Source organism: Poromitra crassiceps (assembly GCF_964638095.1).
Source record: "Poromitra crassiceps genome assembly, chromosome: 10".
Taxonomy (NCBI): domain Eukaryota; kingdom Metazoa; phylum Chordata; class Actinopteri; order Beryciformes; family Melamphaidae; genus Poromitra; species Poromitra crassiceps.
In genome coordinates, this window is record NC_139631.1 from 52,708,175 (window position 1) to 52,780,263 (window position 72,089).

The following is a 72,089-nucleotide window of genomic DNA, read 5'->3' on the forward strand; positions in this document are numbered from 1 at the left end:
CGTGTTCAGAGTGCAAGTTTTAGAGAGGGACCCACGCCAAAGAACCTGATAAGTGCGATTGGAGAGATAGGAGGTGAACCATGAGAGTGCAGAACCAGAAATACCGAGATCAGTGAGAGTGGAGAGAAGGATGTGATGGTTAACCGTGTCAAAAGCAGCAGAAAGATCAAGAAGGACAAGGACAGAGGAGAGGGAGGAGGCTTTGGCTGTGTGGAGGGCATGGGTGACTGAGAGGAGGGCTGTTTCCGTGGAGTGAGCGGGCTTAAATCCAGATTGTAAGGGGTCCAGGAGGTTGTTTTGAGTGAGGTGAAGAGAGAGTTGTTGACATACTGCACGTTCTAGGGTTTTTGAGATGAAGGGGAGGAGAGAGACAGGGCGGTAATTATGGAGGGCCGTGTGGTCAAGGGAAGGTTTTTTAAGGAGGGGCTTGACTCTGGCTGTTTTCAGAGCGGCCGGGACAGTACCAGAGGACAGGGAGGAGTTGATGAAAGAAGTGAGGAAGGGGGATAAATCAGAGGAAATGGTTTGGAGAAGAGGGGAGGGGATGGGATCCAGGGGGCAGGTGGTGGCAGGATAGGACATAAGAAGTTTGAGGACATCATCGGGGGAGAGGGGAGAGAAGGAGGACAGGGTGGTGGCAGGGGGTAGAGAGTTATAGTTGCAGATGGGAGAGTTGTTGTTAGTGGCTGGGGGGGGGAAGGAGGAGGTGATGTCATCGATTTTTTTGGAAAAGAAAGTCATGAAGTCGTCAGCGGAGAGGGAGGAGGGGGGAGGAGGGGAGGGAGGGTTGAGTAGAGAGGAGAAAGTGGAGAATAATTTTCTGGGATTGGAGGCAGAGGACTGGATTTGGGAGATGAAGAAGGAAGATTTTGCAGAGGTGACAGCGGTGGTGAAGTTCGATAGGATGAGGTGGTAAGCGGAGAGATCTGAAGGGTTGTGGGATTTATGCCATTTCCTTTCGGCTGCCCGAAGCTCTGCTCGATGGATACGCAGAGCCTCGGACAGCCAAGGCGCAGGGGGACAGGATCTGACAGGTTTAGAAGTGAGAGGACAGAGTGAGTCAAGGGCTGAGGAGAGGGAGGACAGAAGACTAGTAGCGGCAGCATCAGTGGATAGGGTAGAGAAGTGTTCGACTGAGGGGAGGAGAGAGAGGACAGCAGAAGAAAGGACTGAGGGTGAGAGTGTTTTTATGTTTCGACGGGTGGTAGTAGTATGAGTGGGTGGTGGGGGGGGTTTGGGGAGAGAGATGGGAAGGGAGAAGGTTATGAAGTGGTGGTCAGAGACAGGGAGAGGAGTGACTGTGAGGTTGGAGGTGCTGCAGGAACGTGTGAAGACCAGGTCGAGGAGGTTCCCGGCCTTGTGAGTGGGCGGAGAAGGAGAGAGGGAGAGGTCAAAAGAAGAGAAAAAGTTCAGAAAAAGAGGAGATTGAAGAGATGCTATAGGGACATTGAAATCCCCCAGAAGGACCAGGGGAGTGCCATCCTCGGGGAAGAGGGAGAGGAGAGCATCCAGCTCATCAAAGAAGGCAGCGAGCGGACCAGGTGGGCGGTAGAGGACAGTGATGATGAGTTTGATAGGAAGAGAAACAGAGACAGAGTGACATTCAAAAGAGGATAGGGAGAGGTGAGAAAGAGAAGTAATGGTGTAAGTGCATTTTGGTGAAATCAGAAGCCCAGTGCCTCCCCCACGGCCAGAAGCTCTGGGAGTGTGGGAGAATGAGAAGGCATCTGAGAGGGCAGCAGGAGTTGAGGTGTTTTCCGGGATAATCCACGTTTCTGTGAGGGCAAGGAAAAGAAGGGATTGGGAGAGGGCATGTGCGGAAATGATGTCTGTTTTGTTATTGGCGGATTGGCAGTTCCAGAGTCCAGCATAAACGGTGAAGGGTGAGTTGGAAGGTTGTGGAAATGAAAAATTATCAGAGTTACTACTGGCCAAGTTTGATTTTTGATTTTTTGAAATTATTTTTACTGGAGTGAGAAAAGGTCTAATGTTAATACGGACAGGGATGTTGGAAATGGATGTTCTTAATTCGCCAAGAGCTGTATTGTTTGCAGGTGTAATGGTGTCTGTTGTGATAACTGGTGGATGAGAGGAGAGTAATTGTCCTCCCGGTCGGTAGGGGGAGCTGACGAATTGGGGAGATGGCAATGGAGGTGTGTTGCCAGTAGACAGGGGGGAGGGCGAAGAAGAAGAGCTAGGCAAGACCGTAGAAGAAGAAACGCTAGGAGGTGACCAACAAAGTAGTGGTCATTTATTTGGGAGCGTCTGGACAGCGTAATGGATGTTAGTAGCCAACATACGAGTCCCTGCTTTGTTTGGGTGGAGGCCGTCGCGTGCAAACAGGGCTGGGTGGGTCCAAAACAAATCGAAATTGTGAATGAAATTGACAAAACTGCTCTGGGGAACAGGGGGGGAACGTCGAAAATCAATACAAACCTCTTTCGTTTTGGAAACGTTGAGTTCCAAGGAAGCGTTTTCGCACCAAGAAACGAAGTCGTCAATGACTTGGCCGTGTCCTACATCATCATCGCCAAGCAGACTGACGATGACAGAATCGTCAGCGTACTTGACGATGAATCTGTTGGCGAAACGGCTGCGACAGTCGTTGGTGTATAGAATATATAAGAAAGCAGATAAAACACAGCCTTGGGGCGAGCCAGTAGAGGACAATAAGATACTGGACAGTATCCCATTGACCCTCACCTGCTGAGATCTATTCGTTAAAAAGTCTAGAATCCAACCAACGAGGCACTTATCCAGACCGAAAAAGCTGGTTAATTTCTCGACCAGAATGTGTGGCTGGATGGTGTTAAATGCTGATGAAAAATCAGCAAAGAGCAGCCTAACGTGATTCTTACTGCCCTCTAGATGCTTGAATATGAGGTTCAGTAAGGTGGCTGTAGCATCCTGCACGCCTCTATTAGCACGATAGGCAAACTGAAGTGGATCGAGCAAAGAGTCAGTTTTTGTTACTAGCTCATCCTTCACTAGCCTCTCAAACTGTTTCATGACCAGGGAGGTTAGGGCCACTGGCCGGAAGTCATTAAGTGATTTTGGATTGTTGCACTTGGCAACAGGAACAAGAATGGATTTTTTCCAAAGGGACGGCACCCTCTGCTGGCGGAGTGACAGATCAAAAATATGGCTGAAAATCGGACCTAATTGCTCAGCACATACCTTTAAAATACGCCCGCTTAAGTTGTCTGGGCCAGGGCTTTTTTTAGGTTTGCACCCTTTGAGACGTCTTATCACCTTTTGCTCGTCGAAGAAGGGGTTCAAAGGGGGGGCCAGAAGGAGACTGTCTCTCAACACAGAGTGTTTCTCACTAAAATCGCGAGTCTCAAATCGACCATAGAAGTCATTAAAACTCTGAGCCATATCAGCATCAGACTGAAAACCATTTAACTGTATATTCTTCTTACTACCTACCTTGAGCCCAGTAATACATTTCATACTGTCCCAGGCGGAACCTAGATTATTTGTACGGAGTTGAGACTCTATTTTCTCCTTGTATTTCCTTTTACTTTTCCATATCTCCTGTCTAATCTCCTTCTGCAGGCTGCGCATCTCAGACAGTTTTCCTTCTCTGAAGGCCTTTCTCTTACGGCTCAGGAGCGTTTTAAGGGCCTTAGACACCCAGGGCTTACTATTAGGAAAGATCTTAATCTTTTTATCTGGAATCACAATGCTTTCACAATAATGGGACCAGCTACTAACAACATCAGTCAGTTCATCAATGTCTACAGAGGATTCTTGAAACATCTCCCAGTCAGTGGAGTCAAGGCAACCTTGCAGAGTTAAACAGGCATCATCGTTCCAGTCTTTAACAGTGATAGTCTGCACCTTACCACGTTTTAATGCTGTACGATAGACAGGAATTAGATGAATGCAATTGTGATCGGACAGACCTAAAGGAGGGAGGGGGATGGATTTGTATGCACCTTTGATGGAGCCATAACATAAGTCCAGTGTTTTATTGAGTCTTGTTGGGCAAGTGACATACTGATGAAAGTCTCTGAGTGTTTTCTTCAGAGTGCAGTGATTCATGTCCCCTAGAACGATATTGGGAGCATCAGGAGAAATGGATTGGAGTCTTTGTACAACTTGATAGATAGTTTCACAGGCTTTGCTCTCATTCGCCTTCGGATGAATATAAACAATTGTCACAAACAGCTGGGGAAACTCACGAGGCAGATAAGGTGGGCGGAGTGACACAGAGAGCAGCTCTATATCGGCAGTACAGATTTTCTCCCGGACAATGACAGATTTGCACCATCGCTTATTAATATATAAACATACCCCGCCTCCAGAGGACTTGCCTGTTGCCACTGGATCTCTATCCAGCCGGAAAGGAGACCCGAAGCCTTCAGTCTCAAGGTCCGTGTCCGAGTCCCTATCAGACAACCAAGTCTCGGTGAAGGCTAAAATACAGGCATCACGAAAGTCATGATTATGTCGGACCTGTGCCTGAAGTTCATCAGTTTTGTTACGCAGGGATTGAGCGTTCGATAAGATGATTGAAGGCAGCGGAATACGGGAGAGCGGCTGGTTTTTCAGCTTCAAACGAGCGCCGCCACTTCTCCCCCGCTTCCTAATCCTGGACCTACGATCACGTCCCCCGGGGAGGTCCGGAGAGCCTGTAGACCGGAGCCCATCAAAGCTGGGAAGTGAAAGGTCAGCCGGAGGATCGTATGTGTTCCACTGTAAAAGTAGCTCCCTGCTATACTGGAGTCTGGCCGGGCGCTCGGGAGTCAGAAGCGTGTAACCCAGGCTCCAGACTAGGTGATGCTGTGAGAGAGCAGACACTCTGTCAGGTTAGCTACTCTCTCAAGCTAACACTGTGAGGGGGCACGTGATGCTGTGAGAGAGCAGACACTCTGTCAGGTTAGCTACTCTCTCAAGCTAACACTGTGAGGAGGCACGTGATGCTGTGAGAGAGCAGACACTCTGTCAGGTTAGCTACTCTCTCAAGCTAACACTGTGAGGAGACACGTGATGCTGTGAGAGAGCAGACACTCTGTCAGGTTAGCTACTCTCTCAAGCTAACACTGTGAGGGGGCAGGTGATGCTGTGAGAGAGCAGACACTCTGTCAGGTTAGTCACTCTCTCAAGCTAACACTGTGAGGAGGCACGTGATGCTGTGAGAGAGCAGACACTCTGTCAGGTTAGCTACTCTCTCAAGCTAACACTGTGAGGGGGCACGTGATGCTGTGAGAGAGCAGACACTCTGTCAGGTTAGCTACTCTCTCAAGCTAACACTGTGAGGTTAGCTCTGATCTGATCTGATCTGATCTGATCACTCTGTCAGGTTAGCCCTGATCTGATCACACGGGCTGAATCATCTTGTATCACATCGTTGCTTCATAGCATCTTTAATGTATCACATCGTTGGCAATGTATCAAGATTCGTATCGCATCGCTTCAGTGATGGAGATGCACGTCACTAGTGTGTGTGTGTGTGTGTGTGTGTGAGAGAGAGAGACACACACACACACACACACACTGTGTGTACTTACAGTGTGTGTACTTACAGTGTGTGTGAGAGAGAGAGACATACACACACACACACACACTGTGTGTACTTACAGTGTGTGTGTGTGTGTGAGAGAGAGAGACACACACACACACTGTGTGTACTTACAGTGTGTACCATCCTGTGTCGTCTTTGTTGTCGACCATAAGGGGATGGACTCGTTCCTTCTCCATTGGCACTGTCCATCGTGTGTGTGTCTGTGTATGTGTGTGTGTGTGTGTGCGCGTGCACGTGTGTGTGTGTGTGTGTGTGTGTGTAGTCTTTGTTGTGTGCCTCTAATCCTCTGGTCCCCGGGGCCCGTGGGGAGCAGCTGAAGCAGAGGCAGTGGTGGCTTGTCAGCCCGGGGCTCCCGCTGCTCTTCTCCCTTTCACCCCCCCCCCCCCCCCCACACACACACACCACTGCTCCTCTCCCTTTCACCCCCCCCCCACACACACACACACACCACTGCTCCTCTCCCTTTCACTGCTCCCCATATGGTCCTGCAGCGCCGGGCCCCCGGGGGCCTGTTAGCGCCGGCCGCACCACCCAGGCCCCGGCCCTGCCACCCGGCCTCCGAGCCCCCCACCGCCCCATGTCTCGACCCCCAGCACCGAGCCCCCCACGCCCCATGTCTCGACCCCCAGCACCAAGCCCCCCACCGCCCCATGTCTCACCCCCAGCACAGAGCCCCCCACCGCCCCATGTCTCGACCCCCAGCACCAAGCCCCCCACCGCCCCATGTCTCACCCCCAGCACCGAGCCCCCCACCGCCCCATGTCTCGACCCCCAGCACCAAGCCCCCCACCGCCCCATGTCTCACCCCCAGCACCGAGCCCCCCACCACCCCATGTCTCGACCCCCAGCACCAAGCCCCCCACCGCCCCATGTCTCGACCCCCCAGCACTGAGCCCCCCACCACCCCATGTCTCACCCCCAGCACCGAGCCCCCCACCACCCCATGTCTCACCCCCAGCACCGAGCCCCCCACCACCCCATGTCTCACCCCCAGCACCGAGCCCCCCACCACCCCATGTCTCACCCCCAGCACCAAGCCCCCCACCACCCCATGTCTCACCCCCAGCACCAAGCCCCCCCCCCACCACACCTCCTCTGCCTCCCTTCTGTTGGACCCCAGTGTGATAGGTTGTGTGTTTACGCCCTCCATCACCACACTATTTCAATAGAAGACTCTAGGTTGATACACTTATCTACAAATGTTGATATGCAACGTATTTTTGGTCACATTTTTGGTCACATGTTGACATTATATATACATTATATACATTGTTATTATTACATTATATTACATTATACATTATAGCCGTAGATTGCAGAAACATGCAATGGCAGAATGTTATTCTGGTGACCAGGCTGCACAGACACCGTTCTATCTCCCTCGTTACCTCTGTAATTGATGCACCCACCCCTCACCTCCCCTGCCCTCATCTGTCTCTGCTTTCTCCAGGCTGTGCCCTGTGATGCAGCATGGGGACGTGCCCTGTGATGCAGTGTGGGGACGTGCCCTGTGATGCAGCATGGGGACGTGCCCTGTGATGCAGCGTGGGGACGTGCCCTGTGATGCAGCGTGGGGACGTGCCCTGTGATGCAGCGTGGGGACGTGCCCTGTGATGCAGCGTGGGGACGTGCCCTGTGATGCAGCGTGGGGACGTGCCCTGTGATGCAGCGTGGGGACGTGCCCTGTGATGCAGCATGGGGACGTGCCCTGTGATGCAGTGTGGGGACGTGCCCTGTGATGCAGCATGGGGACGTGCCCTGTGATGCAGTGTGGGGACGTGCCCTGTGATGCAGCGTGGGGACGTGCCCTGTGATGCAGCGTGGGGACGTGCCCTGTGATGCAGCGTGGGGACGTGCCCTGTGATGCAGCGTGGGGACGTGCCCTCTGATGCAGTGTGGAGCTCTGTGATGCAGTGTGGGGACGTGCCCTGTGATGCAGCGTGGGGACGTGCCCTGTGATGCAGTGTGGAGCTCTGTGATGCAGTGTGGGGACGTGCCTTCTGATGCAGTGTGGGGACGTGCCTTCTGATGCAGTGTGGGGACGTGCCCTGTGATGCAGTGTGGGGACGTGCCCTGTGATGCAGTGTGGAGCTCTGTGATGCAGTGTGGAGCTCTGTGATGCAGTGTGGAGCCGTGCCCTCTGATGCAGTGTGGAGCTCTGTGATGCAGTGTGGAGCCGTGCCCTGCGATGCAGTGTGGGGACGTGGCCTGTGATGCAGTGTGGGGACGTGGCCTGTGATGCAGTGTGGGGACGTGGCCTGTGATGCAGTGTGGAGCTCTGTGATGCAGTGTGGAGCTCTGTGATGCAGTGTGGAGCTCTGTGATGCAGTGTGGAGCCGTGCCCTGCGATGCGGCGCACGAAGTTAATACAGGGGATTTACGAGTCCCATTAGATGTATGAATGATGTCCCCATGCAACTCTCTTCTTCGTTCTTCGCAGGAAACACCCCCCCCCCTCCTCCTCCTCACCCTCCTCCTCCTCCTCCCCTCCTCCTCACCTCCCACCCATCTGTATGACCCTCTGCCCCCGATACCTCTGACGAGGTACGTGGTGGAAAGTACTCAAGTACAAGTGATGAATAGTTTTTTCTCTAGGATTTGTACTTTTAAAGTATTTTTCATAATGCTATACTTTTACTCTTACTTGAGTCATTTAAATTTAATTATATTCTAATTGAGTACTTTTAAATGTACACTGATGAGTAAATTCAGATTTTTGTTTTGAACACCGCACTATAAACTGCAGCATTGGGGCTGCTCACTATGGGCCAGCATGACTTCCGTATTTAGATATATATATATATCTGGTGGCTCGTCCAATTCAATTAAATCACGTTCAAGACTGTCCAATTTAATTAGATATGGATGTATCCAGTGTTAGGAGGGTTACTTTAAAATGTATTCCACTACAGAGTACTGAATACATGCCCTAACATGTATTTTGTTATGTATTCCACTAGAATACTCAAGTGAAGTAACCTATTCTGAATACTTTGGAATACTTTTTGGAATACTTTACATTTACATATTACATTACATAATTTAACAGATGCCATCATTCAAAGCAACTTACAATATTATACATTTTGTCAACAGGAAATCAACCATGAGCCATGAGCCAAGAGATTTTAAAAGGAATATCTAGCATTTGTCAATACTTGAAGGAATAAGTAGCATCAGTTAGTAGCACGCACACAACGTGTGTGCTTCATATGAATTTGAGAGCAAATAAAAACAAACAAAAGTATTCCCTTCAAGTATTCTATTTTTTAAAGAAAATAACTATTCAGAATACCACCAATTTAATATGTAACTGGACTGAATAGCCTACAGAATACTCATATTTTGTATTCTAAATACTGTATTCTGAATACATGTATTGTGTTACTCCCCAACCCTGGATGTATGCTTGTGATATTGCTGCTGCTAGCAGCTCTAGCTCGTCTGGTAAAGGAGAAAACCTCCAAACTCTGAACCAGTTCAGTATGAGACAACAATCAGACAGACAGGGACAGCTTAGATACTGTAACACTGCTAATGTGCTGGATGTGTGGAATATTAGGGTAAATAATTAAAATATAAAACATTTCTAAATTAACGCAAATGTAGCCTATACATTTACTTGAGTAATCCGCTACTTTTTTTTTTTACTCTTACTTGAGTAATTTTCTGGACTTGTAATTTTATTTGTACTTGAGTTAATTTTCACTAAAGTAAGAATACTTGTACTGATTTGTTTCCACCTCTGACATCGGCCCCCGCCCGCCGGCCAGCCCCTGGCGAGGCCCCCCTCCCCTCCCCTCCCCCTCATCCCCCCCAGCCCCCCCCCCCCCCCCCCCCTCCTGTCTCTTTAAAGAGTGATTTAGAATGCCTGGGCCCTCGCCGGAAACCCTGCGCCCGCCACAGAAAGACCTCCGTTTATCTTCACCAGCGGAGCCCCAGCACCTCTAAATCAGCTGTCACTACCTCTGGGGGATTACCGGGGATTTATACAGGAACAGGGAGGACTTATCAAACGCATGGTGGAAACGTCAGGAACAGGAAGGACTTATCAAACGCATGGTGGGAACGTCAGGAACAGGGAGGACTTATATCAAACACATGGTGGGAACGTCAGGAACAGGGAGGACTTATATCAAACGCATGGTAGAAACGTCAGGAACAGGGAGGACTTATATCAAACACATGGTGGAAACGTCAGGAACAGGGAGGACTTATATCAAACACATGGTGGAAACGTCAGGAACAGGGAGGACTTATATCAAACACATGGTGGAAACGTCAGGAACAGGAAGGACTTATCAAACGCATGGTGGGAACGTCAGGAACAGGGAGGACTTATATCAAACACATGGTGGAAACATCAGGAACAGGGAGGACTTATATCAAACGCATGGTAGAAACGTCAGGAACAGGGAGGACTTATATCAAACACATGGTGGAAACGTCAGGAACAGGGAGGACTTATATCAAACACATGGTGGAAACGTCAGGAACAGGGAGGACTTATATCAAACACATGGTGGAAACGTCAGGAACAGGAAGGACTTATCAAACGCATGGTAGAAACGTCAGGAACAGGGAGGACTTATATCAAACACATGGTGGAAACGTCAGGAACAGGGAGGACTTATATCAAACGCATGGTGGAAACGTCAGGAACAGGGAGGACTTATATCAAACACATGGTAGAAACGTCAGGAACAGGGAGGACTTATATCAAACACATGGTAGAAACTTCAGGAACAGGGAGGACTTATCAAACGCATGGTGGAAACGTCAGGAACAGGGAGGACTTAGAAGACTGTTTCATGTGAATGCTCTATGTTTATGTATCTGTCCCTATAGAAATAAACTTTTCAAATCAAATATCAAACGCATGGAGGAAACGTCAGGAACAGGGAGGACTTATATCAAAGACATGGTGGGAACATCAGGAACAGGGAGGACTTATATCAAACACATGGTAGAAACGTCAGGAACAGGGAGGACTTATATCAAACACATGGTAGAAACTTCAGGAACAGGGAGGACTTATCAAACGCATGGTGGAAACGTCAGGAACAGGGAGGACTTAGAAGACTGTTTCATGAGAATGCTCTATGTTTATGTATCTGTCCCTATAGAAATAAACTTTTCAAATCAAATATCAAACGCATGGAGGAAACGTCAGGAACAGGGAGGACTTATATCAAACGCATGGTGGAAACGTCAGGAACAGGGAGGACTTATATCAAACACATGGTGGAAACGTCAGGAACAGGGAGGACTTATATCAAACGCATGGTTGAAACGTCAGGAACAGGGAGGACTTATATCAAACACATGGTGGAAACGTCAGGAACAGGGAGGACTTATCAAACGCATGGTGGAAACATCAGGAACAGGGAGGACTTATATCAAACGCATGGTGGGAACGTCAGGAACAGGGAGGACTTATATCAAACGCATGGTGGAAACAGGAACAGGGAGGACTTATATCAAACGCATGGTGGAAACGTCAGGAACAGGGAGGACTTATATCAAACACATGGTGGAAACGTCAGGAACAGGGAGGACTTATATCAAACACATGGTGGAAACGTCAGGAACAGGGAGGACTTATATCAAACACATGGTGGAAACGTCAGGAACAGGGAGGACTTATATCAAACACATGGTGGAAACGTCAGGAACAGGGAGGACTTATATCAAACACATGGTGGAAACGTCAGGAACAGGGAGGACTTATATCAAACACATGGTGGAAACGTCAGGAACAGGGAGGACTTATATCAAACACATGGTGGAAACGTCAGGAACAGGGAGGACTTATATCAAACACATGGTGGAAACGTCAGGAACAGGGAGGACTTATATCAAACACATGGTGGAAACGTCAGGAACAGGGAGGACTTATATCAAACACATGGTGGAAACATCAGGAACAGGGAGGACTTATATCAAACACATGGTGGAAACATCAGGAACAGGGAGGACTTATATCAAACACATGGTGGAAACGTCAGGAACAGGGAGGACTTATATCAAACACATGGTGGAAACATCAGGAACAGGGAGGACTTATATCAAACACATGGTGGAAACGTCAGGAACAGGGAGGACTTATATCAAACACATGGTGGAAACGTCAGGAACAGGGAGGACTTATATCAAACGCATGGTGGAAACGTCAGGAACAGGGAGGACTTATATCAAACGCATGGTGGAAACGTCAGGAACAGGGAGGACTTATATCAAACACATGGTGGAAACGTCAACTCGTGGGTTTTGGCGGTTTGGGTTACATTGTGTTGGAGTTCTGGCGAAGGTGGGCTGTGCGTAAACTTGCAGTGGTGGACGTCTCTGTTCACTGCACAAAACCCCTAAGGATCCAGATTATTGCCTGAATATCAAATATATATGATCCAAATATGATGATATATAGGCCTACATAGTGCAGGCAGGGTTATCAAACTTTTTTGGCTTCAGTGCCTTTCCTGATTTCTGAATCCATGTACACTCTTTACGCGACTATAACATTTTGCTTCGAAAACGGCAAGAGAAAACTATAGCATATGATGCAATGAATGAATGATAACCCACCTTTTAAAGAATAACAGTACAAAATAAGAAATGTAATGAAAGAGTTGCAATTAGTGTCTCCTGAGCAGATTTATTTTAACGTTTCATTCATTTTCATGATTTATTCTTATATTTCCCAATTTTTCCCTTTCTCTCAAGTACCCCCTATACCAGACCTGGGCATTATGTGGCCCGGGGGCCAGATGCCGGCCCTGCCTGGCCCAAGAGGTCTAAGACAAACCACACAATTTTGTTTATGAAGCTTTTTTTTGTGTGGTTTTCAATAAATGCTCAAGAATAAGTGCCCAGTATGTTTTCTATAATTTAATAGGGATAAAATGAGAGGTGACGGCATGACAATATTTTTTGGCCCCTGGCAACAATCTGGGTTTCTCATGTGGCCCCCCAGGAGAAATAATTGCCCGCCCCTGCCCTATACCTTCAAGTACACCTACAGGTACCCCCATTTGAGAAACGTGGACATCTCTGATCACAGAGTTCATGTCAGAAGTATGCCAACTTTGAAACGGGACCGCTTCATACTGCTAGAATCTAGAGTTCATATCATGCAAGATACTATCCAATCATACTGTCTCATATTCAGAAATAGTCCAAATTGTGTTTTTCTCTCCACATGATGATTTGACTGTGTCAAGTGGATCTCAATGCACCTTCATTGAAGCCATAGAGATGATGCTGTTCTGCTATTCTCCTAAAAGTGCACTTCCCCTGTGAATGATCTACATGTCCTTCTTTTCAGTTCCACTCTCTGTTTATCTTCAGCTTGTCTTTGTACCATCTCTGATTGGTCACATGGAATCAACCCTAGCTGCTCTCTGATGAAATCAATGCTAGCTGCTCTCTGATGAAATCAATGCTAGCTGCTCCACCCTTTTCACATGGAATCAACTCTAGCTGCTCCACCCTTTTCATTCTTCATGCAACTTTTCAGGTCAAATCTAAATCCACAAAAACAGCCCTTCTACCTCAAATTGAGGGGAAGCCACATATTGAGTACTAGCGCCCTCTGTTGATGAGATGGGGACAGTGTCCTGCAACCACATTCCACCTCCTCAGGGTTCCCAAAAGAAACAGTAGGCCAGCTGTACTGGGTGATGGCATGAATTCAATTCAATTTAGCAACATTCGACATCCAGGTCTCACGCAGATTGGACTGATTATAACTAATTAGTATTAACTAACTAATTATTATTATATTATCACTATTTGAATTGCATAAGAACACAGACTTAATTACACTGGGGGTACATGTAATTCTCTTTCAGCTCAGTCCATTCAAAATACAAAGTGCACTTTGCATAATCACATAATAACAGTGTCTAGACTCTGAAGCATTTATTTATAGATTTAAAATGAAGAGGCTCTCAATGGGAAACCATTGTCCAGCTTTTGAATTTTTAAGAACATCCATTTAAAATACATTGACACCCACCCCGCTACCCGCCATATTGTTTGGTGCGTGCATGTGTCAGTCCTCTATAGGGTTAGATGGCTTAGTAAGGGCCGTAGTGCCTCAAGATCCTGGGGGTTAAAATGTTATTTAGACGATAAACCCCTTGAGATGCAGCATGGTGTTTTCAGGGGGGTCCTCAGGCACAAAACATACACATTTACATTGAATCAAAACAATAGGCTAACAGTCCAATGACACATACAGATAAGGGCTCTCACACACAATCCCAAACCATACCCGTTTATTATGGGTTTATTAGTGTCATATTTACAAACGGTGAACAAGTAATTTTACAAATTCACAAACCAAATAACCGTATCACGACCTTGGGATGACACAGTTGCATCCGACTTCCCTGTCAAGACTGAGCTAGTCACATTGAACCTACTCCACGAGTACCCATCCACACATGCAGAGCATTTTCTCCAAAACAATAATTTTTGTGTCTATTAATTTTGAAATCAAACGAGCTCATTTCCATTCAACTCAACTAGCCAGAAGGCAGATATAGAACCCCACAACTCCAAGCTCTATACTACTACTATTACTATTTGTAAAAATGTTTGGCTTTGCGGAAGTCCCTCGGCCTCTGTGTTCGTCCCACTTTGAAACTCAATCTCTCTCCCGTGTTGTGTCTCTGAGTGCTTATATCCCCCCCCACACCCTCCTGCACTCACGCTGTCATCGGCTAGCTCTCTCCCTCTCTCACCCCCCCCCCCACAGCCCCCCCTCCACCCCTGTGTTGGGGGGCTCCAGTCAGCCCGCAGCTGGCCGAGGCCTCCCCTCTCGGCGGGGGGTGGTGGGGGGGCTCTGGATCCAGCTTAGAGAAAAGCAGGCAGATCAAGGACAAGAAATACTGAGGGAGAAAAAAGTCATGTATGATCCTCTCTGTGAGCACCTCCCCCCCCCCCACACACCCCCTCTACCATCCCAGACCCCCCCTCCCACCGCTCTCACCCCTCACCCCTTTTCTATATATCTCCGTTGGCAGTTTACGTGAATTCCTGCAAACAACGGATACGTGACGTTCAACGATTATGAACCAAAAACACGTTTGATATCAACATTTCAAATTATCCAACATTTTCCAACGTAAATTTGAAAATGCCGGTTAATTTGAAAACAATTTGTTTGTTTGTTTCCATTATTTTTTCTGATTGCCCCCCATTTTTCTCCCCAATTGCACTTGGGAAATTTGCCCCTGTTGCCCCGGTCGCTGCTCCACCCTCTGCTGACCTGGGGAGAGCCGTAGACTAGCACCATGCTTCCTCCGAGACATGCGCAGTAGCGAGCCGCTTCTTTTCACCTGACAGCGGGGAGCTTCACCGGCAGGATGTAGCATGGGAGGATCACGCTATTCCCACCAGTTCCCTTCTGCCCTGAACAGGCACCCCGACCGACCAGAGGAGGCGCTAGTATATCTTACGCACACGTCATAGTGCAAGGGCAAATTTTTGCTAGTTTCTAGCACTCAAATTCTCCCTTTTTGTCTTTTAATTACTACTGTGTCAGGACATCAAAGGATGTGTTTCTGCCACCTAGTGGTCATTAAAAGATTTTTTTTTTTTTTGGAGTGCTAGAAACTGCCCTTGCACTAAGACTTGGGCGTAAGACATGGGACGTGATATGTAATGTATCTTTTGGTTCAGAAACGTGATAGTCTATTCTACGTATCTGTGGATCCCAGAAACATACAGTACCAACACTTTATCCTGGTGACCACTTTCTCTCCGTTTGTCTCTTTCTCAGTCCAACATTTCTCCTCCTGAGTCCTCTCCCCATGCCCCATGAATTTAGCGTGGCAGCGTGCTAACTGCTTGGGGCTGGTTTACCACCACAGCTTGCTAACTGTTTGGGGCTAACTGGTTTACTGCTGCAGCTTGCTAACTGTTTAGGGCTAACTGGTTTACTGCTGCAGCTTGCTAACTGTTTAGGGCTAACTGGTTTACCACCACCACAGCTTGCTAACTGTTTGGGGCTAACTGATTTACCACCACAGCTTGCTAACTGTTTGGGGCTAACTGGTTTACTGCCGCAGCTTGCTAACTGTTTAGGGGTAACTGGTTTACTGCTGCAGCTTGCTAACTGTTTGGGGCTAACTGGTTTACCACCACAGTTTGCTAACTGTTTAGGGCTAACTGCCTGGTTTACCACCACAGCTTGCTAACTGTTTAGGGCTAACTGGTTTACCACCATAGCTTGCTAACTGTTTGGGCCTAACTAATTTACCACCACAGCTTGCTAACTGTTTGGGGCTAACTGGTTTACTGCCGCAGCTTGCTAACTGTTTAGGGGTAACTGGTTTACCACCACAGCTTGCTAACTGTTTGGGCATAACTACTTTACCACCACAGCTTGCTAACTGTTTGGGGCTAACTGGTTTACTGCCGCAGCTTGCTAACTGTAGCTGGTTTACTGCTGCAGCTTGCTAACTGTTTGGGGCTAACTGGTTTACTGCTGCAGCTTGCTAACTGTTTGGGGCTAACTGGTTTACTGCTGCAGCTTGCTAACTGTTTGGGGCTAACTGGTTTACTGCTGCAGCTTGCTAACTGTTTGGGGCTAACTGGTTTACTGCTGCAGCTTGCTAACTGTTTAGGGCTAACTGGTTTACTGCTGCAGCTTGCTAACTGTTTGGGGCTAACTGATTGACCACCACAGCTTGTTAACTGTTTGGGGCTAACTGATTGACCACCACAGCTTGCTAACTGTTTGGGGCTAACTGGTTTACTGCTGCAGCTTGCCCAAGTTTTTTTTTAGCTGGATGATGTGACGTTGTCCGTCTTTTGCGCTGACATTTCCATCTGCTCTCTGCTGCTTTGGAATGTATGGAATCCACACAAAACAAGGCAGCTAACCAGCGTGGGCTCCTACATCACTACTGTAAATATCCTAAATAACAGGCCGCACAATTACAAATGTCTGTGAAATACTGTAGGGAATTTGGCACGGCATTTCAACATGTCTACAAAGAAATCTCAACTGCACACTTATGGCTACTGTGTCCTGCCACTGGTTAACCCTTCGCGTGAAAGAGGTGGCCCCCGTGCCTATATGTTGCTGACCCCTGACCCCTGAGCTAGACCCTGTGCCTATATGTTGCTGACCCCTGAGCTAGACCCTGTGCCTATATGTTGCTGACCCCTGAGCTAGACCCTGTGCCTATATGTTGCTGACCCCTGAGCTAGACCCTGTGCCTATATGTTGCTGACCCCTGAGCTAGACACATTTAAACTTGAAACAAGTCACCACTTTGCTCTCTCTGCCTGAGGATTCATTGGGAAGCAAATGGGATGAGTTCATGGACTGGATTCATGTGCAGTTTCGCCTAACGCCTCACAGGTCATCCTCACAGGTCAGGTCAGCCTCACAGGTCATCCTCACAGGTCAGGTCATCCTCACAGGTCAGGTCATCCTCACAGGTCATCCTCACAGGTCAGCCTCACAGGTCAGCCAAAACAGCAGGTGTGTTTGCTGCCTGCTCTGTCAGTAAACAGAGCAGGTGTGTCAGGTGTGTTTGCTGCCTGCTCGGTCTGCTATTTTGTCAGTAAACAGAGCAGGTGTGTCAGGTGTGTTTGCTGCCTGGTCTCTCAGTAAACAGAGCAGGTGTGTCAGGTGTGTTTGCTGCCTGCTCTCTCAGTAAACAGAGCAGGTGTGTCAGGTGTGTTTGCTGCCTGGTCTCTCAGTAAACAGAGCAGGTGTGTCAGGTGTGTTTGCTGCCTGCTCTCTCAGTAAACAGAGCAGGTGTGTCAGGTGTGTTTGCTGCCTGGTCTCTCAGTAAACAGAGCAGGTGTGTTTGCTGCCTGCTCTCTCAGTAAACAGAGCAGGTGTGTCAGGTGTGTTTGCTGCCTGCTCTGTCAGTAAACAGAGCAGGTGTGTCAGGTGTATTTGCTGCCTGCTCTCTCAGTAAACAGAGCAGGTGTGTCAGGTGTATTTGCTGCCTGCTCTCTCAGTAAACAGAGCAGGTGTGTCAGGTGTGTTTGCTGCCTGCTCTCTCAGTAAACAGAGCAGGTGTGTCAGGTGTGTTTGCTGCCTGCTCTGTCAGTAAACAGAGCAGGTGTGTCAGGTGTATTTGCTGCCTGCTCTCTCAGTAAACAGAGCAGGTGTGTCAGGTGTGTTTGCTGCCTGCTCTGTCAGTAAACAGAGCAGGTGTGTCAGGTGTGTTTGCTGCCTGCTCTCTCAGTAAACAGAGCAGGTGTGTCAGGTGTGTTTGCTGCCTGCTCGGTCTGCTACTCTGTCAGTAAACAGAGCAGGTGTGTCAGGTGTGTTTGCTGTCTGCTCTGTCAGTAAACAGAGCAGGTGTGTCAGGTGTATTTGCTGCCTGCTCTCTCAGTAAACAGAGCAGGTGTGTCAGGTGTGTTTGCTGCCTGCTCTGTCAGTAAACAGAGCAGGTGTGTCAGGTGTGTTTGCTGCCTGCTCTCTCAGTAAACAGAGCAGGTGTGTCAGGTGTGTTTGCTGCCTGCTCGGTCTGCTACTCTGTCAGTAAACAGAGCAGGTGTGTCAGGTGCGTTTGCTGTCTGCTCGGTCTGCTACTCTGTCGGTAATGCGTCTATGGCCATGGAGCACTCAGCTCAGGTGTTTCATCAGGTGCACAGCATCACATTAATATGTCCTTATCCTCTCCCTTTTTCACCCTCTGCGTTCCACTCACTCTCCTTTTCACACTCTCTCTCTCCTCTCTATGCATCCCCACAGTCTCTCTCTCTCTCTCTCTCTCTCTCTCTCTCTCTCTCTCTCTCTCTCTCTCTCTCTCTCTCTCTCTCTCTCTCTCTCTCTCTCTCTCTCTCTCTCTCTCTCTCTCCGTTCCATTTGCAAGGTGTGATATTGCTTTAATTGAGCAGAAACATGTGGAGAGATCAGACATATCTCGGGGGATTAGAAAAGCTGGGAGTTTGTGCGACCGGCAGCCTGTGTTTGGGAGCGAGGGGTCTGCTGGGAATGAATGTAGTTAGCGTGGCCCTTGACCCGGCGAGCTGTTGACGTGGAAGCCGGCCAAGAGGGGTCCAACAGAACCCTTTTGTTAATCTCATTCAGTGCTCCCTGTGAACCGCGGGCAAGGGGGAGAGCTGGCAGCTCAGACCTGTGGAATGCGGAGCTCTTTCTTCCCATGCTTTGGAAACAGAGGTGGGCCCTGGAACTAGCAAGGCTCCTTTAGAGGGACCTCCTCCACTCAGCTCAATCGACACTGACAGGTTCCTGGCCCGGGCTCGCCAACTGGCAGGGCAGGGGCGAGGGGGGGGGGGGGCGAGGGGAGGATGCGCCCCGCCAGGGCTGCAGAGGCCACAGGCTTCTAACACGCCGCTACTGTAGGCAGCCGCTGTCGGGCTGTCCGCTCCGGAGAGGCCGGGGAGCTCTGGAGCTCTGGAGCTCTCCCTGCACTCTCCCTGCACTCGGCAACTAGTCGAGTAGGAAGAGGGGGGGGGGTGTCATGCACCCACCCGGAAATTCTTCTTCTTCTATCCAGCATTTCTATATGGGAAAAATTGTGTGGAAGATGAGGAGCTACTGTATGTTAAAAGGTTGTCCGGATGTCCTCACGTATCATTTTTATGCAAATTAGTGCCGCGATTATGGAAAAATCTAGTTTCATATCTAGCAGATAAGTGAACAAATAAGATGTCTGGGTTTTGTGGGTCAACAATTACCGAGACCCAAAGAGCAGCTTCTCAAACCCCCTGCAAACGGCTTCACGTTCACCTTCACTAGCTCAAAACCAACACAATTGCCACAAATTTGAAACAAAATGGCGACCCTTTGTTTACACTTTACTTTTTACATGTCTGCAAACCTACAATGTCAACGTAAATTTGAAACGAAACCCAATTTGAAAACCTCGCCGGCGTTCTAACATTAAACGCAAATAAAACAACGTTGGTTATGTTTTGCTAAGTTAAACAACTTTGATATACCCATATAAACAGATTTTGGTTCAGGAACGTGATAGGCTATTCTTCATATCCATGAATTACAGAAACACAAACTGCCAACATGATATTGAGGTGAGCAGGCTGGTGCTGGAGGGTAAGAGTGGTGAGAGTGAAACCTAGGACTACTATATGCTGTTATTCTGACATCTCCCCCTCCAGGATTCCCTGGGGGTCCTCCCACCCCAGCTTGTAGAACCGCTGTTCTAAAGAGTGCAGCTGTGGGGATCAGGGGACCCCCATCACCAACCCCCACCCCACTCCCTCTCAGGCCAGCCCCCACCCCACTCCCTCTCAGGCCAGCCCCACCCCACTCCCTCTCAGGCCAGCCCCACCCCACTCCCTCTCAGGACATTAGCCACTCACTGGTTAGGCCTAATCAGTCCAGATTAAATGAGTTCAGCCTCTCTCTGTTGGTCTCTGTCCGTCCCAACGGGGAAACTGCTGGAGACTAAGTGATCATCTCTCTGGGGCTGGTGGAATGGTCGCAATGAAACAGCAGAAAACATAACCACACTACCCACTTGTGTTCTCTCTCTGTCTCTCTCTCTCTCTCTCTCTGTGTCTCTCTCTCTCTCTCTCTCTCTCTGTCTCTCTCTCTCTCTCTGTCTCTCTCAACTTGGACCTCTGAATCTGGCTTTGCCGGATCAGCGTGACAAATACATGCTTCCCTTTTGATTCTGTTTTGTTTTGTTTTTGTTTTTCAGGAGAGCACAAACTCAGAGAGCTGGTAGACTCAGAGAGGCTGACTCAGAGAGACTGATAGACTCAGAGAGCTGGTAGACTCAGAGAGCTGGTAGACTCAGAGAGCTGGTAGACTCAGGGAGCCTGGTAGACTCAGAGAGCTGGTAGACTCAGAGGGCTGGTAGACTCAGGGAGCCTGGTAGACTCAGAGAGCTGGTAGACTCAGAGAGACTGATAGACTCAGAGAGCTGGTAGACTCAGAGAGCTGGTAGACTCAGAGGGCTGGTAGACTCAGAGAGCTGGTAGACTCAGAGAGCTGGTAGACTCAGGGAGCTGGTAGACTCAGAGAGCTGGTAGACTCAGAGAGAGCTGGTAGACTCAGAGAGCTGGTAGACTCAGAGAGCTGGTAGACTCAGAGAGCTGGTAGACTCAGAGGGCTGGTAGACTCAGAGAGCTGGTAGACTCAGAGAGGCTGACTCAGAGAGACTGATAGACTCAGAGATCTGGCTGCTAGACGGGAAGTCAGGAAGCCATGGAGAACTCCTCCCCACTCGCTCCCACAGTGCTGCCAGTCAGCTGAGTCTGCTGCTTAGCGGTGGCGGGGGAAATACCTGCCAGGGCCCACACAATGGCGCTGCTGGGATTACAGGGCCCCCCCGCTGGTAAGCAGCCTGGAGAGAGAGGGGAGGGAGAGGGGGGAGATACAGTCTGTTTGGCACAGCAGCACCCTCCTCCCCCTCCTCCCTCCCCTCACCAAACACAGCCAGCGACCTGGGCTGGATGTTTTGAGCTCACCAGCAGCACAGTAACAATGGGAGAGCGTGGGACAGGAGGAGGGGCTGCTTTGATGGGATTGCAGGTATCAAACAGGTGACTGTTTGGGTACGGGACACTCTCTCTAACCACTCATCGATACGCTCTTGATCTCTAGCCACACCCCAAATTATTCACCCCGCCCCCCCTCAAAGAAAGAAAAAAGCCTTCAAAACAATCGACTCTTAAAATAAATACACAGGAAATTACTAAGAATAATATGATTGTTATTAATAACAATAAGGAAGCATACATTATTTTTAGTTTTTAATTACAAAATAAAACAAAACAAAATCTTAATAAACTAGTTCAACACCTCGGCACGAACCAACATGCACACATGCATGCACACACACACACACACACACACACAAATGAACGTACAGAGTCTAGCCCACCCCTTAACCAACTACTCCCACCCCCTCTCTCTCTTTCTCACACACACACACACACACACACACACAAGGGCTGGTGCCCATGTACCCGTGTTCTGTGTGTGCTTCCTCCAATCTGCTGCTGGTTAGTGTGTGTTGGGCCCAGGTCTCCCTGGCTTTAACGCGCCCCATATGGTGAACAATGGCCCATAAAGACGGTCTTAAACGAGACAGCCCAGACCCGCTCTGCCCCGGCTCTGTTTATAGCACAGAGTGAGAGAGCGACACAGCCCAAACCCTGCACAGCACATCCAGTTCAGATTTTTATATGATTTTATATGATTTTATTCAGATGATGCGGCCGGGCGACAAATGTAAATCCCTGTGCGTTACTGTTGAAGTGCAACCTAGGGAAGTCATGTCGTTTACGTGCTCACGTGACATGTTTAAATTCCTATATGTGGCTGTATGGGTTTAGTGAGTGGGCTCTGTATGTGGTGATGTTGGGCTGTAGCTGCTCTGTATGTGGAGATGTTGGGCTGTAGCTGCTCTGTATGTGGAGATGTTGGGCTGTAGCTGTATGTGGAGATGTTGGGCTGTAGCTGCTCTGTATGTGGTGATGTTGGGCTGTAGCTGCTCTGTATGTGGAGATGTTGGGCTGTAGCTGTATGTGGAGATGTTGGGCTGTAGCTGTATGTGGTGATGTTGGGCTGTAGCTGCTCTGTATGTGGAGATGTTGGGCTGTAGCTGTATGTGGAGATGTTGGGCTGTAGCTGCTCTGTATGTGGAGATGTTGGGCTGTAGCTGCTCTGTATGTGGAGATGTTGGGCTGTAGCTGTATGTGGAGATGTTGGGCTGTAGCTGCTCTGTATGTGGAGATGTTGGGCTGTAGCTGCTCTGTATGTGGAGATGTTGGGCTGTAGCTGCTCTGTATGTGGTGATGTTGGGCTGTAGCTCCTCTGTATGTGGAGATGTTGGGCTGTAGCTGCTCTGTATGTGGAGATGTTGGGCTGTAGCTGCTCTGTATGTGGTGATGTTGGGCTGTAGCTGCTCTGTATGTGGTCATGTTGGGCTGTAGCTGCTCTGTATGTGGAGATGTTGGGCTGTAGCTGCTCTGTATGTGGAGATGTTGGGCTGTAGCTCCTCTGTATGTGGTGATGTTGGGCTGTAGCTCCTCTGTATGTGGAGATGTTGGGCTGTAGCTGCTCTGTATGTGGAGATGTTGGGCTGTAGCTGCTCTGTATGTGGTGATGTTGGGCTGTAGCTCCTCTGTATGTGGTGATGTTGGGCTGTAGCTGCTCTGTATGTGGAGATGTTGGGCTGTAGCTGTATGTGGTGATGTTGGGCTGTAGCTCCTCTGTATGTGGTGATGTTGGGCTGTAGCTGCTCTGTATGTGGAGATGTTGGGCTGTAGCTGCTCTGTATGTGGAGATGTTGGGCTGTAGCTGCTCTGTATGTGGAGATGTTGGGCTGTAGCTGCTCTGTATGTGGAGATGTTGGGCTGTAGCTGCTCTGTATGTGGAGATGTTGGGCTGTAGCTCCTCTGTATGTGGTGATGTTGGGCTGTAGCTGCTCTGTATGTGGTGATGTTGGGCTGTAGCTGCTCTGTATGTGGAGATGTTGGGCTGTAGCTCCTCTGTATGTGGTGATGTTGGGCTGTAGCTGTATGTGGAGATGTTGGGCTGTAGCTGCTCTGTATGTGGTGATGTTGGGCTGTAGCTGCTCTGTATGTGGTGATGTTGGGCTGTAGCTGCTCTGTATGTGGTGATGTTGGGCTGTAGCTGCTCTGTATGTGGAGATGTTGGGCTGTAGCTCATTTGTATGTGGTGATGTTGGACTGTAGCTGCTCTGTATGTGGTGATGTTGGACTGTAGCTGCTCTGTATGTGGTGATGTTGGGCTGTAGCTGCTCTGTATGTGGTGATGTTGGGCTGTAGCTGCTCTGTATGTGGAGATGTTGGGCTGTAGCTCCTCTGTATGTGGAGATGTTGGGCTGTAGCTGCTCTGTATGTGGTGATGTTGGGCTGTAGCTCCTCTGTATGTGGTGATGTTGGGCTGTAGCTCCTCTGTATGTGGTGATGTTGGGCTGTAGCTGCTCTGTATGTGGAGATGTTGGGCTGTAGCTGCTCTGTATGTGGTGATGTTGGGCTGTAGCTGCTCTGTATGTGGAGATGTTGGGCTGTAGCTCCTCTGTATGTGGAGATGTTGGGCTGTAGCTGCTCTGTATGTGGTGATGTTGGGCTGTAGCTGTATGTGGTGATGTTGGGCTGTAGCTGCTCTGTATGTGGTGATGTTGGGCTGTAGCTGCTCTGTATGTGGTGATGTTGGGCTGTAGCTGCTCTGTATGTGGTCATGTTGGGCTGTAGCTGCTCTGTATGTGGTGATGTTGGGCTGTAGCTGCTCTGTATGTGGAGATGTTGGGCTGTAGCTCCTCTGTATGTGGTGATGTTGGGCTGTAGCTGCTCTGTATGTGGAGATGTTGGGCTGTAGCTCCTCTGTATGTGGTGATGTTGGGCTGTAGCTGCTCTGTATGTGGTGATGCTGGGCTGTAGCTGGCAGCTCTCTCTCTCTCTAGCAGATGGAGTGGAGAGGGCTTCTGGCTCCTAGAAAGACATGGCTTCTTTCACAGCCCGCTTCACTCCTCCATTGTGTCTAGACCAAATGCCGAGAGGATGTCTGCTAGATAAATTTAGCTAATCAAATTCCCACTCATTACGACAATAACCACAGGATTTACCATGTGACCTGAGACACACATTATAGCAACCCCTCTGCTATAAAGAGCTATTCTTTCTTGTTTATCATCTCATCTATATATATATATACACACACACACACACACAATATTATCACAATACTTTAGTCATGATACAATATTGCGATAAAAACAGTTGTGATATATTGTGATTTATTACCTTTTTTCAAATGCAAATTATGTGGGGAAAAAAACTTCTGTTTTATCTAATGAGATAATGTTTCCAGTCTGCTCAAATATTTGTTATTGCAGCAAAATGGGATTGTCAAGCAGAGAGACTGACCAACACTGTGATAAAAAGCTGTGATAAATGTTGATGCACCTGACAATTTATATCATAAAATATGCTTGGCTTCATGTGTCGATATAATATTGCCACAGAAAATGGGAATAAAATGCTGTCTGATATGATTCACTTGGCGTAGCAGTTGGGGCCACTAGAGTCCCTGCCAGTTACTGTGCTGTTATTGGAAATAGCTGATCAGATGCAGATGAGGCTGTCTGCAGAGTGCTCCTGGCCAGTGCTGCATGCTGTCTGCAGAGTGCTCCTGGCCAGTGCTGCATGCTGAGGCTGTCTGCAGAGTGCTCCTGACCAGTGCTGCATGCTGTCTGCAGAGTGCTCCTGACCAGTGCTGCATGCTGAGGCTGTCTGCAGAGTGCTCCTGGCCAGTGCTGCATGCTGCATGCTGAGGCTGTCTGCAGAGTGCTCCTGGCCAGTGCTGCATGCTGAGGATGTCCCCTGGCCAGTGCTGCATGCTGCATGCTGAGGCTGTCTGCAGAGTGCTCCTGGCCAGTGCTGCATGCTGCATGCTGAGGCTGTCTGCAGAGTGCTCCTGGCCAGTGCTGCATGCTGAGGCTGTCTGCAGAGTGCTCCTGGCCAGTGCTGCATGCTGAGGCTGTCTCCTGGCCAGTGCTGCATGCTGAGGCTGTCTGCAGAGTGCTCCTGGCCAGTGCTGCATGCTGCGTGCTGAGGCTGTCTCCTGGCCAGTGCTGCATGCTGAGGCTGTCTGCAGAGTGCTCCTGGCCAGTGCTGCATGCTGCGTGCTGAGCGAACACAGAGGAGCAGCGCTTTATGACGGCCTGTAAATCAGCTATGATGCCTGGCTGCTACGGCTCCTCGCTCGCCATGATATGAGCTTTATGAAGGGGACGAGCAGCGCAGCACGGCGGGACGAGCAGCGCAGCACCGCGGGACATTCACACTAAATAAACTTATATGTTTATACACCGCCGCACAGAGTTGGAGAGCTAGTGGGGCGTGTAACGGTGTTTGGGACCGCCCCTCGGGAGGCTTATGGCCAACGGGGCAGTAAAGATGTCACGGCCAACAACCCAGAGGGCTTCTGGCGTAAGAGGATCCAACCCCTCATGTTGGGCTGTCATGCTATGAAATGCAGGAGGCTGCTATCTGCTCCCAGCCAACTTTACAGGCCTTGGCAGTGGGCTAGCACTCCTGCCGGATATGGCAGCTAAACCTTTAACCCTGACGTGTTCCCCAGTCTGCTCTGGCCCTGGCCTAGGAGGTGGAGGCGGCCATGACACCCCCCGACCCTCCCCTCCGGCTCTGGCCCTTCAGCTAGCCCAGCGCTATGTTTCCTTTGTTTAACCCCTGACCTGAGAAAACAAGACGTGTCCCGGAGTTCTGAGGAACCCGAGGGGAAGGGGAAGTGTTTGGTTACAAATTAAATATATGCGTGTCATGAGCCATAAATCGGCGGTCCTGCTAGCAGCGGTGCTACTGAAACGGCATGTGGTACCATGGCTCTCGCCATAAACTTTTAAAGCCTCACTTCCATCACTGCCTTTCAAAGGGGATCTGGATGACGGCTGGACCCACGGCAAGATGGATCCCAGGTGTCAGGAGGAGCGGGAAGGGAAGCGGACGAGAGGAGGAGATGACGAGAAGATGGCTTGGATGGTTTCAGAGTGAAGAGAGGAGATGTTTGGAGTGAGGAGACAATATCAGAGTGGAAAGAAGATCTTTAGGATGGTTTGGGGTGAAGAAAAGATGGTTTAGAATCTAGACCATCTTCTCTTCACTTCGCTTCAATCCACCTAAACTTTAGATGGACTGGAGGGGAGAGAAGATGGTTTACATCAGTGGTTCTCTACGTGGGGTCCACAGACCACCAGGGGTGCTCTTGGGGTTCCAGGGGGTCCCCAGCAAACTGATGCATTGCTAAACTGCACCATTATTTAATTTACAAGAAGTTAAAGCAGCTACGAGCAAGATGTTCTGTTATTAAACAGTCTAAATTTAATATGGATGCCTCACATCTTACCTCTAATAGTAGACGAGACCAACGCCGAGTAGTCTCGCTTGAACCCAGAGTGAATCGGCCAGTGTTGTCTTGATGATTAGTCTGTCTGCGGCTGGGGCAGGATCAGGAAGTGAAATGAAACGGTTTGCGGCAGCCACTTCGGCCATAACCACAAAATAACAAAATGACTTCCAAACAAACGGTTAGAATATAACGAGAGAGGTTCGCGAGAGTAGCAAGCCCCTGGATGTAGCGAGCATGGCGTTCTCCTTGTTTATGGTATGTTGCAAGGCAAACGGTTGAAGGCAGGCAGCTGCCGTAAACCGTTTCGTTTCACTTCCTGGTCTATCCGGCCCGCCGGCAGACAGACACAGACTCTATAATCATCAAGAGAGCAATCTCCGATTCACACGGCTTTGGTCTCAGCTACTATTATAGGTAAGATGTGATGCATCAATATTACATTTAGACTGTTTAATAACAATTGAAAATCTTGCTCGTAGCTGCTTTAACACACAATTAGAGAATATACTGTCATGTCATGTCATGTCATGTAGGGCAATGAGTGTTTTGATCACAGCTTCACTGTTATCTCTCCACCATGCAAACCATGTAGGCTACATGTAACTGCAACATCCTGGGTTTGAATCCAACCTGGGACATGTGTCATCCCCCTCTCTCTCACCCAATGTTTCCTGTCTTCTCTCTGTTATCCATCTTTCTCTCCGTTATCTATCTCTCTATCTATCTATCTATAGAGAAGGCCACCCCCCCTCCCCCCCCACTACCAGAGGGTCAGATTGTGACCGTGCACTTCCACCAGTAGGATACTGTAACCCCATCACTCAATTACCCAATTATACAAACATTTCCACTTTTCATATTCAAATTAATTTAGTAAGGGTTGGGTTAGCCTAAAATATCATTCAGATATTTTGAGGTGAGAGGTCAAGGGACCCCTTTGAAAATAGCTATGCCAGTTTTTCCCTCTGCCAAACTTTGCCTAACTTTCGAGCGTTATTTAGCCCCCTTCCTGACAAGCTAGCATGAAATGTTTGCTACTAATGTCCGGTATGACGTAGCCATAGCTCTTCTAGTTATGATAGCAGAAACTTCATGTTTGCTACTAATGTACAGTAGGGGTGGGGGAAAAAATCGATTCACCTAAGTATCGCGATTTTTAATGTCACGATTTTTTGAATAGATCTTTTATTACAGAATCGATAATCGCAAAAAAAATTTTTATATATACCGTAAATTCCGGACTATAAGACGCACCGGTGTATAAGCCGCGGGACCAAAATTGACTATTTTTTTCTTCTATAAGCCGCACCGGACTATAAGCCGCGGGTGTTTTGATGTTTAATTACCATATGAAAGGGTTCGTGCACAGAGAGGAATGTCGGGAAAGCGATGGCTGTTTGGGGAAGCTCCCATTTATTAACATTTCAACAAAACAAAACAAAAGTCAGGTCACTAATCCCCAGACAAAATCACACAACAATAGGCTATATGTGCAGCAAACCTGTAACCAGAGAAGTCAAGTCACTAATCCTCGTCTTCCTCTTCTTCCTGCGTACTGAAACCACCAAAGTCCTCATCTTCAGTGTCGGAAACGAACAGGTTCAGGGTGGCTTCGTCAACCACTCTCCTCTCTCCTTCAGGTGCCATGGCACGAGTCCGATACCTCACGAGTCCGACACCTCACGAGTCCGAAAAAAGAGGCTAACTTCCCCCAGACCCTAACCCAAAACCTAACCTCTCCCACCCCCACGCCTAAACCTAACATCCCCCAGACCCTAACCCAAAACCTAACCTCTCCCACCCCCACGCCTAAACCTAACCTCCCCCAGACCCTAACCCAAAACCATGAGGTGTCGGACTCGTGAGGTATCGGACTCGTGAGGTATCGGACTAGGGGGCAGTCCCCGCAGCGGTGATCCTCTTCATCCCGCAGCAGTCCAGCGTTTTGGAACCCGTTGGTAATTGTGGATGTTTTCACACTCCTATAATATTCCGTGATCTTCCTTTGTGTGAATTCGCCGAAGTTTGTGATTTTCTCCTGGTAGTCGGGAGGGAGTTGTTCAGTAGTTCTCCCCCGGACGGACAGTCCCTTTTGCCCAGGTTACGCGCGGCTGCTCTGTTTGATCGGCGGCTGCTCTCTTTTAATGCGAGATTGACTGCTTTCAACTTGAAAGCTGCCTCGTGTGAATTTCTGCGTACCTTCCCCATGGTAAGTGAGAGTGTTGCTTCTACTGCTCGTCTTGTTGTGAATATTCCTTGATCTTCCTTTGTGTGAATTCGCCGAAGTTTGTGATTTTCTCCTGGTAGTCGGGGGAGGGAGTTGTTGCCCGAGTGGCCGTTTGCTTACCGTAATTACCATATGTAAGTGGTCACGCACAGAGGGGATTGTCGGGAAGAGATGGCTGTTTGAGGAAGCTCCCATTTACCGTATTACAACATTTCAACAAAACAACATAACACAACACCACCGTTGTTTATTTTTACAGTGCACACAGTGTCCGCGGTGTGGTGAAAAGAGGGCAAGAGAGGAAATCAAAACAGAAGTGGATTTATAGTTAGAAAGAGTGCTAAAAAAGAGAGATTTTTTTTTTTTTTTTTTTTTTTCTGAAAAAATCCATAGATAAGACGCACCGTTATATAAGCCGCAGGGGCCAAAAAACGGGAAAAAAGCCGCGGCTTATAGTCCGGAATTTACGGTATATATATTTTTTTGGGTGCTTGCAGTCAGGCCACTCACTGAACAGCAGGCCAGGCGCCGCCTACTGGTTTACTAGTGGTTTTATTACTTTATTAGTTAGTCTGAAGTAATAATTACACTTCAGGGTTAAAGTGGGTGCATCTCATTGTAAAATTGGACTTCAAACGGCCCAAATCTGGCTTCAAACGGCCCAAATTGGGTTTGAAACGGCCCAAATTTCACGCGCGTCGGCCCATATCGGCCTGGCCTGCTTGGTATCTAATGCCTGGCCTGAATTATGATCCCAGTCAGCCCGTTTTTAACTATATCGCCCAGCCCTACTCATGATATATAATATACAGTCTCTAGTGTATGATTCAACTTTTCCCATGTTCTAATCTAGTGTAAAAAAGCAAACAAACTGAAAAAAGAAAAGAAAAAAATAAACAAAAATCGCAATAAATCGTAATATCGAATCGCAATAATCGTAGAATCGCAATACTTAAGAATCGCAATATAAATCGAATCGGCACCCAAGAATCGTGATAGTATCGAATCAGGAGATAAGTGAATCGCCACAGCCCTAATTTACAGTATGATGTAGCCATAGCTCTTCTAGTTATGATAGCAGAAACTTCATGTTTGCTACTAATGTACAGTATGACGTAGCCATAGCTCTTCTAGTTATGATCGCAGAAACTTTATAACTAAGTCCGCTATTTGATTTGTATCACTATGACGGGATAATGGGATAAATTACCAATCGGGAGCACAGCGAGATAGGGTTAAAAATAGGAAATTGGGAGTGTTGGCAGGTATGTGACATGCTTTCTGTATTTCCCCCCCAATAATAATAATAATAATAATAATGTGAATTGACTCCATGCATGTGGCCCGCGGGCTGCCAGATGCCCAATCCTTCTCTAGAAGGTATACATTCCAAGGTCTCCTGTAAAATATATATAAGTGTCCCATAGAGACTGACCCATACAATGCGTTAATATAAGTGTCCCATAGAGACTGAGCCATACCATGGGGGGTAGGGTGGCCTTGTGGGTTAGCGAACATCCTGTAACCAAAAACTGAAGAATTCAATCCCTGCAGCAGCTAACATGTGTCCATCAACAGGCTCGGAGTGTCCTTAAACAACACTAAGCTCACTCACTCAGGTGGCTGGATTTGAGAGTTGGCTAAAGTCCGAAACAGAACATGTCAATGAGAAGGTCGTCTGTCCACTGGCTCCATGTGTGCAGGTTTAAAGTCTGAAACACAACATGTCAATGAGAAGGCGTCTGTCCACTGGCTGCATGTGTGTTTGTGACAGATAGGCATCAGCTCCTCGGTAAGCTGGGAGCTTTGTGCCCGGCACAGGCGCTGACAGCTAGACAACAGCCTGCAGCAGCCTCTGAAGAATGTGAGAAGTGATCCACATGTAATTTCCACACACATTTTGCCAGATGTTCATAGTCACAGCCACTGTTTTCACGCTTCAGCACAAAAAAAAAAATCCAGCCTCATGATGGTTTAATTCAGGACTTCCGAGGTAGAATCAGTTGATTTGCTCAATGCTTCATGCGTTAATGCGTGAGATTCTCCTTTCTTTATGCCGACGTCTTTCTCCTTTTTTCAGTCGATGCAGTTTGAGGTGCAGTAGGTGGCGCTCTTTTCTGCCATGGTGGCTATCACAACTCATGCTAACTAGAAATGTAAAACGCATCACTTCCTATACGAGGACTTTTCAAAGGGAAGACTTGCCCGAGACCAGCTGTTCATAACAGCAAATTTGGAAGCTTTTATATAAATTGCCTACAGGTTGAAGCACTGTTGTGTTGCGTCATATCGACCATAGAGAGTTGCGAAACAGACATTTATATGAATGAAAACGTCACAAATTTGCACGTAAAACTCCCATCCTTGCCATTGCGATAATGCCTTTTGTTCTGCGGTGCATGTACATTACAGTGTGCGTGTGCATGTACAGTACAGTGTGCATGTACAATACAGTGTGTGTACAGTACAGTGTGTGTGTGCATGTACAGTACAGTGTGCGTGTACAGTGTGCATGTACAGTACAGTGTGCGTGTACAGTGTGCATGTACAGTGTGCATGTACAGTACAGTGTGTGTGTACAGTTACTACAGTATGCGTGTACAGTACAGTGTGCGTGTGCATGTACAGTACAGTGTGCATGTACAGTACAGTGTGCGTGTGCATGTACAGTACAGTGTGCGTGTACAGTACAGTGTGCATGTACAGTGCAGTGTGTGTGTACAGTGTGCGTGTGCATGTACAGTACAGTGTGTGTGTGGGTTGAGCGGGCGCATGTGTTGCAGCAGCTGAGTGACAGGGGTCAGGTGTGGCGGGTGGTGGCTGTAATGTGTTTGTGTGATGCAGGGGAACCCTGAGGGAAACAAGGTCATCCAGTGTTGATGTGGCCGTCTGAATGTCCCCTCTGGGACCTGGAGGCGGTGGAGCACTGATACACACCAGCTTGGATTACTCACCACACTGAACTCTTCAGGGCCGTATCTCTTACAAGGACCACGACCAACTGCTTGTACATCTCCACCGTTGGCTTGTGACGCCTGCGGTTGCTACATTTTTGCAGGGAAGCTGCAAAGTATTTGTTTGTCTTGTAAGCAGCACTTGCCAGGTAGCGAGATGATGAGATTTTTACTGTAGATGTAACTTGACAATAATATGCACCTTCAGCAGATTCGGTAAAGTGCTCATATTGTTCTCGATTGTACTTTCCACGTTATGGATAAACCCACTGGCAAGCGAGGATTTATGCCGTATCGACCAACTCTAAATCTGTTTGTCAGGCTCCTTGTCTCTCCTTGTCATTTAAAATGTGTAATCCTATTGTATTGTTTACAGTGCTTGCCCATATTTTTTCGCGGAGCACATCCTTGAAGAATTGCCATGCTCCACGGAGCTTCTCTGAATATGTGCTACAGATGAAAGTAAAAACAGGATTACAGCTTAATCCCTCTCGATTGTTTGTGTCTTTTTTGGCCACTGGGAGAACTCGGATGTAGTCCTGCCTTGCTGGAGAGAGAGAGAGGGAGAGAGAGAGAGACAGAGACAGAGAGAGAGAGAGAGAGAGAGAGAGAGAGACAGAGACAGAGAGAGAGAGAGACAGAGAGAGAGAGAGAGAGAGAGGAGAGGAGGGAAGAGGAGACTTTGCTCTGGTGCCGTCCAGTAATGAGAGCCAGTAATAAAGTGGATGTATTCATGGACAACTGAAGCCAGCAATTAAGGAGAGAAGGTAGCACGGTTTGAGACGGCCACTTTGGATCTTTTAAATGTAAATACAGCTTCTCTCAAAGTGCTGGCTGAGATATTCCAAATGAAATCCCCCCTCACTAATGAGGGAGCTGTGATATTTCTACATGAAGCCTCTCCGCGCCGATACCACGGCACGCAGGCAGTAGAAATGTTTTAATCAGGCTGAAGGAACAGGGATTATGATATAACAGAGTAGTTGGTGGAGACTAGTCTTCCTCTGTTTCCCATATCAACACACAGTGCTGTTTGATCTGCCCTGGAATCTACACCGCTGCGACGCTCTTAATTAGCTAAGTGGATGTAGACAACATATCCTACATAGTAAAATCGCAGGAGTCGACGTGTCACCGAGTAACGCTCTGTGTACCAACTAATACAGAACAATACTGTGTGCAAATAAAAGACAGAGGAAAGAACAAGACAAAGAGACGCATCCTGCATGTCAGGAAGCAAATTAGAGTCATTTTAAAAGCAAAGCCGGAGCTGTTCGGTAACATTTGGTGTTTGCAGGATATCTCTCATCAGCCAGTTAAATGGCTGGTGCCTTGATCAGCCGGTCCAGACTGTCACGGACGTGTTGCACGGCGCCGTTGTTTGATTCCATCTGCGCGGGTTTGATGTCTCCCTCCCCGTCCTCAGGTCAGGTCACTACACATCCCTCCCCGTCCTCAGCATCTTCAGCAGGTCAGGTCTCTACACACTGGTTGTGATGCAGGAGTTCGTCCTCAGCATCTTCAGCAGGTCAGGTCTCTACACACTGGTTGTGATGCAGGAGTCCGTCCTCAGCATCTTCAGCAGGTCAGGTCTCTACACACTGGTTGTGATGCAGGAGTCCGTCCTCAGCATCTTCAGCAGGTCAGATCACTACACACTGGTTGTGATGCAGGAGTTCGTCCTCAGCATCTTCAGCAGGTCAGGTCTCTACACACTGGTTGTGATGCAGGAGTTCGTCCTCAGCATCTTCAGCAGGTCAGGTCTCTACACACTGGTTGTGATGCAGGAGTTCGTCCTCAGCATCTTCAGCAGGTCAGGTCACTACACACTGGTTGTGATGCAGGAGTTCGTCCTCAGCATCTTCAGCAGGTCAGGTCTCTACACACTGGTTGTGATGCAGGAGTCCGTCCTCAGCATCTTCAGCAGGTCAGGTCTCTACACACTGGTTGTGATGCAGGAGTCCGTCCTCAGCATCTTCAGCAGGTCAGATCACTACACACTGGTTGTGATGCAGGAGTCCGTCCTCAGCATCTTCAGCAGGTCAGATCACTACACACTGGTTGTGATGCAGGAGTCCGTACTCAGCATCTTCAGCAGGTCAGGTCTTGACACACTGGTTGTGATGCAGGAGTCCGTCCTCAGCATCTTCAGCAGGTCAGGTCACTAAACACTGGTTGTGATGCAGGAGTTCGTACTCAGCATCTTCAGCAGGTCAGGTCACTAAACACTGGTTGTGATGCAGGAGAACGTCCTCAGCATCTTCAGCAGGTCAGGTCACTACACACTGGTTGTGATGCAGGAGAACGTCCTCAGCATCTTCAGCAGGTCAGGTCTCTACACACTGGTTGTGATGCAGGAGTCCGTCCTCAGCATCTTCAGCAGGTCAGGTCTCTACACACTGGTTGTGATGCAGGAGTCCGTCCTCAGCATCTTCAGCAGGTCAGGTCTTGACACACTGGTTGTGATGCAGGAGTCCGTCCTCAGCATCTTCAGCAGGTCAGGTCTCGACACACTGGTTGTGATGCAGGAGTCCGTCCTCAGCATCTTCAGCAGGTCAGGTCTCTACACACTGGTTGTGATGCAGGAGTCCATACTCAGCATCTTCAGCAGGTCAGGTCTCTACACACTGGTTGTGATGCAGGAGTCCGTCCTCAGCATCTTCAGCAGGTCAGGTCTCTACACACTGGTTGTGATGGAGGAGAACGTCCTCAGCATCTTCAGCAGGTCAGGTCTCTACACATTGGTTGTGATGCAGGAGTCCGTCCTCAGCATCTTCAGCAGGTCAGGTCTCGACACACTGGTTGTGATGCGTGAGTTCGTCCTCAGCATCTTCAGCAGGTCAGGTCACTACACACTGGTTGTGATGCAGGAGTCCGTCCTCAGCATCTTCAGCAGGTCAGGTCACTACACACTGGTTGTGATGCAGGAGTTCGTACTCAGCATCTTCAGCAGGTCAGGTCTCTACACACTGGTTGTGATGCAGGAGTCCGTCCTCAGCATCTTCAGCAGGTCAGGTCTCTACACACTGGTTGTGATGCAGGAGTTCGTCCTCAGCATCTTCAGCAGGTCAGGTCACTACACACTGGTTGTGATGCAGGAGTCCGTCCTCAGCATCTTCAGCAGGTCAGGTCACTACACACTGGTTGTGATGCAGGAGTCCGTACTCAGCATCTTCAGCAGGTCAGGTCACTACACACTGGTTGTGATGCAGGAGTCCGTACTCAGCATCTTCAGCAGGTCAGGTCACTACACACTGGTTGTGATGCAGGAGTCCGTCCTCAGCATCTTCAGCAGGTCAGGTCACACACTGGTTGTGATGCAGGAGTCCGTCCTCAGCATCTTCAGCAGGTCAGGTCACTACACACTGGTTGTGATGGAGGAGTCCGTCCTCAGCATCTTCAGCAGGTCAGGTCTCTACACACTGGTTGTGATGCAGGAGTCACAGAGCCGCCATCATCTCACTGCCCAGCAACAAACAACAGCTTGACTCGCAATATTGTCCTGTTTGTTTGTTAAGAGGGAGAGAGACTCGCTTGGCGGCCGACTAAATGAGCCGCTTAAGATATGCAAGTGCAGTGTGAACAGGAATGAAGGAGTGCTGGAGGGGATCCTTATGGCATGGAGATGGCTGTGTGTTGGAGGGGAGCCTTGCAGCATGGAGATGGCTGTGTGTTGGAGGGGAGCCTTGCAGCATGGAGATGGCTGTGTGTTGGAGGGGAGCCTCGCAGCATGGAGATGGCTGTGTGTTGGAGGTGAGCCTCGCAGCATGGAGATGGCTGTGTGTTGGAGGTGAGCCTCGCAGCATGGAGATGGCTGTGTGTTGGAGGGGAGCCTTGCAGCATGGAGATGGCTGTGTGTTGGAGGGGAGCCTTGCAGCATGGAGATGGCTGTGTGTTGGAGGTGAGCCTCGCAGCATGGAGATGGCTGTGTGTTGGAGGTGAGCCTCGCAGCATGGAGATGGCTGTGTGTTGGAGGTGAGCCTCGCAGCATGGAGATGGCTGTGTGTTGGAGGGGAGCCTTGCAGCATGGAGATGGCTGTGTGTTGGAGGGGAGCCTCGCAGCATGGAGATGGCTGTGTGTTGGAGGTGAGCCTCGCAGCATGGAGATGGCTGCGTGTTGGAGGTGAGCCTCGCAGCATGGAGATGGCTGTGTGTTGGAGGTGAGCCTTGCAGCATGGAGATTAGGGCTGCAACTATCGATTATTTTAGTAATCGAGTATTCTACCGAATAATCCATCGATTAATCGAGTAATCGGATAAGAACCCTTTTTTGTGTTTTCAAAGGCTTATCATAAATATACACCAAAAAATAAGATAAATCTCTTCAAATAAACAACTACATTAGTTTCTTTCTTAGAAAAAACAACATTTTTATTTTTAAATTGCATAGAACTGGCAGTGGCACCATTCATCTTTTCACTTGAACATGATGGACCCGTCCTTACAAAGCTGTCCATAGTACGCTGTGATCCGCTGAAAAAGAGGTGAAATAATAATTAATATTGATATTTATTAGGTAAGTTCATAACAAAACTGGAGAATGCGCATTTACACACCCTAGACCTGTTGCCTATTATTGACACAAATATCAGAATAGCAAGATAACAGGTCAGGTGGTGTAATAATTGGAGCCTAAAATGCACCAATTAAATAGTTGTTTGCAATCATCATGAGAAGAGTCGACCGGTCTAGGGTGTGTAAATGTACATTCTCCACACACACACTCTTTCTCTCTCACACACACACACACTCACTCTCTCTCTCTCACACACCAACAGGCTAGTGTGATCACGCACACTCACTCTCTTTTTCTCTCTCACACACCAACAGGCTAGTGTGATCACACACACACACACACACGCACACACACACACACACACACACAACGCTGTTAAATTAGCCGCTAACGTTAGGTTAACGTTAGGTTGAGCTTTGTATTTGTATTTCAGAAAACGGCAAGCCACATCAAAAAAATGCAGCGTGAATGCAGTTACTAATAGTCATATTGGCAACGTGGCAAGCCAGCAGCACAACTACTACTAGTCTTAATATCAAGTAGCAATCATTAGCATACATTTACATTAGCGTTGTGTATAGTTAACGTTACGTTACCTTGCTCCGCTCGACGTAGATGCGCTGGTGGATGCGTAGACTGGATGTTTACGGTTCAGGTGCTGAAGCATTGACGAGGTACTGTTGTGATATGCAAGGATCGTTACAGTACTTGCACACCACTGAGTTTGTGTCCTTTTTCAGCGTGAAATGATCCCACACTTTAGACAGTTTCGGTCGCTTTTTCGGCCCTGGTTCTTCCCTTCCCGGCTCCTCCTGTCTGCTTTCTCCGCCGCCTCGTTCCATTTTGCGGGGTCCGCTCGCTATACAGTAGCTGCTCTCTGGTCTGTCTGCGATCATGTGTCCTCGCGTGTTTACACCGGAAGAGCGCTGTGCCACACCAGTAAGCGTCCGTGAGAAACAGTCTCTAATCTCTAAATGCCGTGTCGAGGCGAATCATTTTGGCCTCGATCATTTTAATTATTCGAGTTATTCGAGGTACTCGAGGAATCGTGACAGCTCTAATGGAGATGGCTGTGTGTTGGAGGTGAGCCTCGCAGCATGGAGATGGCTGTGTGTTGGAGGTGAGCCTCGCAGCATGGAGATGGCTGTGTGTTGGAGGTGAACCTTGCAGCATGGAGATGGCTGTGTGTTGGAGGTGAGCCTCGCAGCATGGAGATGGCTGCGTGTTGGAGGTGAGCCTCGCAGCATGGAGATGGCTGTGTGTTGGAGGTGAGCCTCGCAGCATGGAGATGGCTGCGTGTTGGAGGTGAGCCTCGCAGCATGGAGATGGCTGTGTGTTGGAGGTGAGCCTCGCAGCATGGAGATGGCTGTGTGTTGGAGGGGAGCCTCGCAGCATGGAGATGGCTGTGTGTTGGAGGTGAGCCTCGCAGCATGGAGATGGCTGTGTGTTGGAGGTGAGCCTCGCAGCATGGAGATGGCTGTGTGTTGGAGGTGAGCCTCGCAGCATGGAGATGGCTGTGTGTTGGAGGTGAGCCTCGCAGCATGGAGATGGCTGCGTGTTGGAGGTGAGCCTCGCAGCATGGAGATGGCTGTGTGTTGGAGGGGAGCCTCGCAGCATGGAGATGGCTGCGTGTTGGAGGTGAGCCTCGCAGCATGGAGATGGCTGTGTGTTGGAGGTGAGCCTCGCAGCATGGAGATGGCTGTGTGTTGGAGGTGAGCCTCGCAGCATGGAGATGGCTGCGTGTTGGAGGTGAGCCTCGCAGCATGGAGATGGCTGTGTGTTGGAGGTGAGCCTCGCAGCATGGAGATGGCTGCGTGTTGGAGGTGAGCCTCGCAGCATGGAGATGGCTGCGTGTTGGAGGTGAGCCTCGCAGCATGGAGATGGCTGTGTGTTGGAGGTGAGCCTCGCAGCATGGAGATGGCTGCGTGTTGGAGGTGAGCCTCGCAGCATGGAGATGGCTGTGTGTTGGAGGGGAGCCTCGCAGCATGGAGATGGCTGCGTGTTGGAGGTGAGCCTCGCAGCATGGAGATGGCTGTGTGTTGGAGGTGAGCCTCGCAGCATGGAGATGGCTGTGTGTTGGAGGTGAGCCTCGCAGCATAGAGATGGCTGTGTGTTGGAGGGGAGCCTCGCAGCATGGAGATGGCTGTGTGTTGGAGGGGAGCCTCGCAGCATGGAGATGGCTGTGTGTTGGAGGGGATCCTCGCAGCATGGAGATGGGGTATTTTCTCCATCTCCAATCGGTGGAGGATTTCTCAATGGCACGGAGTAGAAGTGCCAATTAGCCTTTATTTGCATTGAATCTCATCCAATTAGCAGCATTTAGGGGGTCACATGACTAAATGATGCTACCAGGTCCATTCCTTTATGGGCAGCACAATGACACATAGCATCTCTTCTCTTAGCTGTTATTCATCCAGGGAGGAGTTGGTGAGCAGGCATGAGTTTTGCTTCACGCTCATATAGCTACTTTAATACAAATATTTAATCTGGGGATTGAAGCCAGCTACTCTTCAGTCACAAGCCTAATACCTGCTTCCTACTTCCTGCATCGATCATGAATGACTGGAAACAGAAAACAGTGACTGTGTCAGGGAGATAGTGCAAAGTAAATCTACCTGAAACTACTTCATGCGCCTGTTTACAGTCATTTGATTACAAATGTGTATTGTCGTGTATGCGTAACACACAGCTACTGTACCTTTAAGAGCTAGACAGCTTTACGACTGTCCAAATCGCCATTTGAGGCAAATTGGAAGAAATTCTGTCAAGGCGCTCCTATGATGTTACGTTACAGAGCTTGGAAATTGGGTGTGTGAGGTCACAGTGACCTTGACCTTTGACCACCAAAATGTAATCAGTTCATCCTTGAGTCCAAGTGGACGCTTGAGGCAAATTAGAAGAAATTCCATCAAGACATTCCTGAGATATCACGTTAACAAGCTTGAAAATGGCATTTGAGAGGTCACAGTGACATTGACCTTTGACCTTTGATAACCAAAATGGAATCAGTTCATCCTTGCGTCCGAGTCGATGTTTGAGCCAAATTCGGCAGAAATTCCATCAAGCCGTTCTTGAGATATCGCTTTAACGAACTTGGGAATGGCATTCGTGAGGTCACAGTGACCTTGACCTTTGACCACGAAAATCTAATCAGTTCATCCTTGAGTCCAAGTTGATGTTTGAGGCAAATTTGATGAAACTCCGTCAAGGCATTTCTGAGATGTTGCGCTAACAAGCTTGAAAATGGGGTTCGAGAGGTCACAGTGACCTTGGCCTTTGACCTTTGACCACCAAAATCTAATCAGTTCATCCTTGAGTCCAAGTCAAGAAATTGATAGTCAAAGTCTCAATTCTGACTTTGAAAAAGGTGTTTTTTCCAACTTTCTAAGTACTGTAAAATCACATAGCTGCATAACCACAGACCATGACTGACATATTTGTGTACACTACACCCCTGGGTATAGACTGTCATGAAATGGGCCATTTTCACGCAGCCATCTTGGAGAAATTGATAGTCAAAGTCTCAATTCTGACCTTGAAAAAGGTGTTTTTTCCGACTTTACTGTAAAATCACATAGCTGCATAACCACAGATCATGACTGACATATTTGTGTACAAATACAACAAGTTTGACCACCAAAATGTAATCAGTTCATCCTTGAGGCCAAGTTAATGTTTGAGGCAAATTTGATGAAATTCCGTCAAGGCATTCCTGAGATATGGCGTTAACAAGTTTGAAAATGGCATTGGAGAGGTCACAGTGACCTTCACCTTTGATCACCAAAATGTAATCCTTTCATCCTTGCGCCCAAGTCGACGTTTGAGCCAAATTGGCAGAAATTCTATCAAGCCGTTCTTGAGATATCGCTTTAACAAACTTGGGAATGGCATTCGTGAGGTCACATGCAGTGACCTTGACCTTTGACCACCAACATCTAATCAGATCATCCTTGAGTCTAAGTCGATGTTTGAGGCAAATTTGATGAAATTCTGTCAAGGCATTAGTGAGATATCACGTTAACAAGCTGGAAAATGGTGTTTGAGAGGTCACAGTGACCTTGACCTTTGACCACCAAAATCTAATCAGTTCATCCTTGAGTCCAAGTCGATGTTTGAGACAAGTTTGATTAAATTCCGTCAAGGCATTCCTGAGATATCGCGTTAACAAGCTTGGAAATGGCGTTCGAGAGGTCACAGTGACCTTGACCTTTGACCACCAAAATCTAATCAGATCATCCTTGAGTCTAAGTCGATGTTTGAGGCAAATTTGATGAAATTCCGTCAAGGCGTTCCTCAGATATCGCGTCAACAAACATCGTACAGACATACGGACAGACAACCCGGATCCATAATGCCTCCGGCCTGGCTATCGCCGGCGGAGGCATAATAAAACAGCATGTTGTGGTCCCAGACTTCTTCAAACACAACATGTATGACCTAAAATCGCAGCAAAAGTAGCATTGATTCTTACATTATTATATTGGTCATTGATTTGATCTCATGGTAAAATGATCACGTACTGGCTGTCGTTTGTCCACTTTTTTTATTTGCCACGACACCACTGGACAGAATCTAAAGTGATGTAACTGATTTGTTGTTAGCATTTCAGTGAAATAAAGCTCTCTGGACAACATCTCCTAAAGCCACACATTCTATCTCCAATATAGTTTCAGTGCAGAAGCACCATGTTTGGTCCATTGTTGGATCTCTGCTGTCTGTAGCTTTGGGAGAGAAGCGTCCACTGACCTGTCTTTAGACTCACTCTGCCATTTGTATCTTTGTCTGAATTTCTTTAGTACGTCCGCAGCGATTAAGCATTTCTCACACCGTCTCAGTTCTGTGATTATATCACAGTTTTACAAGAACAAAACTATTCCAGCGTTGCAATGCAACTCGTCTGAAATCAGATCAAATTCACACGCAGGCAGATCTTGATCTAACACCGCCCGCTTAATACAAGCTTTTAATCCTCCGTGCGGTTTCATCTCCACCTGGCTGTGAGGAGGGAGGGGGAGGAGGAGGCTCTGTAATCCCTGCGTCTTGGTCTGAGGCTGGGTTTGGGTTTGGGTTCTGGTTGACTCGGGCTCTGAAGTGATGCAAGCCGAGCGAGTGCGAGTGCAACCGTGTGTCGGCTGCGTCCCAGAGGAGCGAGGCGGAGGCCGTGTTTGTGCTCTGTGCAGCCGGTGGCGTTGGGTGTCGGAGGCGCTGCTGCGTACGCTGCCTCCTGCTGGAGCCTCCAGAGACCAGCGCCCCAGTGGCTTCACACTGGAGCTGCTGCTGATGATGCCATAGATACTGCAAACGCCAACAGCATCATGCAGCCGCTCTCTCAGCTCTGTCACAGAGAAGTGACATTGCTGACGCTGCAGGTGCCAGCGTCGCTAACGCTGCCGCCTAATACATGTATTTGCCAAATCGTGCCGATAATTCTGGAAGCCCTTACTCTGGTTCTGCTATCCGTGAGGATAGGGCCCATACACTCAGAGCGACAACTATAAAGATCAACTATAACGATAAGCTGCTGCTCAAGCGTTCACACTAGAACAATATCCACGCGGAATATTCAGAGAGAAAAACTGGAGCGTGATTACTTTAACCACGTGCTTTTATTTTACTCGCTCGTTGGTGGCAGTAGGGGCTTGTGGGAAAAGCGGCTGCCAACTGATGCGATCTTGGGCAATAATATTTCAAAGATTTCTGTTATACATAAAAATCTAAATAAATAGCGTCCAGGTTGAAAAATAGAGAAATTCTCCTTTAACAATGAACGCTGGGAGAAAGTTCTCTAGCTGAGTGATGCAGATAGAGACTGAGAAATGTCAATCCTGTCCGACCACTTTGCTGACCGAAGTCGTTGCTGTTGGTGGCTGTTGATGGCTCTGTTGTGTCTGAGAGGGTTCCAGCTGGACATGCAGGTAGGTAGTGGGCCATGGCCCCGTCAGTGTGCCATGGCCCTGGCCAGTCAGCGCGCCGTGGCCCCATAGTGCCATCAGCTTATCCTCACCGCCGGCTGCGCTAATGCTAGCAGACAGGAAGCAGTTGTCTCCTGCCGGGTCAGCGGTGGTTTCAGCTGATGACCCGCCTCTTTCGGGCCGTGAGGCCGCGGGGGTCCGAGGGGCTGAACAGCATGCCTGTCTGCCCCCCCCCCACCCCCCGCCCCGCCCCCTTACCCCCCCCCCCCACTCCAACTCTTCTAAGGCTCCTCTGGGCTTTTGTTGTGTTGCATGATGGGATATATTCAGCTGCTCCGTTCGGGTGGTTTGGAGGAATGCTGCGGGTCTGCCCCCTCCTGTCGGTTGGCCAGTGGAGCGAGGAGGGATATCAAAGCTCCATGGAGGAGGGGGAGTGAGGGTCATGTCTCATTGGGCGGGGGCACCGGGCCTGTCACATGGCTGATGGCTGATTTACCACTCCACTGGAGAGGGGAGGCCCTCATAGCCAGGCCACCATCTCCCTGCATGTCCAGCACAGATAGCCCTACTCTGCTGCTCACCATCTCGTCAGCGCTGTAACAACCTGGAACATCAACGTGCTGCTCACCATCTCGTCAGCGCTGTAACAACCTGGAACATCAACGTGGTGTCTGTCTGTGCAGTCCGGCCGTCTCTTTAGCCGAGCCTCAACTGAAGCACCTTCAGTATCGATCACTGCTGCAGACAACCACAACCTCTCATGTACTGTCTGTTTCCATGTGTCTCTAACCTGTCTCCACCCCTCCCCCCCTCCCCTCCCCTCCCCTCCCCCCTGTTTTCACACTCTTCACATTTGGCCATTTTAGTCGTATCTGATGGAACATCCATGTCGTCCTCTTTCTTCTTGTTAGCGGTAGCCGACGTCCTGTCACACATCCTATAAAAGACGGCTCACGCGTGATTCCTTCTAGCTCTAAAGTGAGCAAACACATCAATAAATACACTGGCTCAAAGATGGACTCTTTTGTGTGCTCCAATGGAAGGCCATACAGGGCAGAAGGTATGTCTCTTTTAACCTGCTAATGGCTATTGATTTGGACTCCTGGATGTGGTCCATAATGGTTGATGCTGCTGTATGGGGTGCTATATTTCCACACAGAACTCCTCCAAACCTAGTGTACATGTACACAGTGTACACAGTGTACACAATGTACATTAGCAACACGTGTCTATACGATCTGACAATAGAGCCTGCCATTGAGACATGACTTAAAACACGCACCGTTAGCTTTCCCAATTAAACAAGCAATTTCAAAATTAATGGGTTTACATACTGTGGGCTTCATCTGTAGATTATTATTATTATTATAATAATAATATATGGAAAATAATCAATATGATGGTGTTGGGAGCCATCTATGCAGGCTTTTTAAAGATCCTGATACTGCACAGAGGAATTTGACAGATATTGTAGCTAAACTATCATGGCCGCTTGTGACCTGGTGGCAGGTGTGTCCCATATAACTGGACCTTGTCATGTCATGCTAGCTTACGTATTCAATCACATCCAACTAGAGCTGGGGCAACTATGTCACGTCTGGGCGAGCAACGCAAGGCATTATGGGTTTCAGATTCAGATTCAGATTCATTTATTTAGAAGATGGGACATTGCACATTAATGGACAGTACAGCCGTACAGTAAATATGCCAGGTTTTAGCCCAAGGGCTAGTTTCCACCTGTAGTCCCATGGCAGGTTGATGCAATCTTGAAAAGAAAAAAAAAATTAATAATACAAAAAATGAATAGTATAAAAGGTTAGTAAAACACAAGGTGAGTAAAACACACAGAGCATGCAGCAAAACATGACAGACAATATGCTAAAAATGATCACATTGTTGGTTTGATCTGAGCCACAATTTCAATTGGCCTTTAAAGGTGGCGAGACTAGGGCATTCTCTAATAAAGAGAGGTAGATTATTCCAGAGGGTGCTTCCCATGTAGGATAAGGTCCTCTGGCTAAAGCAAGTTTTTCTAAAGGGGACCTCACAGACCTTGTTTGTAATGGCCCGAGTGACACGGGTCGAGTTGGCGGTCGAACGATATTTGATGAAGTCAGCTAGAGGAGGCGGCGCCAGTCCATGTAGAACTTTGTATATTAAACAGGCAGAGGTGAAATTTCTAAAGTTCTCAAAACTTAGCATGTCATATTTACGTATGACATGACAGTGGTGATGAGAAAAGGGTTTTTTATCTAGTATTTTCAGGGCTTTTTTATAAAGTAATTCGGCTGGTTTGAGAGTAGTTACTCCTGTCAACGACCAGCTATTTATACAATAATTCAGATGCGAGAGGATCATCGAGTGTAAAAATAAAAACGCAGCGTCTGTGGACAGACAGCTCCTTATTTGTCTGAAGTTATACAAGTGGAATTTAATTTTTTTGGAGATCATTTTGATGTGGTTGCTGAACGTTAGGTTGGAATCCAACATCACGCCTAAGTATTTAAACTCGTTAACCACAGATAATTCCTCTGACCCCAAGAAGACATTGGAGCGCGCAGGTGCAATGTTTCTTTTAGAAAAGAACATGCAAACTGTTTTTTTTGCATTCAGCATGAGACAAGATTTAGTTAGCCATGCCTGGATATGAGAGAGAGCTGAAGATAAGACACGTGCCGCCTCCCCTGGGTTTTTAGCCCTTGTGAAGATAACTGTGTCGTCAGCATAAAGCTGGACATCTACATTAAAACAGTGATCAGGAAGATCATTAATGTACAAAGAAAAGAAAATTGGCCCCAAAATTGACCCTTGGGGGACCCCTACTGGACAGCTCAGGTAAGGGGAGCTGACACCGCCAACCACAGTGCACTGCTCCCGGTGAGACAGATATGATTCAACCCATTTAATGGCCGCAACAGAAAAATTGAAGCTGGACAATTTAGAGAGGAGCACACTGTGGTTGACGGTGTCAAACGCCCTCTTAAGGTCGAGGAACACAGCTCCCACACAACCATCCCTGTCCAAGGAGCCTTTTATTTTCTCCAAGAGCAGGACCAAAGCAGAGTCAGTTGAGTGATGTGGACGAAAACCAAACTGCATGGGGTGCAAGGGGGTCTGGCTCGTCTCAAGAAATTCTATAAGTTGTTTAGCAACCCATTTTTCAATGATTTTAGAAATTATTGGTAAAATACTGATGGGTCTAAAGTTGTTCATGTCAGATTTATCACCAGCTTTGTAGATTGGGGTAACTGAGGCCAGTTTCCATGCCTTTGGGACGGTTGAGTGCTTGATGGATAAATTAACTAAGTGCATAATAGGTGGCGCTAATGTCTCTTTATTTAACTTCAAGAAGCTGGTGTTAAGACCATAAACATCTTTAGCCTTAGAGCTGTTCAGAGCACTAATTATATCAATGACCTCAGGTACAGAAATTTCCTGGATGGTGAAAATTGGTACTCCATTGACTGTAGGGTTATTCACCATATTTACAGGGCATGTGGATACGCTAAACTGTTTCGAGATGTCATCAATAGATTTTATAAAGAAGGTGTTGAGTTTTTCTGCCAAGGTGACAGGGTTGCTCACCAGCCGGTTGTCGACCTTTAATTCCATAGCTTTAGTGTCCTGTTTCAGTTGTTTACCTGTCAGTTTATTAATATTTTGCCAGATTTTTTTGCTGTTCCCCCTTGCACTTTCCATAACAGTGATAAAAAAGTTGGCTTTAGCCTTCCTTAATTCAGCAATCACCTTATTTCGAGCTGAAACAAACAATTGTCGGTCAGTACCTAGCCCAGTTGTAATTGACTTTTTAAGCAACAAGTCCCTGACTTTCATCAGTTTCAAACACGACGAGTTGAGCCAGGGGAGGGAGGTGGATTTCCTCCTCCTGTGGCTCCCTCGTCTGGAGAAACTGAGGATTACATCCTTCAACCTAGAGTGAAACATATCACTACTGATGTCTGCATCATCACACGTGGTGAGATTACACGTGGGGTAATCACGATCCGCTCCTGTACACTGTGCCACTCACCGTCAACTTCAATGTAAAATAACGCTACGAAAAATAATTATAGAAAAAAAACTAGAAATAATTTCATTTATAAATGACCCAAAGACACCATGACATGACGATATATTACAACTTTGCCGGCCATAGATCGAAAATAGTCATTTGATCCATCTTCAGTAATGTCACTCATGTCTGTTATGTGACCTAGTTAGAGCCGCTGTCCGGCTGGCATTTGAATAAGGGCTCAGAATTAGAAACTACAAAAATATTTGGGAATACTGATTATGCTAAACTTCAGTTAACAACATTGTGTGGGAGGTAGGTATGTTTTATTGTGATTGCTAACGTTTATGTAGCGTAGGGCCAGTTTAACGGAGCCTGCAACTCCGTATCGGGGAGCTCTTTCAAGACTCAGAATGAAGAATGAATGAGTCTCACGTCGAGGCTTTTGGAGTCGCCGACTTACGGTTTAAACATACAAGTTGAGACTTTTGATGGAAACATAAACATTTTATGAATACTTGTAAAGCATGTCTCTAATTCGACACACATACTCCAATAAGAAAAACACATTCCAAATATATTAAAATGTTTCACCGGTGATTCTCACAGTGCTCTACCAGCTAAATACACAGTGGAGGACGTTAGTACAGCAGCAGAGCGAACCACTTCCAAACATGAGATCTTACATCACAAAGTGCTTCTTGGGAGATATGTATGCAGAATTGGAGCGTGGCGGCTAATGATTTGTAAGCTTTGTAAATTATGTTCTGGTGGTATTCAGTTTACCGATAGACAGACAGATAGGCAGGGCCACGTTTAGATGTCAGATGAATGGAGTTTGGTGTGGCTGCCTCTCCACATAAGAAAACGAGGCAAGCTAACGTTTAGCTGATCTCTTGACCGTTTCAGCAAAATAGTAGCAGGCTTTTGACTGTCGGGTGAGAGGGAAGAAGCTTATGAAGCAAGCTAATATTATGCGTTAAAGTGCGTTTGTCGTCGCCGTGTTAGAACAAAACTACTAGCCTAGCCGCGAGTCGTGCTAAACCACAATGCATTGCGCTGGCAAGCGCCGCTCACCCATGCTTAAAGTGTAACTTACCCCCAAAACACTTTTTTTCAGCTTTTAACCAATATATATGACTTTGGGGGTGATGTGTGAAGAATTCTGGTCAAAATGTCCACATTTGAGACCAAACTGTTGCCATTTTACCATTTGTATCATTTTTCAGCAGCATAACTGGCATAAGTGCCCTCTATGGGTGGAACACTGCTTTTTTTTGCCCTCAAATGAATGGGAGATTTGGCACAACCTGACGTCACGTTGTCCCCAAAGACTATGGGATTTCAAGATAGTTACTCCCCTACCCCCCCTGTACCCTTTCCCGGCTCCTCACAACTCCAAGCCTATTGGAGGGAGGGAGGGGTTACTGTGTGTTTGCAGCAACATCATCAGCTCTGAGCCCCCGCAACAAAGTGAGCCTCCCTGAGCGACTTTCATCCCCGCCATCATTTCCGCAAACAAATCTCATCGCAGTTTAGCGCACATGTAAAATATAACGCTATACTACGACGTGACAACGTGACAAAGCTGCTCTAAACACATCGGCTACTATAATATATTTCCCTGCATCTCATACTGAGATTAGATCGGTATTAACTCATTGAGTGCCATGGACGAGTATGTTCGTCAATTGGTTTAGTAACGTAGAGTGCCAAGGACGAGTATGTTCGTCAATTGCGTTTTTTGACGGTGGGACGTGCATCAAAGCCAGATCCATCTCCTGTGAAAGTATGGTGGCTGTTGAATGTGTAAAAGCTATTTTAGGGACCCATTAGGTGGCGACAGTGCTCTCCAGATTACAGAAAGGCGAGGAAAAAACAGAGAAGAAGTCGTTGGGGAAACGGAAATCGCATCGCATCCGTATGCATCGATATGCATGAAGCATAACGTTAGCTGTGCCTGCAGCAGCCAATCTGCTGCCACAATTGAGCACCTCCGTGTCCGCTGCGATAGCCCATCCGCATGATTTTGTTATTAGTTGTTATTATTCTCAACTGGAAGCATGGGAGCCGGTGACAAATACACGCGGAATGCTGTAAAAAAGCTGGATGTAGCGGACTTTTCAGTGCAGAGCAAACGCAGCAGAAAGCCCCAGAGACACTCCCATACGGAGGAGGAGTGTGCAGTTGAGGGGGGGGGCACGCAGAGCAGCATACAACACTGACCCAGACAGACCCAGACAGCAGGACAGGATTGGCAAACGCAAGCTAGAATATCTGATGCCCACCAGCAGTAAATCAAGACCAGCAAGAAGCTGCAACCAGCAGCACACGCAGGGGCCAGCGCTGCTGGTTGCAGCTAAAAAATATTGTTTTGCCAAACAAAATTCCTTGGTTTTCGCTGTTCTATTGAAGGAAATTATTTTTGAGGTGTGACTACATCAGAAAATATTAGCTTCAGTCAGTGATGTGCATGAAATGTTTAATTTCACAAAAGGCTGCGAGAGGTTCTGTTACGGCCCTCTGCCTTATTTATTTATATAATATTACACTTCTGGCTTATGCCTATTGTAACATTCAATTTAACCTTTTACCTACAGTATGTGATGGGGTTTAACAGTATCTGTACCAAAGCCTGGCCTTGGTTTGGTGTGTGGCTCTGTTTCTTTTCCTGCCTCACTGTCTCTGTCCCAGACACTCCCCTCTGCTGCAGTGATTGAGGTGAGGAGCCCTCACCTGGAGCTGGTTGGCAATCAACGCCGATTGGCTGAGTCGTCGCTGCTGATTGGCTGCTTCAGACCTGCATGTCCTACATAATCTCCAGTGTTCCAAGATGGCACTGTGGGTCAGTGTTAGCGGAGCGCTCTGCGTGCTTAACACTGGCCCGCCACCCTCCTTGCTCTCTCCTCAAGCCCTTTTTGAATTGGCTCTTTTGTATTAGCCTTTTGCTACTTTCAGTTAACTGTAATTGTTTTTGGGTAGCTCTGTTTGTGGCCCTTGGTCACTTGACAGCCAAACACTTGTTTGTGTGTGCTTTGAAGCTGTAGCTATTTCTATTAGCTGTCAGCCTATTTGCCCTCTGTAACTTTGTCTTAAGTTACTCTCATTGGCCTTGCCTTAGCCTATGCTTCTTGGCCTTTTGTTAGATGTAGCCTAACTATTTTTCATGCACACACTCATTGGTCTACTTAGCTACTTTGGTATCTCACTTGCCTTTTTGTTTGATTCCTGTTTATTGTTAATATTAAGGAAGCCCTGTAGGGGTGTGTCGCCCTTTTCTTTACTCCCCCTTTTCTCCTGTTTTTTTGTAGGTTTAAGGAGGAGTAGTTTTGTCTTTTTGTCATTTCAAGATTCAAGATTCAAGATTTTTATTGTCACTCCATGGTACAAGTATCACGTGTGAAATTCTTGTGCTGTGGACTCCGTTTACAACATAGTGCAAATAGTACAAATATAACAAATATAACAGGGCATATGGGTGCAAAAACAACAAGAGACACAACAAGCATAAGGCAGTATAGTGATAAGACAAGTCAGAGACAGTGGCATATTCACTGCACATAGGTGCACGTGTCGGGTGCATACTTTAGACGTGCTTAAACATTTTAAATTCTGCGTATTTGACATACAGGTGCAAATAACATATTCCTTATTAAACATACAATTAAACTCGGCATTTTAAATTCGGCGTATTTGACATACAGGTGCAAATAGCATATTCCTTATTAAACATACAATTAAACGTTAGACATACGTAATGGTAGCAGCTACAGTACGGTACAGTGCGGCTACTACACTATTTGTGTATGTTAAGGAGTCTCGTGGCCTGCGGGAAGAAACTGTTCCTCAAGCGATTTGTGCGTGCTTTCGGAACCCTGTATCTTCTCCCTGAGGGTAACAGGGAGAACAGGCTGTTGTGCGGATGGTTTGTGTCTTTGATGATCTTCAGGGACCTCCTGAGGCACCGCTGGTTATACAGTTCATGCAGATCTGGCAACTCACATTCTGTTACGTGCTGTGCCGCGCGTCTCACTTATAGTCTAGTTTATTTTATTTCTAGGTAAACTGATTGGGCTTTGGCCACCCTGATGTCACTGTGCTTCCTTATTTGAACCAACCTTTGTTCAAATAAATCATTGTTTTGGTACACTTTAATTCAGCCTATTTCCCTTTTTCCTGGACTTCTTATGTTACACCTTTTCACCCTAGACACACATTTAAGGGACGTAACATAAAATGACGCGGAGAAATCTCGCATTGTGATTACATGAGGGTGAGAGCGGGGCGTTTGTCCTGACTATTGTGCTGTGCTGTGGTCTCGCGTCACTAGTCTCTTTTAACGATACTTACATAGACTACATGGGAGTCAATGGAGTGAATTTCTAGTTCGCCACTGAATGACAAAATTGATATAACTTTCAACCATTTTGAGCAACGCTGTTTCCATACAGGCCACCAGCGTTGGCTAGTTGTTGATATTTATAAAGATATTGCAGCTCTATTTCAGGAAAAAATTCCTGAGCTGAGCACAGCCAAAGAGTATAGTATAGACAAGAGGAGACGTAATTTCTTGGTTTTTCCCATAGTTTTCAAATCACCGTTTTGTTACATATCTGGGGGGTAAGTCCCCCTTTAACGTCACATGCCCCAGCCCTATAACTGTAGCCAATTAGCTAGCTTGCTGAAGTAGGCGAGACTAAAACATACACTGCCCGTCAAAGGTTTGAGGACACCTGATTGAATGTACTGAACTATTCGCTTTTCCGTGTGTCCTGGTAGCTCACCTGGTGGCTCACCTGGTGGCTCACCTGGTGGCTCACCTGGTGGCTCACCTGGTGGCTCACCTGGTGGCTCACCTGGTAGCTCACCTGGTGGCTCACCTGGTAGCACGCGCATGACGGAGGCTCGGTCCTTCCCGCGGCCGACACGGGTTCAAATCCGACCCGAGGTCCTTTGCTGCATGTCATCCCCTCTCTCTCTGCCCCCTGCCCTCTCTAAATAAAGGCATGAATGCCCCAAAAGTAATACAAAAAACACCATTATTATATTACATTATTTAGCCGACGCTTTTGTCCAAACAATAATAGATTTTGTCAACAGTAGCCAAATGTGCATCACAGTCTTCATCAGCTACAGTAATGTTGATCTAAAGACTTGCATGCAAATACAGTAACCTACTGAAATGTTTGAAATTCTTCTCTTAGACAAATAAACAGTGAAGTTGATGCCTACCTGTTCCTGTATGTATGAATTTCTTCACCTTTGCCTTTCAAGGCAAAGGGGTGGCTACATATAGTTTTGATGTATTTACTATTAGTCTAAAATGTGGAAAATAAGGAAAAATGCTGTGTGTTCGAATTTTGACGTCCAATTAGCCTACAAGATTACATTTTCCAAATATCATCGTGGATTTTATTTGGGCTAAATTATATTTTGAACCAAATAATGAAATTAAAAATAATGTAATAAGTACTGCAGTGTAAAACAAACTTGCTTGACCCCAGAACCTACACCGTGAAGTTGACAAAGCGAAGAGCAATCTCTACAGGAAATTGCGGGTGCTTGCATTTTTTCAAAATCCTGCGATTGCTCTGTAAAAACGGTAAAGCAGCTTCCTCTACTTGTTCCTCTACCTGCAATTTTTGCCAGTTCTCGCAATTTTACAGCACAAGAAATAATTGAAAATGCAAAAAAAAATCCCATACAACTTCATTGCAATTTTTGCGAAAAGTTGCCATTTGGCAGTAGCAAATCACACACACACACACACAAGTGGTCACGCTTGGTCTAAACAGAGAGAAAATCAGCTGTGACCTATGGCACGGGGCAGCACAGTAGGCCTACAGGGAAGCTGCCCCCTAGCTGTGACCTATGGCACAGGGCAGCACAGTAGGCCTATAGGGAAGCTGCCCCATAGCTGTGACCTATGGCACAGTAGGCCTACAGGGAAGCTGCCCCCCTAGCTGTGACCTATGGCACAGTAGGCCTACAGGGAAGCTGCCCCCTAGCTGTGACCTATGGCACAGTAGGCCTACAGGGAAGCTGCCCCCTAGCTGTGACCTATGGCACAGTAGGCCTACAGGGAAGCTGCCCCCCTAGCTGTGACCTATGGCACAGTAGGCCTACAGGGAAGCTGCCCCCCTAGCTGTGACCTATGGCACAGTAGGCCTACAGGGAAGCTGCCCCCTAGCTGTGACCTATGGCACAGTAGGCCTACAGGGAAGCTGCCCCCCTAGCTGTGACCTATGGCACAGGGCAGCACAGTAGGCCTACAGGGAAGCTGCCCCCCTAGCTGTGACCTATGGCACAGGGCAGCACAGTAGGCCTACAGGGAAGCTGCCCCCTAGCTGTGACCTATGGCACAGGGCAGCACAGTAGGCCTACAGGGAAGCTGCCCCCTAGCTGTGACCTATGGCACAGTAGGCCTACAGGGAAGCTGCCCCCTAGCTGTGACCTATGGCACAGGGCAGCACAGTAGGCCTACAGGGAAGCTGCCCCCCTAGCTGTGACCTATGGCACGGGGCAGCACAGTAGGCCTACAGGGAAGCTGCCCCCTAGCTGTGACCTATGGCACAGGGCAGCACAGTAGGCCTACAGGGAAGCTGCCCCCCTAGCTGTGACCTATGGCACAGGGCAGCACAGTAGGCCTATAGGGACGCTGCCCACTAGCTGTGACCTATGGCACAGGGCAGCACAGTAGGCCTACAGGGAAGCTGTAACTATAAACCTCTCCGGCATATGTTTTGTGTTTGGCATGATGTGATTCTGGGCTGTCTTTACTTGGAGATAAGAGAACTCTCTGTCAACATGTAAGTCTTAAGTGAAGTGGAAGCTAGCCGGGATTTCTGTCTGCTCTCCTGTCTGACATGAAAGGCTGCTCGCTGCGACTGAGGAAGGAGCTCAGAGAGAAGTATTCCCGCCGGACCCTGCGGCAGATGGAAGGAGAACACCTTGAAGGATGGGAGTGTCGCGCCGGGCGAGGCGAGCTTCTTCCCCTCCGCACGATGAAACGGAGCGCGGAGGCTGTCTCAAATCTCCGGCAATCTGCGGATGTGAGCGACGTGCGGCGAGAAGCACCTGGCTCTTCAAGGGAAGCAGCCGTTTGAGACGTGACAGAACGCCTTGTCAGAGAGAATCAGTGTAATGGAGAGATTATCCCACAGTCATCACTCACGAGAGGCATGTCTGCGGGGCATCTTGGTGGAGGAATCGCCATATCTGCCGCCGCAACATTTTACACGCTAAACGTCGGCGAACGCCGCGCGGCTGTATTTATCACGGGCGGGAATCCAAAGCGAGCCGGGGGGCCGCTGTAGGAATTGGAGTTTGGATGAGGGGCAAAGTGGCACTTTGAATTTTTTGGCCGGATGATAATGAGATGTAATGAGATGTAATGAGATGTAATGAGATGTAAATGAGATGTAAATGTAGATGAAGGGGCGGGGCGTTCTGCGGGTGCACTTGCGGCTGTGTAGCAGAGAGAGGCCCCCGAATAGAACAGGACTGCTTCCTTGTAGGCTGTCAGATGGCACAGAGGAGGCAGACCGTGTGGAGACCGTGTAGGCAGAGATATGGCTTTCGTCTGGTGTCACTCAAAGCGCCTTTGGAGGAGTTTTGCTGCTCAGCCACCTTCCTTGACCTGTCACTCACTCCTCTGACAGCTGGTAGGTGGCCCCGCCTCCCCACAGCGTGTGGACGGGGCTCTCATTTTCATGTGTCAGGCGCCCCCGTCGCTGTGACAGCTCCCTGTCCGCCTGTCTCATTAGAAGCAGCCAGCCTGGTCCGTGGAAGCAGCAGGAGGAGGGCGGCCGGCGTTCAGCTTCCCCCCAAAAAACCTGAGGAACTCTGAGATCAGCAGTCAGCCTCATCATCATCTGGCTTGATCTAACATCCACACACACGGATACACGCAAGCCCAGACACCAGGCGGGGACACGGACGCACGCGCGCACACACACGCGCGCGCACACACACACACACACACGCGTGCACACACACACACACACACGCGCACGCACGCATGTGCAATTTTGTTCTGCCGTCTCGCTCTGCCACACAGACATGGAGGCAGTTCAATTGTGGACATGAGCGCTTAAAGCCAGTTTACAAGAAGCAACAAACTGACCTGAAAACATGCACAGCTGTGCATCATCAGTGATATAATTTATATAATATGTGGTACGTACCTGATTTATTTGGCTTGAAAAGATACAATCACACATAAGCAGCAAAGCCTTTGATTACTGATGCATTTGGCTTGTACTTCAGAATAGTGCATAATTAACAATATCTACTACAGTGTAATAACAGATTGTATAGGACATAACCAGTTGTGTAACGTTGAGAAAGAAAGACCAGTACAGTATTAGTGTGTGTGTGTGTGTGTGTGTGTGTGTGTGTGTGTGTGTGTGTGTGCGCGCGCTCAGAAACATATGAGACTATAGGTTTTAATGGCTTCTGGCCTGGGGCTTATGTGGGGAATTTAGTCTTTCCTCTTCTGTGTGTGTGTGTGTGTGTGTGTGTGTGTGTGTGTGTGTGTGTGTGTGTGTGTGTGTGTGTGTGTGAGCACGTGCGTGCGATTCTGACTCGTCACTTCCCACACTCTGTCTGCAGTCTGGTGCATATGTGCATATATTGCCAGAATAAAGTGTCAGCATTGAACATTTCAGTACAATCTCAACGTACATTTGGAAGAAGAAAAAACAGCGGTTCATTTGAAAACCTCCCTGCCTTTCCAAAGTTAAACACAAATAAAACAACTTGAACAACTGTGGTTATGTTTGAGGTCAAACATCTTGGTTCAAGTTAGGGTTCTGGTTCTGGTTCTGGTTCTGGTTCTGGTTCTGGTTCTGGTTCTGGTTTGGCTTCAATAACAGAAAGGTTCAATGTGATGGTTGAAAAGTGGATTTTGGAAACCCTGGCTGGGGATCGAACACGGCCCTCCAGCCCTCCTCCATCCACCATGGCTGCAACACCCTTACTGGCCACCGTGCTGCGCTATCTCAATAGCAGACTCTATGATGTGTATAACGTTGATATACACACATCTAGAAAGGTGATACGCAGTGTATTTTTGATTCATAAACGTGATATTCTACTCATCTGTGGTTCGCAGAAACGTCCGATGCCGACGTCGTCTCCTGGCGAGCAGGCTGGCATATCTTCACTAAATGATCCAGCAGGTCTGTGGTGTGACGGAGACAAAGGGTGGTATATTGGCTTGTCTTTTCTCCTGGGACGACTCTGATAGAAGGAGACAAAGGTGTTTACTTTGAGTCCTGCATAAATGGCCTTGAAGGACAAAAAAAAAAACTTAAAACATCAGACAATTATGATTGTCTCTCCTTTAGTGTTTGTCCTTGAGTGTTAATTGCGCAGCGTGGAGAGGCATCCATTAGGCAGACTGGCGTTTGATGTTTTCTGATGCGAGACCTAGATGTGAGACGTGAATAGTTAAAATTCTAATTGCACGAGGAATTTGTATCATTATAATTTGGGGAAGGCTTTGTTATTTCTCCCTTTTAATGAATGGAACATGGCCGTCGAGGAGCAGAGATTTCTGTGAGTTTATAATGAAGTGTGAAAGCTGTTTGAATATGTATGAAGATGCCAGACCCTCCTAGGCAAGATGTACACAAGCTCCCCTGATGGGTGTGAAGTTGATCACATCATTTGCTCCCAAACAGCGAGCAGGCCTCGTTTGGTAGCGAGGTTCATCCAGGGCTGATTGTCAGCTATAGCACAGCTTTGTGGAGCATGCGCGGGGGGGGGGATGAGTGCTGGCATGATGAGAGGAACCTGCTGGATTTTGAAATAAAGACATCTCTTCCAGCCATTTGAGGTACAGTCCAGTAAAAATGAGGGATGTGATACTGTGTTCATGTTGTATTCATGTTGTTAAACTACTGAACGAACACCCGATATACCACTTAAGGGCAGCGACGTTGAGCTGAACACAGAAACGGGGTCAGCTGATGATGCATCGCAGAGAAGCTCGGCTGGTCTCACAGCCTGCTTTCAGTGGACAGATCAGTGCCTGGAGCACAGTGGCGGGATCATGATAACGTCGCCCGACCTCTGACTGTTGCACCCCGACGTTAGCTTAGCAGCTGCTAATGTTAGCACAGTAAGTTAATCAGCTCGTTAGCATTTCTAACAGACAAAAGTGTTGTGGAGAAGATATTTCCAATAACATGACATGTCCACACTGCCTTTATAATCACTGTTACAGTAACGTAAATTCACTACAATGTCATATTTCTCCACCGGCACTTTCACTTCGTTAGGTTGCAGTGACTTAGATGATGTGTTCATGCTCCACTCAGTCACAATTGGTATTGTGCGGTCATGATGTGTTCAGATGTAATCTTGTAAAATTTTGTTTTTGGGGAGAAACTTGAATAAAAGTTGTTTGAAGGAGAAATAGATCTTAGAAATTGTATTAAACTAAAGATGATCTTGCAATGGGATAGACAGACAGACATACTGTACTTAAAACCACTACAATAGCTGTCTCCAGGACCACTTCTGCCCTGGCACTATGAACATGCAATCAGAGAGCTCTCTAACCCGCGGCCCTGGCACTATGAACATCAGAGAGCTCTCTAACCCGCGGCCCTGGCACTATGAACATGCAATCAGAGAGCTCTCTAACCCGCGGCCCTGGCACTATGAACATGCAATCAGAGAGCTCTCCAACTCACGGCCCTGGCACTATGAACATGCAATCAGAGAGCTCTCTAACCTGCGGCCCTGGCGCTATGAACATCAGAGAGCTCTCTAACCCACGGCCCTGGCACTATGAACATGCAATCAGTGAGCTCTCTAACATGCGGCCCTGGCACTATGAACATGCAATCAGTGAGCTCTCTAACCTGCGGCCCTGGCACTATGAACATGCAATCAGTGAGCTCTCTAACCTGCGGCCCTGGCACTATGAACATGCAATCAGTGAGCTCTCTAACCTGCGGCCCTGGCACTATGAACATGCAATCAGTGAGCTCTCTAACCTGCGGCCCTGGCACTATGAACATGCAATCAGAGAGCTCTCTAACCTGCGGCCCTGGCACTATGAACATGCAATCAGTGAGCTCTCTAACCCACGGCCCTGGCACTATGAACATGCAATCAGTGAGCTCTCTAACCTGCGGCCCTGGAACTATGAACATGCAATCAGCGAGCTCTCTAACCTGCGGCCCTGGCACTATGAACATGCAATCAGAGAGCTCTCTAACCTGCGGCCCTGGCACTATGAACATGCAATCAGTGAGCTCTCTAACCTGCGGCCCTGGCACTATGAACATGCAATCAGAGAGCTCTCTAACCCGCGGCCCTGGCACTATGAAGATGCAATCAGAGAGCTCTCTAACCCACGGCCCTGGCACTATGAACATGCAATCAGAGAGCTCTCTAACCCTCGGCCCTGGCACTATGAACATGCAATCAGAGAGCTCTCTAACGTGCGGCCCTGGCACTATGAACATGCAATCAGAGAGCTCTCTAACGTGCGGACCTAGCACTATGAACATGCAATCAGAGAGCTCTCTAACGTGCGGCCCTGGCACTATGAACATGCAATCAGAGAGCTCTCTAACCCATGGCCCTGGCACTATGAACATGCAATCAGTGAGCTCTCTAACATGCGGCCCTGGCACTATGAACATGCAATCAGTGAGCTCTCTAACCTGCGGCCCTGGCACTATGAACATGCAATCAGAGAGCTCTCTAACCTGCGGCCCTGGCACTATGAACATGCAATCAGAGAGCTCTCTAACCCGCGGCCCTGGCACTATGAACATGCAATCAGTGAGCTCTCTAACCTGCGGCCCTGGCACTATGAACATGCAATCAGCGAGCTCTCTAACCCGCGGCCCTGGCACTATGAACATGCAATCAGAGAGCTCTCTAACCCGCGGCCCTGGCACTATGAACATGCAATCAGAGAGCTCTCTAACCCGCGGCCCTGGCACTATGAACATGCAATCAGGGAGCTCTCTAACCCGCGGCCCTGGCACTATGAACATGCAATCAGAGAGCTCTCTAACCCGCGGCCCTGGCACTATGAACATGCAATCAGAGAGCTCTCTAACCCGCGGCCCTGGCACTATGAACATGCAATCAGAGAGCTCTCATCATCTGTCCTCACCTCCTGCTTGACTCAGTGCAGCAGGCTCATTTCCTCTGCCAGCAGGTGTCCTCTCCTGCCAGCAGGTGTCCTCTCCTGCCAGCAGGTGTCCTCTCCAGATATAATAGGCTTTACATGTATAATTAACACATGGCATCGGCCACAGCCTTAGTCCTGTCAGGACTCTCTCTCTCTCTGTCTCTCTCTCTCTCCCCTTTCTCCATAGACTGGCAAAGTGTCCGCCTACTTCCTGCTTCAGCACTGTACCAGAGATTTTCATCCGCCATTTATTTTCCCATAGACATTTCGTAAAAGGCGTATACAAATTGTTTTACTTGTTCAAACTAAACGGTTCAGATATATTTAGAAACAGGAGACATCAAATTTCACTCGGACCAAAACGTAAAAGAATTGCAGATTTAAAGAAAATATTTTTTCGATATAGTTTTTTTAAGTTTTGGTCCAAGTGAAATGTTCTATGGTCTCTCCTGATTCTAAATATAGCTGAACTGTTTGGTTTGATGAAGTAAAACTGTTTTTATAAGCATTTTATGAAATGTCTATGGGAAAATAAATGGCAGATGAAAATCTTTGGTACAGTGCTGAAGCAGGAAGTAGGCGGTCACTTTGCCTCTCTATTCAGCTCGTCCACCCGTCCCTCTTCATTTCATTATGAACAGTGGTGGGCAAGTTACTCAGGAAATGTAATAAGTTACTCTTTACTTACTCCTTAAAAAGTAATAATATTACATTACTTATTTACTTGGTTAGTTGGTTTAAGTAATTAGTTACGTTACTCATTATATTCCTATATTACTTTCACTACCTGCCCGCATTAAGAAAAAGCTACATACAACCTGTTTAGCCAGCTCCTTTTACAACTGAAGCCACTTAATTGGAACAATAATTAACCTTACAGGAGGAGTCACCAATCAGCCAAACTGTATACTTTTTATTTACTTACCTACTTAGGACAAAAAATAGCAAATTGTGTTCTGGCAAAGCAGCAGTCTCACATAGCCAGACCTGCTGTATGTCCACACCTCGTTTTAGTTACTTGGATTAGTAACTTGTAATATTATTTCTGTATCAAAGAGTGTAATACTGGGAAAAGGAATATACTACAGTAATAATATGACTGAGTAATAGCCTATATTACTGCATTGGGCTGTGCAATAAAATCAATACTGCAATATATCGCAATACTTTTTTCTGCAATACTGTATCGATATTTCAGAAAAGTATCGTGATATATCGCCAATATATTTTTTTGCACATCCATGTGTTCAGTGACACAATAAGAATACTTTTTATTTCAGTGTGTTCAGTAAGACACTCAACACTATAGTTTTGACTCAATTTGTCCACTAAGTTGTCAATATAAAGTGATGTACATATTATTACACCACCTGGGTGGTACACAGCGTTTTAAAATTGTCATTAAATTATGTACAGTATTGCAATATATTTGTATTGTATCGCAATGTATCGTGATACAATCGTATCGCGACCCATGTATCGTGATACGTATGGTATCGTGAGGTCCTTGCCAATAGCCCTATTACTGCCCAGCACTGGACAGATAGGTGCGTCTGGACCGGGCTGGAGTTAACAGCTTGATAATGCCTTAAGAACCCTCGTCTCGTGAAACCCGTAATTAGCAGGGCTGCGTTCATCAAGAGTGAAACAGAAGAGAGGCAGTGGGCTAATTGGGGCCGACGTGCTCTGTAATTAGTGTAATAGTCACACATTGGGATTTTATGAATGAATGACTTTGCCAGGTTTTTTTTTTTTTTACGGGGGGCTTCATTACATTGGACAAAGCCTACCAGCGCTATTTGCATGCATGTATATAAAGGAGACAAGATGTTTCTGCTCATTTTTGTGTCCAAACAGCAGATTTTCTCTCCAGGCCCTCCTGACTACAGGCCGCTGTTAATTATGTCCGTGGCCGAGGATGGGGGGGGGGAGAAGAAGACAGGGAAGAATGGGGGAGGGGACTCCAATTATTTCTTTCTCTCTTTTGCCCCAAACCTTCTCTCACCCGTGTGCTGCTGGCTGCAGGGCGGGGAGAGGAGAGAGGATCTCTGTGTTGGTGGAGCTGGATCTGCTGCTGGCTGCAGGGCGGGGAGAGGAGAGAGGATCTCTGTGTTGGTGGAGCTGGATCTGCTGCTGGCTGCAGGGCGGGGAGAGGAGAGAGGATCTCTGTGTTGGTGGAGCTGGATCTGCTGCTGGCTGCAGGGCGGGGAGAGGAGAGAGGATCTCTGTGTTGGTGGAGCTGGATCTGCTGCTGGCTGCTGGGGGAAGAGTGCATCTCTGCGTTGGTGGAGCTTATGATTTGCAGAGTGTGGATAGATGATGGGGAAGACACCGTTTGGTTTCTCATCAACACCAACCCTGACCCATTTCTGATGCGGCAACAGCCGAGCATCGAGTTCAGCTGATAAATAATTTTCCCAGTGATGTGAGGAATAATTTAAGCAAATTCTTCCGTCTTTCTTCTTGGTGAGGCGAATGTAAAAAGAAGTTTTGTTTTCAGTTTTCTTTCTTTCTTCTGCTAAAAATAAGTTGATTCTCCACAAATCAGCATTGGTTGGTGGTGATGGAGGCTGGTTGGTGGTGATGGAGGCTGCGATCCTGCATGCAGGCTGATAAAGCTGCACTAGGCAGTTCTGCATGTTGGATCCTGCATGCAGGCTGATAAAGCTGCACTAGGCAGTTCTGCATGTTGGATCCTGCATGCAGGCTGATAAAGCTGCACTAGGCAGTTCTGCATGTTGGTGACCCCAAATAGCAGTGAGATAAGAGAGGAATTTTGATGAGTTGAAAATGTAATCTTGTATAGCACAATGTTAGTCAACTAAACAAAAACACTAGTGATGAGATGTTGAGATGAGATGCCACTCTTTTGAGTTTGTTATGAGGTTGGGATTCCATCCAAATGTGAAAATGATGCACGTTTCCATCCAGCGCTGCAATTAGGAGCTGTGTACAAGGGATAGTAACATCTTGTCCTGTGTATTAATTAATACTAAAGCTAGCTTAGGCTAGTGACTGTTGTGAATAGTGCAGCTGACAACTAGGGAAAGACCTAGTGACAGCATGGAAAGACAGCTGACAGGAGGGATTAGACCCCATCGGGGCTGCAGTGGGTTAGCTGCTCATTGTGGCAGTAGCCAAGGCCAATAGGCCATTGGTTACACCCAAACTTGCTACGAAACAGAATTATGAAAAAACACCCCTAGAGTCTGCGAGAGCGGGGGCGGAAGATGACTCACCTATCGTTGACACGGTTATTGACTCTGGAACGGACTTGACTATGAGTAGGGAAAACATGTCAGTGGAAGCCACTAGTTCAGATGTAGATGGAAAGAAGCGTCAGGTTTGCTTGTGTGGCTGGCAGAAGGTAACAACTTTGAGGGGCCTTAGAATCCATCAAGGCAGGAAGAGGTGCTTGGTAGAAGGAACACAGGGACCCCGCATTGATAATTATTTCTTAAGAAGTTTATCAAGTCAGTCGGGTGAAGTCCAGCGACAGGAAGTAACCCACAGCTCGCAGGACATCAGCACCCCTGATGTTGAGGCAGGTCCTAGCACCGAGGAAAGCAGAGAGGCCAGCCAGCCAAAAAGGGAGAAGATTAGCGGTCAGAAGCCTAGAGTTCTTGTTTATTAGTTTGTTAGCCTGTTAGCTTGTTTTATTCTGGATTGGGCTTCTAAATGTGTTTTTCCTCGGATTTTGGCACAAGGGATAGTAACATCTTGTCCTGTGTATTAATTAATAATAATGTGTTGTCTTGCAGACAGACGCATGCAGTGAGTGGGCTATGTTCTAATGACGAGTTCATCTCCGATAATCCTCACGACCGAGCTGAGAGACTGAGCACACACACACACACACACACACACACACACACACAGGTAGCGTTGGGACTGCTCACTAACAGGTCCAGAGTCACTTCCTCATTTACATGTAGGGCGCCCAAACTGGTGACATGCGCTCCAGTGAAGGAAGGCTTGTGTGAGAATTGAGCCAGGGCACCAGGGTTACACCCCCCAGGGCACCGTGGTTACACCCCCCAGGGCACCGGGGTGACACCCCCCAGGGCACCGGGGTTACACCCCCCAGGGCACCGAGGTTACACCCCACAGGGCACGGGGGTTACACCCCACAGGGCACCGGGGTTACACCCCCCAGGGCAGCGGGGTTACACCCCCCAGGGCACCGGGGGGTTCCACCCCCCAGGGCACCGGGGGGGCACCGGGGTTCCACCCCTCAGGGCACCGGGGTTACACCCCTACTCTTGTGAAGACTGCTGATGGGATCTTTAATGACCACAGAGAGTCAGGACCTCAGTTTAATGTCTCATCTGAAGGACGCTGCTCACTCACAGGACAGAGTCCCTGTCTCTGCCCTGGGGCATTGGGGACATTATTCATCAGACCAGAGGAGAAGAGCATCTCCTGCTGGTCCTCCAACACCACCTCCAGCACCAGTCTCCCATCCAAGGAGTCTCCTAGTCCAGACCTGCTTAGCTTCCCCAGGACAGTGTGAAAATACCAGCACAAAAGCCAGTAATGTAATGCAGGAGCCACTAGTGCTGGTTATTTCACTAAAGATTATTTTGGACAGCTGTGTGGTTTTAAACACAACTCAAGTTTCTCATAATCATCCAACAAAAAAAAAGTCAACCTAAATAGAAATAGAATTTACTAAAAAGAGTACATGCCTTGCATCATCGTATGCAGTACAGTAGTACAGTAGCGTTTAGCTGCCGCTGCTCTCTGGTTGCTATGGCACCCTTTTTGCGTTGTGGTGTGTTTGTCTTGCTGGTAATTCCTGTACATATAACAACAAATGTATATGTATTGTATAATATTGAAGTGTGCCTTTATTACTTTTCAAACTAGTAATAATGTTACTAATCTTAATCTGTAAAGCGACTTTGAGTGTCTTGAAAAGCGCTATATAAATAAAATGTATTATTATTATAATTAGTAGAACAAAACATGAATCTCATTTTCAATTTCAATTAAGTCACATAGTAAACAGAGGGGGGGGGGGTGAATGGGGGAAGGGATGGGCACTGCACTAATAATAATAATAATGTTGATTTGGGCAAATAGTGAGAAGCAGCATGTGCTTTAGTGGGGATGGGAGCTGGAGGCTCTCCTGCCCAGAGGGGAGAGGCCTCAGCCATGTGAGGATGCAGGCTCAGTACCTGATGTCTGCTCGTCTCTCTCGCCTCTCATGACCTCATGTGTTCTGACATGACGCATCGCCACGTCGTCCCCCCATAAACCCACTTCAAGAGGCTCGAGTTCCCCGATCCTTCATCTCGTCATCTCCTCCAGCGACTGACTCAGATAGGAAGGAGCCATCCTCCCAATCATCTCAGAGGGCCGACCAACTGACTGGAGGACCAGACATGACTTTCTGCTGTAAATGTGGACACACCAAAGAGTTACCATGAGGAGCATAAAAGAGGACCTGTGTGTGTGTGTGTCTGGTGTGTGTGTGTGTGTGTGTGTGTGTGTGTGTGTGTGTGGTGTGTCCATCGCCATTTTATCTTTTTTTTTTTTGGACAGAGCTGCAGCACCTGCTAATTGGTCAGTGATCAGCGAGCTGCGCGATCACTGGACAGGCGACCTGTCAATCACCCCCCACCCCCCCAAAACATAGCCTGTTTTATTGTTTATTTTACTCTAAATTCAGGGATTAAAGTTATCCTATGACAGATTTCCGTCAAATGGAACAAGATATGAAATGTAAAAAATTAACCAAATTAAAGCCCTATGAAAGCTTGTATTTTGAAAAATTCTGACCGGACGTCCAACTGCTCCTCCTGGGGTGTGTTCAAGCCACAATAAGTGTGAAAACATGGTGGTGGTACATATTTCACTATATTTTCAATTAATTTAGAGGGGGACATTTTTTTCCATTTTGAGACATGACAGCATCAGTTGCTACAGTGTAGCAGCTACAGTGTGCTTCTGTCCACAGGCTGCTTGCTGCATGCTGCCCCTGTGTGTATGTGTATATATATACATATATATATATATATACAGTATATGCTACAGTGTGCTTCTGTCCACAGGCTGCTTGCTGCTTGCTGCCCCTGCAGTGTCTTTTAGCACTGTGTCTTCTCAGGGGCATCTTCAAAGCCACGGTGTAATGACACGGTGCGTACCCCCTCGTCTCGTCTCTGCTCTGCTTCCTGTTCCTGCGCGGCCAACAAAACAACAGGGCTCCTGCTCTGCACGTCCGCCCGCAGAGCTCTCCACAGCCAGTAATGGACAGGCCAGCGCAACATGCCCTGTGTCTGCTCCCCCTGCACGCTCTCAGCAGTCAACATCCTCCATCAGGCGCACGCCATTATGACTTTCATCTTTGCCTCGTCATTTAGCCGAGTGGCTGGAGCTGTTTACGCCGCGCTCGCCTCGCTCTGTGTGTTATTCAGCCTGAATGGGCCGAGCCGGACTCTCTCTCTGTGTGTGTATGTGAGTGCTGTTGTTGGTATACAGGGGGACTTGGCGGCGTGTTGGTTTAGCGCTACACTTATCAGTGCCACCTGCTCCTGGAGGAGCCTCTTCATTATCAGATGAAAGGCAGTGAAAAGGTGCTAAGTGGCAGAGCTGCAGCAGAACGCTACTGGCCTTTGATCCTGTCGGCCCCAGCCTGCCTTCAATTAAATATGAGCCCACATCTCCCTTTCAATCCAGCCCTGCTCCCTTCAGGCTGTTGCATGTCTTGTTTTGTCCTGCTCCCTTCAGGCTGTTGCATGTCTTGTTTTGTCCTGTTCCCTTCAGGCTGTTGCATGTCTTGTTTTGTCCTGTTCCCTTCAGGCTGTTGCATGTCTGTCTGGTTTTGTCCTGCTCCCTTCAGGCTGTTGCATGTCTGGTTTTGTCCTGCTCCCTTCAGGCTGTTGCATGTCTTGTTTTGCCCTGTTCCCTTCAGGCTGTTGCATGTCTTGTTTTGTCCTGTTCCCTTCAGGCTGTTGCATGTCTTGTTTTGTCCTGTTCTCTTCAGGCTGTTGCATGTCTTGTTTTGTCCTGTTCTCTTCAGGCTGTTGCATGTCTGTCTGGTTTTGTCCTGTTCCCTTCAGGCTGTTGCATGTCTGGTTTTGTCCTGTTCCCTTCAGGCTGTTGCATGTCTGGTTTTGTCCTGCTCCCTTCAGGCTGTTGCATGTCTTGTTTTGTCCTGCTCCCTTCAGGCTGTTGCATGTCTTGTTTTGCCCTGTTCCCTTCAGGCTGTTGCATGTCTTGTTTTGTCCTGTTCTCTTCAGGCTGTTGCATGTCTGTCTTGTTTTGTCCTGTTCCCTTCAGGCTGTTGCATGTCTTGTTTTGTCCTGCTCCCTTCAGGCTGTTGCATGTCTTGTTTTGTCCTGTTCCCTTCAGGCTGTTGCATGTCTTGTTTTGTCCTGTTCCCTTCAGGCTGTTGCATGTCTGGTTTTGTCCTGTTCCCTTCAGGCTGTTGCATGTCTGGTTTTGTCCTGCTCCCTTCAGGCTGTTGCATGTCTTGTTTTGCCCTGTTCCCTTCAGGCTGTTGCATGTCTTGTTTTGTCCTGTTCTCTTCAGGCTGTTGCATGTCTTGTTTTGTCCTGTTCTCTTCAGGCTGTTGCATGTCTGTCTTGTTTTGTCCTGTTCTCTTCAGGCTGTTGCATGTCTTGTTTTGTCCTGTTCCCTTCAGGCTGTTGCATGTCTTGTTTTGTCCTGTTCCCTTCAGGCTGTTGCATGTCTTGTTTTGTCCTGTTCTCTTCAGGCTGTTGCATGTCTTGTTTTGTCCTGTTCTCTTCAGGCTGTTGCATGTCTTGTTTTGTCCTGTTCCCTTCAGGCTGTTGCATGTCTTGTTTTGTCCTGCTCCCTTCAGGCTGTTGCATGTCTTGTTTTGTCCTGCTCCCTTCAGGCTGTTGCATGTCTTGTTTTGTCCTGCTCCCTTCAGGCTGTTGCATGTCTTGTTTTGTCCTGTTCCCTTCAGGCTGTTGCATGTCTTGTTTTGTCCTGTTCCCTTCAGGCTGTTGCATGTCTGTCTTGTTTTGTCCTGTTCCCTTCAGGCTGTTGCATGTCTTGTTTTGTCCTGTTCCCTTCAGGCTGTTGCATGTCTGTCTGGTTTTGTCCTGTTCCCTTCAGGCTGTTGCATGTCTGTCTTGTTTTGTCCTGTTCCCTTCAGGCTGTTGCATGTCTGTCTTGTTTTGTCCTCTTCCCTTCAGGCTGTTGCATGTCTTGTTTTGTCCTGTTCCCTTCAGGCTGTTGCATGTCTGTCTTGTTTTGTCCTGTTCCCTTCAGGCTGTTGCATGTCTTGTTTTGCCCTGTTCCCTTCAGGCTGTTGCATGTCTTGTTTTGTCCTGTTCCCTTCAGGCTGTTGCATGTCTTGTTTTGTCCTGTTCCCTTCAGGCTGTTGCATGTCTTGTTTTGTCCTGCTCCCTTCAGGCTGTTGCATGTCTGTCTTGTTTTGTCCTGTTCCCTTCAGGCTGTTGCACGTCTTGTTTTGTCCTGCTCCCTTCAGGCTGTTGCATGTCTTGTTTTGTCCTGTTCCCTTCAGGCTGTTGCATGTATGTCTTGTTTTGTCCTGTTCCCTTCAGGCTGTTGCATGTATGTCTTGTTTTGTCCTGCTCCCTTCAGGCTGTTGCATGTCTGGTTTTGTCCTGTTCCCTTCAGGCTGTTGCATGTCTGGTTTTGTCCTGTTCCCTTCAGGCTGTTGCATGTCTGGTTTTGTCCTGCTCCCTTCAGGCTGTTGCATGTCTGTCTGGTTTTGTCCTGTTCCCTTCAGGCTGTTGCATGTCTTGTTTTGTTCTGCTCCCTTCAGGCTGTTGCATGTCTGGTTTTGTCCTGCTCCCTTCAGGCTGTTGCATGTCTTGTTTTGTCCTGTTCCCTTCAGGCTGTTGCATGTATTGTTTTGTCCTGTTCCCTTCAGGCTGTTGCATGTCTTGTTTTGTCCTGCTCCCTTCAGGCTGTTGCATGTCTTGTTTTGTCCTGCTCCCTTCAGGCTGTTGCATGTCTTGTTTTGCCCTGTTCCCTTCAGGCTGTTGCAGGTCTTGTTTTGTCCTGTTCCCTTCAGGCTGTTGCATGTCTTGTTTTGTCCTGTTCCCTTCAGGCTGTTGCATGTCTGTCTTGTTTTGTCCTGTTCCCTTCAGGCTGTTGCATGTCTGTCTTGTTTTGTCCTGTTCCCTTCAGGCTGTTGCATGTCTGTCTTGTTTTGTCCTGTTCCCTTCAGGCTGTTGCATGTCTGTCTTGTTTTGTCCTCTTCCCTTCAGGCTGTTGCATGTCTTGTTTTGTCCTGTTCCCTTCAGGCTGTTGCATGTCTGTCTTGTTTTGTCCTGTTCCCTTCAGGCTGTTGCATGTCTTGTTTTGTCCTGTTCTCTTCAGGCTGTTGCATGTCTTGTTTTGTCCTGCTCCCTTCAGGCTGTTGCATGTCTTGTTTTGTCCTGTTCCCTTCAGGCTGTTGCATGTCTTGTTTTGTCCTGCTCCCTTCAGGCTGTTGCATGTCTTGTTTTGTCCTGTTCCCTTCAGGCTGTTGCATGTCTTGTTTTGTCCTGCTCCCTTCAGGCTGTTGCATGTCTGTCTTGTTTTGTCCTGCTCCCTTCAGGCTGTTGCATGTCTGTCTTGTTTTGTCCTTCTCCCTTCAGGCTGTTGCATGTCTTGTTTTGTCCTGCTCCCTTCAGGCTGTTGCATGTCTTGTTTTGTCCTGCTCCCTTCAGGCTGTTGCATGTCTGTCTTGTTTTGTCCTGCTCCCTTCAGGCTGTTGCATGTCTGGTTTTGTCCTGTTCCCTTCAGGCTGTTGCATGTCTGGTTTTGTCCTGTTCCCTTCAGGCTGTTGCATGTCTGGTTTTGTCCTGCTCCCTTCAGGCTGTTGCATGTCTGTCTGGTTTTGTCCTGTTCCCTTCAGGCTGTTGCATGTCTGGTTTTGTCCTGTTCCCTTCAGGCTGTTGCATGTCTGGTTTTGTCCTGCTCCCTTCAGGCTGTTGCATGTCTGTCTGGTTTTGTCCTGTTCCCTTCAGGCTGTTGCATGTCTGTCTGGTTTTGTCCTGTTCCCTTCAGGCTGTTGCATGTCTGTCTGGTTTTGTCCTGTTCCCTTCAGGCTGTTGCATGTCTGTCTGGTTTTGTCCTGCTCCCTTCAGGCTGTTGCATGTCTGTCTTGTTTTGTCCTGTTCCCTTCAGGCTGTTGCATGTCTGTCTTGTTTTGTCCTGCTCCCTTCAGGCTGTTGCATGTCTTGTTTTGTCCTGTTCCCTTCAGGCTGTTGCATGTCTGGTTTTGTCCTGTTCCCTTCAGGCTGTTGCATGTCTGGTTTTGCCCTGTTCCCTTCAGGCTGTTGCATGTCTGGTTTTGCCCTGTTCCCTTCAGGCTGTTGCATGTCTTGTTTTGTCCTGTTCCCTTCAGGCTTTTTGCATGTCTTGTTTTGTCCTGCTCCCTTCAGGCTGTTGCATGTCTGGTTTTGTCCTGCTCCCTTCAGGCTGTTGCATGTCTTGTTTTGTCCTGTTCCCTTCAGGCTGTTGCACGTCTTGTTTTGTCCTGTTCCCTTCAGGCTGTTGCATGTCTTGTTTTGTCCTGTTCCCTTCAGGCTGTTGCATGTCTTGTTTTGTCCTGTTCCCTTCAGGCTGTTGCATGTCTTGTTTTGTCCTGTTCCCTTCAGGCTGTTGCACGTCTTGTTTTGTCCTGTTCCCTTCAGGCTGTTGCATGTCTGTCTTGTTTTGTCCTGCTCCCTTCAGGCTGTTGCATGTCTTGTTTTGTCCTGTTCCCTTCAGGCTGTTGCATGTATGTCTTGTTTTGTCCTGTTCCCTTCAGGCTGTTGCATGTCTGGTTTTGTTCTGTTCCCTTCAGGCTGTTGCATGTCTGGTTTTGTCCTGTTCCCTTCAGGCTGTTGCATGTCTGGTTTTGTCCTGTTCCCTTCAGGCTGTTGCATGTCTGGTTTTGTCCTGTTCCCTTCAGGCTGTTGCATGTCTTGTTTTGTCCTGTTCCCTTCAGGCTGTTGCATGTCTTGTTTTGTCCTGTTCCCTTCAGGCTGTTGCATGTCTTGTTTTGTCCTGTTCCCTTCAGGCTGTTGCATGTCTTGTTTTGTCCTGTTCCCTTCAGGCTGTTGCACGTCTTGTTTTGTCCTGTTCCCTTCAGGCTGTTGCATGTCTGTCTTGTTTTGTCCTGCTCCCTTCAGGCTGTTGCATGTCTTGTTTTGTCCTGTTCCCTTCAGGCTGTTGCATGTATGTCTTGTTTTGTCCTGTTCCCTTCAGGCTGTTGCATGTCTGGTTTTGTTCTGTTCCCTTCAGGCTGTTGCATGTCTGGTTTTGTCCTGTTCCCTTCAGGCTGTTGCATGTCTGGTTTTGTCCTGTTCCCTTCAGGCTGTTGCATGTCTGGTTTTGTCCTGTTCCCTTCAGGCTGTTGCATGTCTTGTTTTGTCCTGTTCCCTTCAGGCTGTTGCATGTCTGGTTTTGTCCTGTTCCCTTCAGGCTGTTGCATGTCTGGTTTTGCCCTGTTCCCTTCAGGCTGTTGCATGTCTGGTTTTGCCCTGTTCCCTTCAGGCTGTTGCATGTCTTGTTTTGTCCTGTTCCCTTCAGGCTTTTTGCATGTCTTGTTTTGTCCTGCTCCCTTCAGGCTGTTGCATGTCTGGTTTTGTCCTGCTCCCTTCAGGCTGTTGCATGTCTTGTTTTGTCCTGTTCCCTTCAGGCTGTTGCATGTCTTGTTTTGTCCTGTTCCCTTCAGGCTGTTGCACGTCTTGTTTTGTCCTGTTCCCTTCAGGCTGTTGCATGTCTGTCTTGTTTTGTCCTGCTCCCTTCAGGCTGTTGCATGTCTGTCTTGTTTTGTCCTGCTCCCTTCAGGCTGTTGCATGTCTTGTTTTGTCCTGTTCCCTTCAGGCTGTTGCATGTCTTGTTTTGTCCTGTTCCCTTCAGGCTGTTGCATGTCTTGTTTTGTCCTGTTCCCTTCAGGCTTTTTGCATGTCTTGTTTTGTCCTGTTCCCTTCAGGCTGTTGCATGTCTGTCTTGTTTTGTCCTGCTCCCTTCAGGCTGTTGCATGTCTTGTTTTGTCCTGTTCCCTTCAGGCTGTTGCATGTCTTGTTTTGTCCTGCTCCCTTCAGGCTGTTGCATGTCTTGTTTTGTCCTGTTCCCTTCAGGCTGTTGCATGTCTTGTTTTGTCCTGCTCCCTTCAGGCTGTTGCATGTATGTCTTGTTTTGTCCTGTTCCCTTCAGGCTGTTGCATGTATGTCTTGTTTTGTCCTGTTCCCTTCAGGCTGTTGCATGTATGTCTTGTTTTGTCCTGTTCCCTTCAGGCTGTTGCATGTATGTCTTGTTTTGTCCTGTTCCCTTCAGGCTGTTGCATGTCTGGTTTTGTCCTGTTCCCTTCAGGCTGTTGCATGTCTTGTTTTGTCCTGTTCCCTTCAGGCTGTTGCATGTATGTCTTGTTTTGTCCTGTTCCCTTCAGGCTGTTGCATGTCTGGTTTTGTCCTGTTCCCTTCAGGCTGTTGCATGTCTGGTTTTGTCCTGTTCCCTTCAGGCTGTTGCATGTCTGGTTTTGTCCTGCTCCCTTCAGGCTGTTGCATGTCTTGTTTCTGTTTGATGTATATGGCTGGCGAGTCCGACAATGGATGTCACTGTGCTGCACTGAAGAGGGAGTGGCCGGCTAATCGAGGGCCGCCAGCACCCGCTGTGTTAAGCTGTGTTACCCGGAAAGGTCTCGCCTCTCGCCGGACCAATCAAACAGCCTGTTAAGCGTGGCCTATAATAAGACTGTGTATGGACCAATCAAACAGCCTGTTAAGCGTGGCCTATAATACGACTGTGTGTGCATCTCCCCTCCAGCTCTGTTTGATCTATTATTTGTGCGCTGATTTATCTGATGTGAGAGTAAACAGCAGACCTCATCAGTGCTTCCTTGTCCACAGCAAGGAGCCTAAAAGAGAAGGAGAAGACATCACTCACGTCACATCATTGCGACTTTGGGCCCAGTTCTATGGAAGTGAATGGGGAATGGTACAGTAAGTCCCACTATAAACCATCATATCACTGTCAGTTCCCTTGGATTGAAAAATGTTTCCACCAGGTTGCGTGATGTACTGTATGTGATCTTTATGTTTTCCTTGTTATTGGTCTCCAAACAGATCATGGCTCTGTACAGCTCAATGCAAAAACCCTGTTTGGTCCAAAGTAGAGCTAGATTAGATAACGTTAACTACTACCTGATGATACATCACTCAACATCATGTCATGTGTTTTCTTTGATCTGGTGGAAGTGACAGAATTGGCCCCCCAAGACAGACCGGCCCCAATGCAAAATCCCAACGCTGTGACGTGAGCGATGTCTCATCCTTCTTTTGTGGGGTCCTTGGGCCGCCGTCTAGTGTGCGCTCAGCTGCTCGGGCCTGCCACCTCTGTCTTGCATTAGAGCCAGAGACTGTTTACGAGTGCGGCGGGCAGACTTGGCTGAAACAGTCAAGGTCTTGTGTCACCAGATGTTTTATAGGGCAGCCTAAGCGGGGAGGCTGGCGCTGGCTGGGCCCGGCAGTCAGGTGCTCTGGGTGCCCTTTTATGGGCCAGGTCCACTAATGAAAGTGGGGTTCTGGGACCACTGTGGAACATCAGAGGCCACCCCACCCCCGCCAGGCCCCCGCCAGGCCCCCGCCTCCACCCACACAGGAATGTCATAAAGCTTTAAGAGACTTCCCCCCCTTTCATTATTCACTTCCGCCTCCCCGAACCAGCAGACCTGATTGATTGGTTTTCATTTGTTGTCGTGTTTTCAGGTGGCGACTGAGGTGTCGCCCTTCACTTTGGGAGAATGGAAGCAGTTGAGTTGGGGAAGCACAACTTTTTTTTTTTTTTTTTTGCAGATATCTGATATGTTGATATTTTCTAACTATTTTGGCCAATTGATAAGATACATGATAGATATAGATACATGCACGCATTTTTCCCCGTCTAATTTCGTGGAACCAACACATTATTAGGCCTACTCTTGTCATGA